The sequence below is a fragment of the Suricata suricatta genome, chromosome 4 (assembly GCF_006229205.1).
Source record: "Suricata suricatta isolate VVHF042 chromosome 4, meerkat_22Aug2017_6uvM2_HiC, whole genome shotgun sequence".
NCBI classification, from domain to species: domain Eukaryota; kingdom Metazoa; phylum Chordata; class Mammalia; order Carnivora; family Herpestidae; genus Suricata; species Suricata suricatta.
The window spans coordinates 54,821,823-54,882,383 of record NC_043703.1 but is presented as its reverse complement, the minus strand read 5'-3'; the positions used below and the strand labels follow the sequence as shown (position 1 = coordinate 54,882,383).

At 38.7% G+C, this 60,561-nt stretch overlaps 1 protein-coding gene across 1 annotated transcript; it reads right to left on the bottom strand.

Moving 5' to 3' along the window:
- Positions 1-21,004: 21,004 nt before the first annotated feature.
- On the bottom strand, positions 21,005-52,062 carry LRRC63 (leucine rich repeat containing 63). The gene is made up of 9 exons (XM_029938463.1): positions 52,032-52,062; positions 45,880-46,563; positions 45,328-45,396; positions 41,527-41,687; positions 31,935-32,033; positions 31,509-31,645; positions 28,821-28,904; positions 26,134-26,373; positions 21,005-21,688 (listed from the first exon to the last, which is right to left on the bottom strand). The coding sequence occupies exons 1-9, from the start codon at positions 52,060-52,062 to the stop codon at positions 21,469-21,471; spliced, it is 1,725 nt and encodes a 574-aa protein (XP_029794323.1). The 3' UTR covers positions 21,005-21,468.
- Between the last annotated feature and the right edge of the window lie 8,499 nt (positions 52,063-60,561).

The window sequence follows — 60,561 nt, the reverse complement described above, 5'->3', positions numbered from 1 at the left end:
TATTTTAATTCTTACTATCTGATATTTTCTTTTCTCTCTTCTTAAAAAATATGTTTGTTGGTCTTTTTTATTCCTTCCTACACAGGGCTTATACACAGTAGCTGCCTAATAGAATTCTTGAATGTTTGTTAAGTGAATGAATGGGCTAATTTCAATTCTGTTCAAATCAATATTTGCTGGTCAATGGCGCTTGCTTTCTTCTTGTTTGGTTCATGTCTTTCATATTGCTTTCAGTTCCTTTCCATGCATTCTCCATTGCCTTTCCTTCCACTTCTGTCCACTTTTCTCTTTGTTCTCATTCTTGCTAAATTCTTTCTTCTTGGCAAGATCTTTCTCTTGCTTCCACGCTCATTGCCAGTTTTCAACGTTCAGAAGACCTTACTCATATCTTTCAAAACCAACTTCTTCTGTACCACCCTGTTTGGCATCCACTTGAGCAATGGTCAGTCAGAAGCAGTCTGAATTCTAGAAGACAAGACAAGAGCAGACAAAATCGGCATTCATTCAAGTCATCTGCAAAGAACCCAAAGAAATATCTCTGTGGGTCCATATCTTTTGTTAGAAGTGATTAACTGTAAAGGCAAACGTCACACACTGTCTGGGACTCATTTTGACTTTAGCCTTTCTTCGCATATCCTGTCAAATTTCACAAATTGGTATTGCAACAGCAGGAAATGAGGGTTAATATACTTGGAATATAGAACCATATATCATCCAAAAACGTTTTAAAGGCAAAGGAGGAAAAAAAATATTACTTCTCTTCTGATTATTTGAAGTAATTTTTGTTTTTGTATGTGATACATGTCTAAGCATGGCAGATTAACTACATGCCCCTTTCCCCTTCCCTCTTAGAATCCTATAAAAATGACTATAGGGGCACTTGGGTGGCTCAGTCAGTTAAGCGTCCAACTTTCGCTCAGGTCAAGAACTCACAGTTCATGAGTTCCAGCCCTGCATCAGGCTCTATGCTGACTGCTTTGGATTCTGTGTCTTCCTCTCTCTCTGCTCCTTCCCTACTCTCCCTCCAACTTCTGAGAAGAAGTCTTCAGGCCAAGTTGGGCTTTGTGCTGTTAGTTCAGAGCCTGCTTGGGATTCAGTCTCCCTCTCTATCTCTGCCCCTCCCCTGCTTTCTCTCTCTCTTTCTCTCAAAAATAAATAAACATTTAAAAAAAAGAAAAGAAAAAGCAGACTTGCCAATGATCTCCTTGTGGTGAGGCCCCACAAATATTCTCAGCTGAGCCTGATGTTTAACTGTGAATGAATAGGCAATATTGCCAAACATTATGAATAGTTTCCAAAATGAAAGAGATAAGAAAGGGGGAGGGGCATTGAGAAAACATTATGCCAAAAATAGGAAAAAATAACTTTTTAAATAATTTTTAATGTTTACTTATTTTTGAGAGATAGAGAAAAACAGAGAACAAGCAGCAGACAGAGAGTAGAGAGAGAAGGAGAGACAGAATCCAAAGTAGGCTCCAAGATCTGAGCTTGGAGCCCAACACAGGCTCGAACCCACGAACCGTGAGATCATGACCTGATCCAAAGTCAATTGCTTAATCAACTGACCCACCCAGCTGCCCCAAAAAGTAACTTTAAAAATTAATATTCTATAGTGAAGGCAGAAGGATAAGACTATAAAGGAATTGCACAAGGGGGATCTTACTGGCGATGTATTTTATTTGATAAAATGTCACAGAATTATGCATGCACCTTGAGCCAATGTCAGTGTTTTGGTTTTGATATTGTATTACAAGTATGTAATGGGGGGAACTAGGCAAAGGGGTGAGGGTTGCTCCAGACCTTGCTGTACTATCTTTGCAATTTCCTGCCAATTCTATAATTATTTCAAAATAAAAAGTTTTTAAAAAGCCAATCTCCCCAATGAGTTAAGAAAAGCTATTGCATCCCAAACAAAATACTATAATAAATAAGCAAAGGACTAAACATTTGAGGTTAAAAATGGTACATCTCCAAATATTTAAAGGGCTGGAACATTATAGTGAAGAAATCTCACATACAATAGAAGTGAGGTAAAGCAGTGGAAAACATGGGAGAAACAACAAAAGAATTAGATTTGTCTAGAATGTCCAATATTAACAAACAGGACTTTCATAAAGCAGAAGGAGAAAACAGGAGAAGGAAGTAATGAAAACAAATAAAGCAAAGCAATGAGATCCATTCTCAGAACCGAAGGACAGAGTTCCAGGTGACAGGGCTCACCGAGTGCCCGGTGCAACAAATGAAGAAAGACTCACACCAAACCTCATCATCGTGTGGTTGCACAATGCAAGAGATAAAGATTCTAAAAGCTTCTGGAGAGAGAGAAAAAGAAAAGCAACAACAATCTACAAAAGCTTATGAGTCAGACTAGCATCAGATTGCAATGCCAGAGTTTGTAGACAAGGTTCCGGGCTGTGTGACCCTGAATTCTATAAGCCAAACACAAGGAGGCTAGAATAAAGGCATTTCAAAGGCCTCAAAAGAATGGTCTTCCTTCTATACTTTCTTAGGAAATTACCATAGTGTGTCCCCCACCAAAACAAAGGAATACACCAAGAAAGAGGAAGATGTGGGTCCAGAGAAGAGAAGGTCTAACCCAGGAGAATGGCAGATAAAAAGGCAGTGGAGAAAGGTGATGGGAGGAGCCAGGTGAAGCAGGCTGGGCAGGAGATAGTCCGGCTTGGGGCCGGAGAACAGGGCTTCAAGGGCAAACACTAACAAGAGCCCGTAAATTTTAGTACCTTGAAAACGTTACTGATGAGCACATGACGATAGGAACATTTGGAACACTTAGCCGTGTGTTGAGTGGAGCAGTGCACTGGTTTCACCAATACGACTACTCAGTTTTGGAATTTTAGAGCTGGAAGGTGTCTTGGGCACCACGCAGTCCAAATCCTTGGTTTTACAGTTGAGGGTCCTGAGAATCTGAGAGTTTCAGCCCATTGCCCAGTTAATGCAGTGGTACAATCCCACATGAAGTAGAGGCCAATTGTCCCGACTCTCGTCAGGCGAATGTGATAACCATGACACCACGGAAACGCTGACTCTTGGTCAGTATTGGTATTCCTTGAAATTCCTGAAGGATGATGAATTTTCTCTGAGACTCACCCTGCTGAAGGATCTTCAGGCTCCACGTGGTGTAGGGATTCAGTAGAGAGGCCAGGTTGCCAACCTGTAGGAGCACAGTGTGGAGGACGGGCACAGGCATTCATAACAGAGCTGGGTCATGGTCCAGCCATTATCTCTTACTAGCAGAATGTTTTCAGAAAAAGTACAAGGTACTTAAATTCTCAAACTCAGTTTCTTGGTAAACATCCCACGTCCAAGGTTACTATGAGGATTAGGGATACAAAACTGAACTCTCTGGTGTTCCCTCTTGTGGTAGGCAGCATGATACCCCCCACGCCCCACCCCCTGCCGAGAGATGCCTCTGTTCTAATCCTGGAGCCTTATATGGTATTTCCTGGCAATGGGGAAATTAAGGTTTCAGATGGAATTAAGGCTGCTAATCAGCTGATCTCAAGGATATTATCCTAGATTATCTGGATGACTCAATGTAATCCCAAAGGTCCTTAGAAGGAGATAGAAGAGGATGAATCAGAGAGACTGTAAGATTACTGAGCCTGCCACTCTTGGTTTCCAAGGTGCAGGAGTGGGGCCATGAGCCACGGCACATAGGCAGCCTTTAGAGCTGGGAAAGACAAGAAAATGGATGCCTCCCTAAAGCCTCCAGAAGGAACACACCTTTGCCTACACCTTGACGTCAGCCCAACCCATTTTAGACTTCAGAACTCCAGAACAATAAAGAGAATACAAGTATATTGTTTTCAGCCACCAGTCCCTGGTAATGTTACAGCAGCCATAGAAAATGACTAGACCTTTCACCTGAACACTGTTCCTGCACCCTCCCCCCCCATCCCCTGTGGTCTTTACGTCATCTTTTGGTTAGCTGCAGCTTTTTGGAGGACAGGCCTCCTAGTGGTATTCTTGGGCAGAATCTCTGCTCTGACAGGAGCCAACCAAAGCAGGAAGGCTGCTTCTTCGGAGGGTGTGGCTTCTCTCCTGATGCTTCTCAATTGCTTGTAGCTAGTTTGGTTAGAGCCGAACTGAAAGCAATGGTTTGCATTTGGGACTCATCACACTTGGGAGTGCAGATATACTTTAAAATAGCTGGTAATCTGATAGTTTTTCCTCCTGCTTGATCATACATTTTTAAGTTAGAGCTGCAGTCTTTCCAGAAAGCACGGCCCTCTTGCAAGGTGTCAGATGCTATGGGCCAGGAAATGGTTGAGGGAGCGGCAACAGCGAGGTTCCGTGCTGACTGGCAGCGGTGGCAGACGGTTTGTGGTCTCCTCCCCTTGCAACAGCCACCATCCTGTTTGACACAACCTTTTGATGCAGTGTGAAACAAGCCACTGCAGCGGGAGTGAGGGCCTCTGTTTGACCCACTTCTTTCTACTCAAGTACAGGTTATTGAGATTTGCATGTTGGGTAACCACGTGTTCCTTACATTCCATACTATTCTCAGCATGCAGAGACCCTATAACATGACCACTGCCAGTGACAAGTTTATGTAAGAGAAGGAGAAGACGCCGAGTGAGGCTCCTCCCGCGTTTTGATGCGTCCGTGCCCACACGCCTCCAGCCACGCGGATCAGCCCCTCTCAGCTTCTGTGGCGGTGCTGACCTTGGCGCCCATGCGGGCTGTTGAGAAGGGGAGCAGAGCAACCTTCTTTGTGGTTCCTCAGAGGAGACAGCTGTTCTTACTTCTGTAACAAGCTGTGGAAGAGTGGGTTACTTTTAGCTTCTCCCTTTTTGAAATTTTTCTTTCCTTTTAAAAATAAAATAGCTAGGGGCACCTGGGTGGGCTCAGTAGGTTAAGTGTCTGACTCTTGATTGCGGCTCAGGTCATGATCTCACAGTTCGTGGGATCGAGTGCTGCCTGGGTCTCGGTGCTGACTGAGCAGAGCCTGCTTCAGGTTCTCCTTCTCCCTAACTCTTTGCCCCTCCCCTGCTTGTGCTCTCTGACTCTCTCAGAATAAATAAATTAAAAAATGAAATGAAGTGAAAATAAATAAAATACAATAATTAAAATACAATAAAATAGCTAAGGCTGGCTCCTGTTAGAATAGTAAAGCATTTCATCCACTTGTTTAGGATTCCCATCATGTTTGCTCCCTACAAAATTCAGAAGAAAATAGAAAATTTAAAACAAAGACAATTGAAATAACCACAGCAAGATATGGCTTTCCTCCATCAAATGATTAATATTTCAAAAGACAGTCCTCAATGTGTTGGTGAGTGTATGGCATGTACCAAAAGTAAGAGGTACAGATTTTCCAGGAAGCAAATTGGCTTCCTGTACCAGGAACCCTAAGCATGTTAACATTTATAAGCCTGAAATTTTACTGTTTAGAATCCATCCTCTTAAAACTCATCCAACTCTTGGGGTTCCACGGGTGACTCTGACTTTGGCTTAGGTCTCACAATCTTGTGGTTCATGAGTTCAAGCCCTGAGTCTGGCTCTGTGCTGACAGCTCAGATCCTGAAGCCTGCTTCAGATTCTGTCCCACTAATGCTCACTCTCTCTCTCTGTCTCTCTCAAAAATAAATAAAAACATTAAAAAAATTTAAAACTCATTGACTCTTGATTTCAGCTCAAGTCATGATCTCATGATTTGTGAGGTGAAGACCCACCCCCTGCCATCCTGTAGAGTGAGGAGCCTGCTGGGGATTGTCTGTCTCCCCTTCTTTCTGCCCCTTCCCTGCTCATGCTCTAAATAAATAAATAAATAAATAAATAAATAAATAATAAAACTAACAAAATAAAACATCCTTTCAGTTTCATCACTGGTAAGATCAAGCTATTAATAGAAACTATTGAGTGTTGTGAGAAATGAATAATGGGTAACTGGTACACAATGTGTGCCCAGCAATTGTTAGGCATCATTACTGATGAAAACATAAGACTGTTCCCAGATAAAAATTATTGCAACATCATGGCATAGAAATTTCAGGCCTTGATACCACCTTGTGCTTGAGCACACCTGAAAACCATTCTAGGAGGAGAGCTTTGGCTCACCCACTTCCCATTCAGCTCTCGAAATAGATCTCTTAAGATGTCTCAAAGTTATGCAAATTGGAGATCTTGATTTAATTCAGACATATGGTCATAAAAAAGGGTAAGGACTTCTTTGACATAAGAAAACTGCACATGTTGTTTTTAATGATACACTTCTGGGCCAGCTCAGTGTTCTCTTGAGGGAACGTTCCAGTGGACGCCCTGTGCCTGGCATTGCATGTTAAGTGTGGGCTCACCAACCTTTCTCAGCAGGCACTGCCGTAGGGGTATGGTATGAGGCTATTTGAAGGTTTTCAAAGAGCTTTGAAGATGGAACTTTCTGGGCCCCTTTCTCAGCCAAAGGGGATCCACACTAGCTTTGGCTGAGAATGAGTGGGCTGTGATTTAGATAAGGAATTCAAGTTCTGTTGTGAAATACAAGGAGAATACTGGTTTTTAGGAAAGCAGTAAAGATGGTGTGTGGCAGGAACTCACAGAAAATGGAGACGATAGAGCTCTAGTGGTTATGGGATAGAGGTTCACTGACCTGGACCCTTAGTAAAAGAGAGTGGTCAGAATGGGGAGGGGAGACTGTCGAGGGTGGGGAGTGAGAGGAAGGTCTCGGGGAGTAGACTTATAGGCCTGTGCGGAGTCCCTCTCGGGCATCCAGAAACAGCCTTGAATGGTGTCTTCATCACTGACCACCCAGCCTTTATCCATGTGGAGACCACTCACTCCACATCTGAGGTGCACACAGGAGAAACTGCCTCCGTCTGCTCCTGTACCTTTCCAGCTTCCAGCTCCCAGACTAGCAGGGGCAACCCCTCCCCCACCTCCCCAGCAATGCCACAGGCTTGCTTCTGTCCAACTGCCCTCCGCACACACTTCCCCACAACTTCCCAAGATGCCTGAAACCCCAGCAGGGCACTGGGGAAGCTCCTGGTCTTGAGCTTGGGTTCGGGTCCTGCCAAACTGAGCAAGAACTAGACCCTCAGGCTGGGATAGTGCTTAATGACATCCCTCGTTATCTTTATAATGGCAGACTATTTTCCTGCTTCTTGTAAAGTGATTTGTCTTTTACACAGGAAATACTACCCACTGTGCCCACTTGCGGACTACACATAGCCGGAATTCCATTTGCTCAAAGGAGAGCAGGCAAGGAGTTGGATGTAATCATAATGATAACAAATCCTCTCTACTACCCTAATGGAATGAATGCATTTGGAATCCAAATACAGAGACAGTGCAGCGCTCCTTGAGCTTTGCCAAAAGGAATACTGCAGATCAGTCTAGGTTTCTTTTCTTTTCTTTCTTTTTTTTTTTTTTTTTTGGCATATTGCCAAATAGAAGGGGCAATTAACTTGGAAAGTTCTAGTCCAGGCAATTCTTTCTATGAAGTATGATGGTACAAAGAACTGCCCTTGTCTGGATGCTGTTTTAAGGTCTGTTTATTACCATGCTTTTGGGCCAAGAGAATCCTCAGTTAAGGTCAACTGGAAATCTGGTGTGCGAGCAGATATTTCCCAATTAGATAATGACTTTTTGTAACTGTCTGTCTCTGTATCTGTCCTCAGCCTTATGGAGACTATTGATTGGGTTGTTGAGCCAAGTTTTGCATTACTATAAATTACTTGGGTGATTCTTGCTTTTTAGTGCCTCACTTTTCAAATTAAAAGCGTATGACAGAAGCGAGAGTGACTCAGGGCTCCAAAAAAAATGTCATTAGTGTGCATTTATTTTTCATACAGAAAGTGAATGCAACCTGTAAGCTATGTGAAACTGAGCTAGAGAAAAGTAAAAAAAGAAAGCTGAGCTGTTATTTCTACAGTTTTACGGAACCCCATGGTTTTCACCGAACTTTAAAAAATTATGGTAAGTGGCTTGGCTGAGTTCCTGAGGAAAATGCCCATTTCCCCCTTGGAGTATCGACTCAAGAGAAATCTAGTCATAATACTATTCTGGGCATATCTCTGACTTCTGCTGAATTTCTAAACATCAGCTTTCTGTATCTGAAATATACTGAAAATTTAACTGGTTCGCATTTTCCCAGTAATCAAATAAATTCAGCAAGTTAAGGTGGAAATGATGAGGAGGGTCAGACCTTTCAAATTTGATGTGACACTTTGAGGACACAGACTCCTCTTCTCGAGCTCCAGGTGACAGGAGGAGACATCCTTTCCAATTTTCAGAAGCAGCCGGGGTAGAAATTCTCTCAAAGGGGATGGGTAGTTCTACAGCCTTGGATTCAAGCATTGTCTGTGCGTCATGAGGGGCCTGATGGGGAAGCTGGTGTGGCTACGTTTCTGTGCAAGTGAGACCCGGTGAAGAGTGGAGGCAGCTGGGGGCAGCACGGAGTAGCTTGACCCTTTCTTTCCCTGGCCCTTTATAACCTCTTCCAAGAACTGGTTCTTTCCTGCCTCTGCACAAATTCTCTGGTAGATGCCAGGAGTCCTTCCTGCCCTTTTGGGTCATATGAGCAGTACCATCCCAGCAACAAGGCGTCCAGGCCTGGAAGCTTTTAGGTAAGTGAGAATAGTCTTGGGTCAGGCTTGAAACCCACAGTGGGGCAGGGACCTTGATCAATGGTGCCAGTCACCACCTGCCCACCCTCGGTCCACTGAGGCTTCTGACCCTGTCCGAATGATACTAAAGGGGAAGGGGATGGGAGAAAAGGACACAGTCTTTGTCACTTGCACTGTCATGATCAGGCATTGTGCCTTTCGGCCGTGGTGGACACTCAGATCTGACTCCATGTGGGCAACGTAGTGGGTTTCTTGGACAGCTCCCTACTCGCAAGGAATCCACCATTGCAGCTCCCTCTAGCCATCACAAAACTAGCTTTGTCCACTTCTTTCCTAGCTCTTTGATTTGGAATGTTCTGTCTAACACCTCAATTTGGAAACTTATCATTTTGTTTTAAGCATTTAAAAATGGAAACACCGAGAGTCACATTTTAGCATCCTGTTATAGTTGCTAACGAGTACCAAACAATAGCTTATCAACCTAAGAAGAGGTGATAGCAGATGCCTGTGTGTGTAAGGTACTAATGTGTAAACAGGAGACACTTAGTCTGTGGAATCTTTTATTTAAGTTTATTTATTTTGAGAGCGAGAATGCAAGCAGGGGAGAGGCAGAGAGAATTTTATGAAGGAGTCAGAAGCAGAACAGGCTGGGCAGGTGAGAGTGTAAAGATTGCTTAGTACTGTCTGCAGTGGGCTGGGAACTATGATGATATGGGGCCAGGCAATTTCTGTCCTGGTGTATGTTGGGTACTCAGTAACAAAGCAACTCTTACAGGCTTACATGCTGTTCCTACGCTTTCTTGGCTTGCTGGTTTAGAAGATGTTTTTTTTTTTTTCTTTTAAGAGGTATACAGGAGTTTAAAAAGGACCAGAAGTAGTTGATTTCTTCCTTTCCAGTAGGTCAGAGTGTGATGAGGTGAGAGAGCCCTGCCCTGCCGCACAGATGGCCTCACAGGTAGATCAGTTTGCTTATCCTTGTCCCCAGCCTAACATATAAACCTAAGTGAAATCGGGGTCAAAAGGAGTTAAGGGCAGCTTGAAGGGAAAAAGAAGTGATCTAAGAACATACTACTTTAGTAGAGGAAATATGACTCTTTCCTAATGTATTTGATTAGAGTGTCTTACAAGCTGTATTTGTTAAGATTAAGTTTGGCTAGAGAGAAGGGAAAAGCCCCAAATATTGATGATTAAAACAAGTGGAAATTGAATTCTTTCCATGTGCAAGGTAGGCAAACCAGTCTGATATTGTGGCTAATGGTGTCACCAAGGTCCTAAGCTCCTACCTTCTGTTCTCAAGGTCACTTCCTGGCCCAAAATGGCTACTGGAACTCCAGCCATCCATCCGCATTCCAGGCTAGAGAAAAGGGGAGAAATTAAAAAGCAAAAAGGGCCTCCTCTCAAATCAATCTGTTCCCTTTAACCAACCTTCCTGGAGTTTGACCAATGCCTTCACTTATATTTCATTGCCATTATTTAGTGACTGGATCTAGCTTCAGGAGAACCTGGGCAACGTAGTACTTTATATTGGGAGGCAATTGTGCTTAGTTAAAAACCAGATTCTACTTCAAAGGAGGAAAAGGAAAAAGGAAATGTGGTGAACAATCTGTCTTCTGTGCCACACAAGTAATACGAAAAAAACCTGGCTTTTAAATCCCTCCTTTCCTTCAGTATATGAAAGTGCTTTGCAAATTATAAAATATTTAGACAATGTAATCTGCTTTACAATGGCATGTGAGGGGCTGAAGTGTTGCCAAGACAGCACGTTATTTGATGAGAGATTAAGTGAGCAAATTAAGAGTGTTTAAATCATACTGTCTTTTTCTCCTTATAAATAACTTAAAGATTGTGAGCAAATACCTGAATTATTTTTTAAACGAGAGTATATAGTCTGGCCTCTTGTCTGAGGCTGACAATAGATCAGAATATTTAAAATTGTGAAGTCACAATGCAATATATTATTAGAGTCACATTCTGTTCTGTGGAGAATTTATTCAATTGAATAAATATAGAGAATGTCCCTGCTATGTGCCAGGCACCATGCTAGAAAATACCTTAAAAACTAGCAAGAGGAAGGGCGCCTGGGTGGCTCAGTCAGTTGAGTGTCTGGCTTCGGCTCAGGTCATGATCTCACGGTTCATGGGTTCGAGCCCTGTGTCAGGCTCTGTGCTGACAGCTAGTTCAGAGCCTGGAGCCTGCTTCGGATTATGTATCTCCCTCTCTGACCCTCCACTGCTCACACTGTGTGTGTGTCTCTCTCTCTGTCAAAAATAAATAAAACGTTAAAAAAATTTTTTTTTGAAACCAAAAGGGAAAATAACATACACTATTTGTAAGAAGAAAACAAGGAACAATAATTTATTAGAATGCAAATCCCATGAGGACAGGAACTTCTGTCTCTTTCATTCACTGCAATTACTGAAGTGTCAGCAAGCACAGCGTCTGTCATACAAAAAGAACTCAGTAAATATTTGTTACTTGAATGAACGAATAAATGAATGAATTCATCCAAGAAAATACCTACCACTGCTTCTAAAAAAACAAGAAACAAGAAACTAGCTTAGAAAAGAAAACCCACAAATCAATTCAAAAGTGTGTGTCTGTTTTTAAAATATATATATATTTCTGAGGAGCAGAATATTAAGTCATATTTAGAGCTATTTTATTTAAACATTTTTTAAATGTTTATTTATTTTTGAGAGAGAGCACAAGCAGGGGAGGGTCAGAGAGAGAGGGAGACACAGAATCTGAAGCCGGCTCCAGGCCCTGAGCTAGCTGTCAGCACAGAGCTCGACACAGGCCTCCAACTCACAGACCGTGAGATCATGACCTGAGCCAAAGTTGGACACTCAACCGACTAAGCGAGCCATCAGCCACCCCTCAAACTGACAATTAGTGTCATATGAAGACTGATTTTATAAAACAAAGAATCCTTTTATAAAGAGAATAATCACCTCTGTTTTGTTTGACAGATCTAGATTTTTTAAAATGTGACATTTGCATAAAGTGGCCTCAACTCCACGTAAGTGTTCAGAAGAGAACAGAATATGAATTAAAACCAATATGCAGTTCTGAAATATCATATCAGTTCTATAAAACCATTTTTCTCTATGACAAAGTTATAGGCTTGGCGAATTGACTGAAATCAAGATTTTTTCATAATTCTTCCTCTCATGAAATAGATTGAAATCACGGGAATTATTCCAAAGACCCCCCCCCTTCTCCCTCATGCTCAGCATCCTTTCTGCCAATTTTACATTCTAAATATTTCTAGGAAATGTTCCTCCCTATTACTACTGTCACGCCTGTTGGAAATCTGAGTACCTTCTCTGCATTTTCCAATCTGTTTACACAATTGATCATGGTATTCCTCCACTAAAATCCTCAATGTCTCTTCAGCAACTAAAGACACTTCTTAGTATAGAATGTGAGAGACTGATGACCCAGCACAGTGTACTTCTCTAGCCTAAGCCTTATCTCTGACAATCCTCTTCTGCGCACTTTACAGCATTAACCCTGTCCCTCTGGTTTACCGAATATGCCCTCAGGAAATCGTTCTTGAATCTCCGTAATTGGTTCTGTGCTGCTTCATTGTGGACACACCTCCATCATAGAACATTTCACATTACACTTTATCCAAAGAGCCTATATTTCATGGCATCTAGTGGGTACTCAATAAATCACTGGCGAGGCTTGAACTCACCTGGGAAAAAAAGTGATCTCCAGGGAACACTAGCTTGAAACTTGTACTCCAGTAAAGTTAATGTGATTATTATTTATTTTTTTATTCCGCTACAAGACGACAAATCTCCAGGTGTCTCCAGAGGTGTGCAGCAGAAGGGCCCTTTGGCCTCCCACACACATGTCCTTCCGTAACCGCTTTATGAGTAAAACTACAAGATTTCTTATTGGTGAAAACAGGAATTCCTGACATGTTAAGAAAGAGTGGCTCGCTGGTCAAAATGGGTTGGCACTCTTGGTTTGTGAAGTTATGGATTTTGAGATTAATTGGATTTGGAACATTTGCATTGTTTGCTAGCCAAAGGAATCCTATTTAAAGATTAGAAGTGCTTAACTAAGCACAACTTGGAGAAAATAGAAAAAAGAATCAATGTTTGCCATTAATCTCTACATCCTCCCCCTCCCCTAAATGTAATGAAAACAACAAATAAAAAATATGAGAGATCCTCAAGTGACATTCAATCAATTGGAAATGTCCTTGTGTTGGTAATTTAAAAGTAGGAGAAATTGGAGAAATACATATTTAAAAATCTATTTAAAAAGACAAACCACAACGCCCTTGAAGGCAGCCATCATGGTACAGGAGAAGGGAGAATTGGGTGGGGTCTGGGAAGACACATATTCTGACATTAAAAATAAGAGCTACCTTTTTCTGAGCCCAGTCCTGCACTAGGTGCTTATCAGTCAGTCCTGGAATGCTTGCCTCTGCTTTCCTTGACCTTATGGGAAGTAAGGACCCAGAGTCTGGGAGTTTGGTAGCACAGAGCATAAGTAGAGGAAAGCGATGGCCCAGTCACCACTTTGGAACAAGACATTCCTTCAACTTCCTAACAACCAACTCTGAGGCCCCAGGCCTTGACGCTGAGCCTGCACGCAGTGGAGGCCCTGGGTGGGACCATCTAGAATGCTCCCTGCAGCGGTGCCTGCCTGGGCTGGAGAATGCTCTGGGCTGCCTTGGTTGCAGCCAATGGTTGGGCACTGGTGCTTCCCCATTTCCACCCCTACTGTCTCCGGCAAACAGGGACACCATGGAGTCTCTTTAAAAATCATCCTTTATGGCGTGTTGTTGGAAGAGCGGTTTATCAAGAATCTGTTGGAAGACAGATTATCAAGAGTACAGGCTCAGGATATGTGAATTCAGATACGTGAAAGGAAAGCATGTCCTCTATGGGTTAAGGTTATGGTTATGGTTTAACAATACCAGTAAGCAACTGCCGAGTGCCTGGGGCTCCGCAGATGTCACAAACTTCTGTCTCCTTAGTTCCAAGCAGGAAATGACAATCTACAGCGAAGAAGGCTTAGGAGGCCCTCCCCTCACATCCCCAACCCCTGCCTTTTGCCACAGCCCACTAAGCATGCCAGTTCCATAGAGAGCTCTGATGGTGGCCAAGAGGACAAAGCAGGGAGCAACCAGAACTGGCATCCCATTTTTCCAAGCAAGGCAGAACATTCCTTGGAGCTCTATTGATCAAATCTTTGAGCTTAAAAATTCTGCTTTTTGAATAAGTGCATAAGCAATAATAGCCATGATTACTGCTTCCAATAAGACGTCAGCATTGTAACATAAACAATGTAGGTCCTACAGAAGAAAATCTCCCAATGGCTGAATTGCTATCATTATCATTATTATTATTATATAAATGCAGTCATAGAATATGTGTTCCTGGATGGGGAGAGTCTATATTGTGTGGATATCAGTTTTCTTCATTTTCCAACAAAAATCCAAAATAGTTTATTTGGTGAAAGGGCGGGACATAATATAAAACAATTTTAAAGATTTTAATAGTTATTGTATAAAAATAAAAGTATAAGAATAACTAAAAAGTATTGAACAGAAATAGCAATGAGTTGGAACTTGATGAACCAGATATGTTACTTAAGATGCAGTTTCAGTCAAAATAAAAGTGTGGCGTTGGCATCACATACACAAGTTAATGGAATAGAGTAGGAAAAAAAACCCAGACCTAATTATGTAAGAATTTAATGCATCGCAAAAGTGGCATTTCAAGTCGGTAGGGTGAAGCTTCAGTTGACAATGGGGACATAATTTCTCAGCATTCTAGACTTAAATTAGGAGCCACACCTCATGTTCCATACTAAAGTAATTTTGAAATGAATTAAGATTAAAATGTAAAATAAGTAAACTACACATAGATCTTTATGTAACTGGGGAAAAAGAAAGACTTGCTAAGCTTAGCAATAAAAGACAAAAACATAAGGGAATAAATTGATTTTGACCAGCATCTGCCCATTTTCCCAAAACTCCAGCTCCTGGTAACCTCTATTTTACTCTCTACTCTGACTTTGACTTCTAAAGATTCCACATATATGGGAGATCAGGAAGTGGATTTCATTCTGTGCCTGGCTTATTTCACTCTTCACTGGCATTGTGTCCTCCAGTTTCATCCATTATTTTACAACCTAAATTTTAAAATCTATTTGTCATGTCAATGAAAAAGAATGAAATCTGGCCATTCGTAGCAACGTGGATGGACCTCGAGGGTGTCATGCTAAGTGAAATAAGTCAGGCAGAGAAGGACAGATACCATATGTTTTCACTCATAAGTGGAACAGGAGAAACTTAACAGAGGCCCATGGGGGAGAGGAAGGGGAAAAAATAATTGGGGAGAGGGAGGGAGGCAAACCATGAGAGACTCGAATACTGAGAACAAATTGAGGCCTGAAGGGGGAGGGGGATCGGGGAAGGGGGGTGATGGGCATGGAGGGGGGCATTTGTCGGATGAGCACTGGGTGTTACATGGAAACCAACTTGACAATAAACTATAAAAGAAAGACATTTTTAATAAGATAAAATCTTCATGTCAAAAAAAATAAATGAAATAAAATCTTCATGTCAAAAAAAACCCACTTTAAATAAAAGTATAAGGCTGGCAATAAATGGAGAAAAAAAAGACTTTCATCATAAATGACAGAAGGTGAACATTCTCAGCATATACAAACCATTACAAACCAGTAACATGGACGTTATCAGCAGAAACATCAGAAAAAGATGTAAAGAAAAATATCACAAAAGATGATAGAATCATGACTACTTAACATGGAACCCAAATTAACTTTATTAGTATTAAAGAAAGTAAAATAATCATATATACTTTCTATCTTTCTAATTGGCAATGCATATAGTTAATTAATTAACTAAAATCAGTGATGTTGTGGGTTTGGGGAAAAGGGCATCTCACACACTTCTGGTGAAAGGCTAAACTGAAAATGAGGATAATAGCAATTTCATCATAAAAATAAAAAGCTTTAAATCTCTGCACAATGCTCATCGAGCAATTTTAATGTCAGAAATTTTTATTACAGTCAAATGAAAACAAATATAGATTTCAGCAACGATTTATCTTTGGTTTTATTAAATTTGTTAAATCTATTGTTGTTTACATAGATAAGAGCAAAGATAGTTTATTCAACAAGAGAATATTAGATAAGCAAGTTAAGGTATTTCCACGACAACTTCTCAATAATGGATCTAAATAACCTAGAAAAATGTTTGCAATATATGATTCATGGAAGAAAGAAAGGAAATGTCACCATTACATGATCCCATTAAAAATTAAAACATTTTTACATTTGATTAGAGTAATTCATAATTAAACTGAAATTCAAACATTGGAAGTGGAAACAATCCTGTAGTAGAAGGTGAAACACCCTGCTCCCAGCCCCGGATGCCATTTCCCAGAGGGAACGGTGAATCCTTCATCAGCCAGGCTGTTTCTCCCACACCCTTCTACCTGGACCCCGATGTGTGCTCGCACACATGCTTGTTGTTACAGGACGACTCTGGAATTACCTTGAGTATTTTTTTAGTCTTAAAAAAATTTTTTTAATGTTTATTTATTCTTGAGAGAGAGAGAGAGACAGACAGACAGAGCACGAACAGGGGAGGGGCAAAGAGAGAGGGAGACACAGAATCCAAAGCAGGCTCAAGGCTCCAAGCTGTCAGCATAGGGCCCTACGTGAGGCTTGAACCCACGAACTGTAAGATCGTGATCTGAGTTGAAGTCAGGCACTCAACCAACTGAGCCTCCCAGGTGCCCCTCAAGTATTTTTTTCTTAAGTTTATTTATTTATTTTGAGAGAGAGAGAGAGAGAGAGAGAGAGCGAGCACACAAGCTGAGGAGGAATGGAGAGGAAAGACAGAATCCCAAGCAGGTCCCACGAGACCATGACCTGAGCTGACATCAAGAATCGGACGTTTAACCGACTGAGCCACCCAGGTGCCCTGGGATTACCTTGAGTGTTTTACGGACAGACTGTTTCAATGATCCTTAGTCCTCCTTCATGTTTAAATTCAATTAGGGGCGCCTGGGTGGCTCAGTCGGTTAAGCCTCCGACTTCGGCTCAGGTCAGATCTCACGTTCGTGGGTTCCAGCCCCGCATCAGGCTCTGTGCTGACAGCTAGCTCGGAGCCTGGAGCCTGCTTCCGGTTCTGTGTTTCCTTCTCTCTCTGCCCCTCCCCCTCTCATGCTCTGTCTCTCTCTGTATCAAAAATAAATAAAACATTAAAAAAATTTTTTTAAAAATTCAATTAAGCACTCTACATCTGGACTGAAAAACGGGAAAAAATAGAGGCCCAAAGAAAGCAATGAAAGGAGGGAGGGAGGGTGAAAGAAAACATGAAAGGCAGGGCAAGTGAAGGAAAGGAAAGGGGGAAAAGGACCTACTTGTTGAGACATTTTGCACCAGGATAATGAACATCTAGAAAGAGAAACATGCACCTGTCTCTATTCTCTGGCCTCTGACACTCCTGGAGTTCTGGATGTCCAGTGGCTTACATTGATCAGTTTCTGAATGTCAACGAGTTCTGGGATAGCATTCCTAAAATAAGCTTTATAGAATGAGATCTCCAGGATGACAGTGTATGGCCGAGATGAGATGAGAAGACAGTAAAGTACATTATGCCCCAAACTGCATCTTTTATTTCTCCAACATCTTGGGGTGGGTCTTCTGACCTCTGCAGACCAGAGAATATCAATGTTAGTGACTGTTGGAATCTTCTGGAGAGAGTGATTATGAAGACTCCTGGAAACCAACCCCAGAGATTCTAAGCTAGTAGGATTGGGGTGGGTCTGAGATTCTGCATTTCCAAGAAGCTTACAAATGAAGTCAATATTGCTTCTATAGAATATGACACAAAAAAATCCTTTAAAAACCTACTGGAATAAGGAAGTTTCTTCTACGTCTAGCTGTGTGCTTACACATGCTTAGAATTTCCCCGGAGGCAAAACAAGAAGCTGGTAGCAATGTTTGCCTCTTGGGAGAACTGGAATCTGAAGGAAGTGAATATGAAAGACTTACTTTTCACTCTGGCCCAAATCTTGTTTGAACTAGGTACAATATATTCGTATTACATATTTAAAACTGAATGAAATAAATCTATTCTATATCCCCCCAATTAAATATAAATGCACATACCTTTTGACCTAGCAACTTCACCTTTAGGGATTGATCTCACAAGCATATTTAAACATGCGCAAATGACGAAGTTATCTGTTGCAAAAATTTTTTTCATAGCAAGAGGTAATAAAAAGTTGAAAGTTCATTTGTACTGAACTGGTAAAAAAAACCTATATACATTTCTCAGTGGAATAATATGCAATCATAAAAAATAATTGATGGTAATAATGTACTGATATGGAGCCCCCTCTGTGATGCAGTATTAAAAGGAAAGGTCCAGAAAGGAGTATATACTGGTGACTATTGTATAGATAGAGGAAAGAAATATATTTACTTACTAGCTTACATGTACATAAAATATCCTGGAAGAATAGACACAGCTTGCTATCACTGTTTCTGAGATGGCAAACGGCAGAGCCCTGGGGTTAAAGAACTTTTAAGATCTACTCTTTTGTATCTTTTGAATCTGAAATTATGTGACTGTATTACCTAATAAATATCTTATTAAGAATACTTGGTAAATATCTTTCTTTGTCAGAAAAAACAAAGCTATCTAATTTTTTAAATGACTAAATGATATTACCTTGTTGGATTTCCATATTTAACCAACAGTCTACTGATAAAAACTTAAAATGTTTCCAATTGATCATGATTATAAGTATCGTCGGACATATATTTGCACCCAAATGCAAGTATTCTTAAGTAATAACATCTTATAATTATGATGAAAAATATATGTGCATTTAATTTTGGTACAGCTATTTAAATATTTAGTTCACATTTTTGTTATTGTTATTTGTTGTTTTTTAATGCGTATACATTTTTGAGAGAGAGCGAGAGCAGGGGAGTGGAAGAGGGAGACAAAGGATCTGAAGCAGGCTGTATGCTGACAGCAGAGAGCCCAAGAGGGGCTTGAACTCACAAACAGGGAGTTCATGACCTGAGGAAGGCGGTCACTCAGCTGACTGAGTCACTCATGTGCCCTTTATTGTTATTTGTAACAGCTTATGGGATATTAGGAATTTTAGAAGTCTCTGATAGTTCTAGATTTTAACTGCCTAAAACATTTTTCCTTCCCTCAGTTTTCAGTTCCGGGCTCTTTTTTGGGGAGATCTATTTCATGTGTTTTGGGAGGAGCTAATTCCCACTTTCCCAGTTCCAGAAACGGGCATGTGACTTGTCCTGGCCAATCAGAGTATTCCATCCACGAGGCTACAATGCTTTGTCGATATTTGAACACGTGACGCAAGCTGAGCCAATGAAAATCACTCCTAATATGTTGTAGTGAAATGCTTGGGATAGATAGTGTACTTTTCCCTGAGGTGCCTGACATTTTAGTATATGAACCTGAAATCCTTAGTAGCTATCCTTGCCACCTGGAAATGAGGCAAACTTAAAAGATAAATGTTGCTAAGAGATGATAGATGGATAGATGGACAGGTGGATGGATGCATGGACATATAGATAGAAAAATAGATAATGCCTTCTTGACACAGTTTGAGTTCCCAAATTGGCTGCCCCTGAAGATGTGTACACGCATGCACAAACACACATACACACAAATACTAATACATTTCCTTCAAGTGGGTTTCTGTCATTTACAGTCAAGATTCCATGGCTGCTAGCCTAGCTCTGTGTCAGTCATGTGTATTACAGGTGTTTTCCCATGTGTTTCTTGTCTTTTGACCTTGTTTATGATGATTTGACAGTACAGAAATATAAAACTTTTTTGACATAGTGAATCTGTTCATCTTTTCTTTTGGGTTTCATTTCCTGCTTAAAAAAGATCCTTCACATTCTAATTTTTAAGACCCTATTTATCCATTTATACTTTCAAATTAGACCTTTAGGAATCCAGAAATTAATTGTCGTGTGAGGTGTGAGGAAATAATTCCATTTTAAAAAGAAAGTAATATGTAAGTGTGCACATATACACATACACATGTCAAAAGGGTTATCTCTAATTTTCACTAGATGATGTAACAAGGAGAACTTATTTGTGTAATAAATATGTCTGAGATCACTTAGATTCAAGGTTTACACTAATCATGAGGAAATAACAAGATTGGGCTCTAAGCTCATATTTGTCAAAATGTCATGTACATTTATTTTTCTGCAACATCTCTAAGATATTGTAATTTCCCTGGAAACCTACTCTTTCTTTCCTATCTCAGTTTATTTCATCCTCTATCTCCATGTGATATCACTCTGTTACTCAAAGCAAAAATCAACATTGTTTAAATTAATGTACTTTTTCCTCCCAGAAATATTTCAAGGACAAAGGTAACTATTAATTGACTATATGTCACTAGGATTTAATCTTATTTTTGTCTTGTTTTATAATCATGTATATGTTACATTTTAATACATTTGTTATTAAGCTATAAATATCCCTGTCTAGATTACATGTGTGATATGGTAGTTACTTCTGTGTAAATAATTTCATTCTTTTGCTGGTGAATATGGTGTATACTTCTCAAGCGTGGGTTCTTATTTCTGCTTAAAATGAAACTGAGACTCAAGGAGATGAATATAAGTATCTCAATTTATTGAAATCAACAGAAAAAATATTTTGCCTGGTTTATTTTGTCTTTGATTTAAATGTTACTAAGTGAAACACACACCTGATGTGATGTGAATTTTCTGACATTCTCTAAAGATAAGATACCTGTATAAATTTCAAACATGTGATTTCATCAAGTTTCATCATTAACAATGGCATTTTGGATACACATAAAACTAAGCCACATATGAAACAATTCTGTGCTGTCCTGATACTCACTTGCTTGTTGTATCAAAATGCTCTTACCAAACACTAATTCTTAAAGCCTCAAGTTCTACTGTAGGCATATGTTGCTTTACAACATAATTTTGTAAGTGTTAACTTTATTTTCTTGCCGGGCTATCTTTTTTTTTTTTTTAGTGTTTATTTATTTTTGAGAGAAAGAGAGACACATAGAGACAGAGACAAAGCATGAACGGGGGAAGGGCAGAGAGAGAGACACACACACAGAATCCAAGCAGGCTCCAGGCTCTGAGCTGTCAGCACAGAGCCTGATGTGTGCCTTGAACTCATGAACCATGATATCATGACCTGAGCCGAAGTCGGATGCTTAACCAACTGAGCCACCCAGGCACCCCAATTGCCAAGCTATCTTTGAAGGCCCTGTGAATGCTAGCCCTGGCCTATGAAATCAGGCTTTATGAGATGAAGGTCAAGATAACTGAGCGATTGTAAACCTAAGTAATGAATTCAAACAACTAAATTTAGGACTGGAATGAATCTTTTATTCTTAAAACAATCCACAATTGAGATGATTGGCACTGGACAGATTTCTAGAAAAATTCACAAACAGGATTCAGAGAGAACTTGGGTACATGGCTTTGAACCCATATGAGGCACAAATCCCACTGATGACTTTGAAATGCTATCATCACTTGGAATAGATGCACAAAAATGCCACTTGTAAGATAAATCCTTTTGTGCAAAGGATTCTATCATTTCAGCTTTACAGCAAACATGTGATAAAAGAAATTTCTAGATCTTCATTGAAATCCAAAGACCTTTACTAATCTTCCTAAAGTAATTATTCTTCAACAATTCCCTAACAGTCACAAAGTTTCAAAAGGAGCTGGGATTACAAAGATGAGTCACAGAAGACAGAACCTGTACTCTCAAAGAAATGAATCACTACATACATAAACTTTAATGGCTCTTAAAGTGGGACACCTAAATTATGGTAGGACTTCTCAACTCAGAATTTAGAGCTGTTCTTTTGTTGGGAACGTTCTTTAAAATGAAATTGCTTTCCTTTACTTTTCTATAGCAGTAAGAAGAACAGACATGATACAAAACAGGAAGGTATGTTGCTCCAAAAATATCACAGGATTGGATAACTCGAAAACCTTCACCAAACATGGGACCTTGACACCATTCGCATCTAGATGGGCTGCAGGGGAGATAACATAAAATAAATATTTAGTAAATATTTACTAAAGAAAGGACATCTTGCTTGATGCTGTGCAAAGTAGTTTAAAGTAGGACCTTTATCATTATTGATTTTACCATCTAATTAAGGAGCTAAAACATACAGAAGTAAAAATTAAATGCTAAAAAATAGATACATGTATATAAAACAATCCTAGTTTTCTAAAACAAAAAGGTCTAGATGTATAGCAAGAAAACACTCTAAGGATAGACTACAGATAGAAAACAGTACTTATTCTTGGTCAGTATGGTCACAGGACATTTTAAATGTCTTTCTAAAGTTTTTCTGTGGTTTCCAAATTTTCTATAAGAACTACGTATTATTTTTAGAATTCGAAAATAAAGATATCATTTTTAAAATAAAGGCACTACCATAACTTGATATAGGATTAGTGTCTGCATGTATTTTTAGATGCTCACAAATCAGTTAAAAAAAAAAAAGGCCGTCAACCCATTATCCCATTTGCATGAACAGACTCTTCACAGAAGAAGAAACTTGAAGGTCGAGAGCACGAGAGCACACTGAGAAGCCTAGCTTCTCAACCTCAGTCGCCATCGGAGACTATGGATCCCATTTTGTAATCATCTGATCGGCCCAATGGAAAAGTCTGCCCGCAGGAAGTTTGGTGTGGATGAGAACCATGGGCGGCCGGCGGCGGGGGGGGGGGGTGTGCACTCAGACTTTCTTGGTGGTGTAGACATCGATATGATTTACCAATTTTAAATTTAAGAAATAAAAAATTGATATAAAAATGTATACATGTTAATTTTTATGCATGTATAAAATCTCAAAAGAGTTAACAGGATGTCTCGGACAACTTTTTATGGCGGCCATTTTGTTTTGCTCCATGTTAAGGCAGATTCTGAAGACCTAAAGTTCTGTTTCAAGGGGTAAGCAGGATAGTGTCAAAATGTCTTCCACAAAGCTTTCGCCAACTTACAGTGCCACATGATAATCCAGTTTGGGGACATCCAAAGCCAACATTAAATGTCAATCTTCTTAACCGTGATTAAATAGGTAACAAAAAAACCTATTGTTGGTATGCGGTATCTCAGTTCCTTGATTACCAGGAAGAGTTAAAGTTCTTCATGCTTATCAGCTCTCTGTATCCTCGTTAATGAATGATACTTGTTATTGGTTATATCTTTTCTTATTGATTTGTGACAGACATACATATGTTTCAACGGCTATATGCCTTGTAATATCAGTGGCTTGTCTCTTAATTTTATAGGTATCCTATTACACTTTTGTCAAATTTATAAAATTTGGCTTTACTGTTTCTATTTTTGTTTGGTTTAAGGCATCTTCCCCTATCATGAAATCATACAGATTAGTCTCCTCTACTTGCTTGTAAAGGCTTTAAAGTTTTGTTTTTCGTATTTACATTATTAATACAACTGGAACTGATTTTGCATATGATAGGGACAGACACATTGCAAGAAATCTAATGATGCATTTTCCCCTTGGAGATGAACAAATATCTCAGCATTATTTATTGAAAAGTCTCTCCTCTCCCTACTGATGCACAGTGCCATTTTGCCCCAATGCCAAGCTTTCGCACATGCAGGAGGACGTAACTGGACTAGGTAGTCTCTTCCATTGGTTAATTTGTCTTTCGTTGCACATAACGCCAGCTGTGTTTTTCTGACTCTGACTTTATAATAAGTGTTCATATCTGACCAGGTAAAAACCAACGAGGACCTTCATGTTAATATTTTTTATTTTCAGGCTTGCCTTAGCTATTTTGGAGTCTCTTCTCTTCCTTACACATTTTATAGACAGCTTATCAAGTTTCTCAAGAGATTCTGTTGCGATTTTGACCAGAAATACATTGAACATACAGCTCTACTTGGGGAGAACGAATATATTTTTGGTGTTGGATCATATTATCTGAATTTGTATTTATTTCATTCAAGCTTCTTTATTTTTCTGTCATTTTAAGTTTTCTCTCTGTAAATACCATACACATATTTCACTTGATATATTTCTAGGTACATTATGTTTCTTTATAAAAAGTATTACTTAAATATTACATCTCTATTTTTTTTTGATGTCTAGTTTTGATTATAGCTTCTTTTTAACACCACATGATAGACATTGTTGTTATTATTATTTCCTAGATCCTAGAGATCATGTTTGTTTATCCACGTATTTCCAATTTCTTTTCCCTCCATTCCTTTTTACATCTCAGAACTTGCTTCTGGAGTCATTTTCCTTTCTCCTGATGTGCATCCTTTGCAAGTTGCTTTAGTGAAAATCTAGGGGGAGTAAATTCTCTATTTTATTTTCTCTGAAATGCCATTGTTTCTCCTTTGTTCTTGCAGGTTAGCTGTGCTGGGCAAAGTATCATGTTTTCAGTTATTGTTACACTGTTGCTAGCGGTTGACTTTTTATTCTTAATAAGTGGCCTTTTCCCCTTTACCTGATTTTAAAAGTCTTTGCCTTTGTCTTTGGTGTCTAGAAGGTGTGTTACTTACTTTCATTACTTCTGAAAATTCACAGAACTCTCTGGGACTCTACTTCTGTGTTAGGGTATGTATTAATATCTCTTTACCTCCTGTCTGCATAGACACAATACTCCTCAGATCCCCCTGCATGTCTGTATAATAGCCTATTTAACCCATGCACTGAGTTAATTTCCACTGTTACACTTTTAGTTTCTAGAATTTCATTTCATTTAAATTTTCTTTTTCAGGAGCACCTGGGTGGCTCAGTTGGTTAAACCTTTGACTTGGGCTCAGGTCATGACCTGAGTTCGAGCCCTGCAGGGACTCTGGACAGCCCAGAGCCTGGAGCCTGTTTCAGATTCTGTGTCTTAACCCACCCCCGTCCCTCGCCCGCTCACTCTCTGCCTCTCTCTCTCTCAAAATAAAATAAAGACATAAAAACAAATTTTTTAAAAAAGTAAATAAATAGGTATGCCTGGGTGGGTGGCTCGGTTGGTTGAGCGGCTGACTGGCTCGGGTCATGATCTCACGGTTCAGTTCCTGGGTTTGAGCCCTGCATTGGGCTCTGTACTGACAGCTGGGAGCCTGCAGCCTGCTTTGGATCCTGTGTCCCCCTCTCTCTCTGCCCCTCTCCTGCTCACGCTCTCTCTCTCCCTCTCTCAAAAATAAGCAAACACACGTGCGAAAATGTTTAAATAAATAATAAATAAAATGAAATTTCTTTTTCGTATGTGCTTGCCCATAATTGGTGGTCTTTTATTTCTTGACCATTTTTAAAATTGAAATGACATTTTATTACTTTAAACCCTTATAATGGGTATTTCATATTCTGGAAAGTTCTAATATCTTGGATCCTCGGAGATTTGTACCTGTTGAGTGATTTTGCTGACTTTTACTCTTGCTGGCTCATTTCCTTGTGTATTTGGATATTTCTTTAAATTATGAGATAATGTTCAATTTAACTTAATTTTCTGGAATCTCCAGGGCTAAACTGAGGGTTTTTCTGTCAAAAACATTTGTTCAGCTGGAAAAAAGGTATTTACTGCTTGGGGACACGGAGCCCGCTCTTGGATACAGATTTGAGGAATGTCAGGTTCAGCTCCACTACTTTGTGGTGAATTCAAATTGTTACTCACTAGTTTGGTTTATTTCTTTAGAAAACTTTTTATATTTTGAGATTTTTCTTAATTTTTCATGTGAAGTTGAATCTCATGAGCACTGACATCTCAATGCACTAAAATGGAACTTTGGGTCCTGGTCCCTTTTTATTGGTAGTTTCTTAATCACTTTCTTCAATTGCTTGGTAGACTACTCATCTGTTTAGGCTTCCTGCCTTTTATATTGGTAATTTATATATTCCTAGAAAATTTTACTTAAGCATACAACAAATATTTGTTAAATCAATAATATAAGCACTGATGAGTGTAAAAACAGATTTACACTACCTGCAGGAAATAAGAGATAAGCGGAGTGGACTGCCAGTGCATGGGGTTTAAAAACCCAAGTTCTGAGATGAGGCGATGATCCTCACACTGGCCACTGATCCCTGAGGAGGAGGAGCTGCTCTAAATATGTCTGGTCTCTTCCTGGTCTCTCGGAAGCTAGAGTATAAGCATTTCCTTGCATAGTGTGCCTGGGACCAAAGAATCCTTTCTTGGAAGGACCCACTTCTATGTCCTTAGGAATTCACAGAAAAGATTAACACTACAACAATGTTGCCAGCTACACCTCAGTAATTTGTAACTCACACTGGAATTAAGTAGTAACAATAATATTAGCAAACGTCGGAATTCAGACTCCATTGTGGTGCCCAAAGAGCCAGAAGGAGAAAGGTGATGCATTTTATGCATGTCTGAGGGTGTGGGGTGGTGTGTGTGCTAAGAGTAGGACTGTTTATTGAATAACATTTTAAATGCATAAGGGTGTATTTTTCTTAAAAGGGCTTCAGAATTTGCTCACCATTCTAGCAGCTTCTGAATTTCCACTGGGATCACTTCGTAGTGTTTATGTAGATTATTTTTTAAAAAGAACAAAGAAGAAAGATGTGTAAGACACGGGGGGCTATTCAAAGAATTCTCTTTCCAAAAAGTAGGGTGAGTGAAAGTATTCTCAAACTGGAGTTTTTTCAGGTTAAGCTTCAAAATTGCAGGTGGAAAAGTAGTCAGCTCGGTCCCATCAACATTCAGTTTTTCAAGTAGTCTGCAAATAAGGGAAACCAAATTTAAAAGGTATTTATCCAATTTATAACACTGAAGTAAAATTCTGTCCGAATGTTCCTGAAAATTAGCATCACACTTAGCGAGAAAATACAAGTGTGGAAGTATTTCCTTAGAATCAGAGAATTAAAAAGCAACTGAAAGGCATATTATTATGCCATTAAGTGCGTTTGTGTGAATAGCAGAGTTAAAGCATATGTTTTTGGTCTTTGCAACATGTCATTATGGGAAAAGAAATAATACAATACAATGATACAGAGAAAGAATATATTTTCATTGACAAATTGAACATCAGTACCTATTTTCTCATACAAGCCTACTCAGAACAGTGAAATTAGCACCGTCCCACGGATCACGTGCTGTGTTGCTCATGGACTTCTCATCCCGAGTCCCCTTGGTTTTACTGTGTTCGTGATCCTGACAGTCCCGATTTCCTTGTTGAAAGAGACTCGATGCTACTGGCTTTCTCATTTATACTACTTGTCGTGATGATGTGTTTTACAGTCACTCATCTCCTTTCTGGTGAGTGCTGGAGACAGGCAGGAAAGTATCTGTCTATGAGGGCCACATAGAAACAAATCAAAGGCTGGTCCAACTTGTCCAATGTACTGGGAGAGAAGAGGTTGAAAGGAGGACTTGTGAAACGAGGGGCGGGGAGCTCTGGAGATTCACGTGCAGCCTAGTTTCTCCTCCACACACATTCTTCAGTTCTGACTCCGGCTCACCATACTTAAATGTGATCAGGGCGCCTGGGTGGTGCAGTCAGATGAGCATCTGAGTCTTGATTTCGGTTCAGGTCATGATCCCAGAAGGTGGTGGAGACAGAGCCACGCGTCAGGCTCCAGACTCATGAGATTCTCTTTCTACCCCCCCCTGCCCCTCTTCCCTACTGCGCTCTCTGGAAAAAAAAAATTAAACATGGTCAAAAAAGGGATTTAAAACAATGAGGCTAGGAAGAGCCATCAATGGTCTTCATTCCTCAGCCACAGTTTGACTACTGTCACTGTACCTTCGCTCTGGTTCCCCAGGAGGGAGTGGCATGGTCACTTTTCTCCCTCTACACCAAACACAAGCCTCGGGGCCAGCAGCAGAGAGCCCAATGGACACGGATAATAAGTGCGGTGTCCTCTCGGGAAATGCCAGCGAGGGTCCCCAGACGCCCCTGGGGGAGGCTGCCCTGCCTGAGTTCTTTACCGTAGAGGCGCCACCAGATGGAGTTCCTCTTTCCTCTCTGCGAGTTCCGGGCACTTTGAGAGGCTAAGCAATCTTCAAAGCTCTAAGAGCTCCACGGTGAGGTGGCCTTTGTAGCCGTGCGCCCCACGGAGCCGACACCTCGTCCTGTCACACGCTGGCCGTCTGAAGGGCGCTCTGAGACCGCCTTCGGCCCGAGCAAAAGGCAGAGCAACCAGGAGAGAAAAAAGAGCAAACACACAGCAGCGATCCTGAGGCGCTCACACTCTGTGGAGGCGCAGAAGTTGGGGTGGGGGTAGAACTCCATAAAATTCACTTAATAAGATGCACGCGCGCACACACACACACACACACACTCTTGAACCCAAACCTATGATTTATAAAACTAAAGAATTCAGTGGATGAACTGAAGAACATGGTCTTCAGAAAGATCTGAATTAGAGGCAAAGACAAAGTAGAAGAAGTAACTCAACAGAGCAAAAATATGAAGAAAAATCATGTGAAAAAATATATAGATGCCACAGAAGATAGAACCCAGAGACCTAACAGATAAATAGTAGGTGTTGTAGGAAGACAAAATGAAACCAGAAGGAGGAGAAGATGCGATGGTTAAACACATTTCTTCAGCTGAAAATGAAAAACTTTAAGATGGTGGTTAAAAGAGTTCATTGAGTTCCGGAAAAGCCAGATGTGATGTTGGGATTTACAAGAAATATGTATTTGGTCTTTATCCATAGTTCCTAGCTCACAACTCCCAAAACCCTTGAAATGTCCTGAGCAGTAAGAACAATGGGAACATCTTTTGTTATTTTTGGTCTCTTATCCTTGGTATTATTGCCAAGCAGCGGGGGGTGTCCCTGGTATTAAGATTCCACTGTGTATATGTATATCCTTACCCAAAATAAACAAGACTGGTGAGAACACAGGTGCACACACAGAAAAATGAACAAACTTACCTTGTCATTCTATTAAGCAGCCATCAGTACGGCTTTTAACCGAGCCACCCAGGCGCCCCAATCAGCACAGCTTTTAAACAATCACTGAAAATGTTATATCTTGAAATGTTATGTCTTTAAAATACCAATTATTCAAATTATGTTTTTGTAAACTTTATGCTTTCACATATTATGTTTTATGGCTATTAAATATATGAAAGAACTCAGTTTTCTCCTACACAATCATTACCAAAAATACCCCTATAGGGCATATGACCGTGTATACTCACTACATCCAAAATACCTGAGTTTCTGGATTTCGTTTGAAATAGAAGCAATACTATTGTAGGAAATATCAAGTTCCTCAAGATAGGTCAAAGAAAACAACCTTAAATAGAAAAAGAAAATGAAATTTAAAATGATTACATGTTTGTATTACTGGGCGTGATTAAAGAACTAAATATTTAAGTAAATAGGTAGAAGTATAGAGAAACTCTATTTTTCTAAGATCTTGAAATTTATGGTCTTCTTTTCATTATAGGTGGCGTAATTACAATCAAAGTTCCTATAAGAATCCATTTATCCTTTAAGACTGCTTTGAAGTGTTCAGAGTGGATAAAGCTCCACACAGAAAAGCCACCTGAGAAATTTCTAACACACTTGGATATGCTATTTTCTTGGTTGCTGTGTTAGTTTCCTAGAGCTGATGTAGTAAGTGACCACAGCCAGGTGGCGGGGAGCAATGGACATTTACACTCTCACAGTTCCGGAGGCCAGAGGTCCGAAATCAGGGAGGCAGCAGAGTTGGTTCTTTCTAGAGGCTGTGAGGACCCCCAGGTAGGCTTTGGGATGGAAAAGACAAGAACCAAAAAAGAAAGAGGAAAAAAAAACGAAAACGAAAGGAGAGAGACACATTTTGGTGATGTCGTTACCCCTTAAATGAACAATGAAAACATATTTCATGAGCAAATGCTATCTCAAAGCTTTGAAGAAAAGAAGAGACCTTTTGGGTTTTTGAAATGATGTATTATCTTTATTTTACAAGAAAACTAAATAGACAAAGGGCTTTCCGTGGTTACAAAACTTCAACCATTTAACCTGAGAGAGTTGATTACACCTTTACGTTGTATAATCAAGGACATAACTATAACTCCAGGAGCCTAAAGGCATAGCTAGAGTGAGAACCCCGTTCTTTGTGCCTCCAGAACTGGGCCTTTCCTACCTGCTTTTGCTTTATACCAGATGCCCTAAGCAGCTCAAAGCAAAATTGTAGCAACAAAAATTTAGGCCTCGGGGAATTTGTGCTGTGCTGTCAATCTTCCCCTGATATACATACATGACCTGTTATCTAATAAAAAAAATACACGACTTTACTTTAGAAACACTAATATTATTGAGAAATAGCTCCTTAAAACTTTTTGATTATAACCAATAGTTAGTTAACCAATATTTCAAACTAATTTGTTTAATCTCTAAATAGTGAACAACGTTGACCCTCTATTTATGAACGAGTTGTAGTTGCTTTAAGAATTTTTATATTTTGGGGCGCCTGGGTGGCCCAGTCAGTTAAGCACTGGACTTGGGTTCAGGTCATGATCTCTCAGTCCATGAGTCTGAGCCCCGCATTGGGCTCTGTGCTGACAGCTCAGAGCCTGGAGCCTGCTTCAGATTCTGTGTCTCCCTCTCTCTCTGCCCCTCCCCCACTTGTGCCTCTCCTCTTTCTTTCTCTCTCTCTCTCTCTCTCTCAAAAATAAATAAACATTTAAAAAAGAAGTTTTACATTTTGTTTACTTAAAACATTTTTTTAATGTTTATTTATTTTTGAGAGACAGAGACAGAGTGAGCTGGGGAGGGGCATCTATCTATCTTTCTATCTACACACACACACACACACACACACACACACACACACACAGAAATAATTATAGATCTGTGTGTAGACACAGATTAGTATACACACATATATTACTTAGTTCTGTTCACAGGGAGTGTCTAGAAGCAAGTTGTCCCAATAGCAATGGGACATCTGACACTCAGATCTCAAGTTTTAAACAGGATCTTTCAATAAAAAGAAAGCAGGGTTTCCTTAGAGAAATAGCTGTTTCTAGTATCAAGGCAGAGAAAATGCAATTTATGTTACTGTTGAAAAATACAGATGATTTAAACAGAAATGAAATACACAAAATGCAGTATTCTTACTTAGTGTTTTAAATGGCTGAATAATTATATAGTTTGTGAATGTAGAATTTGTTGGATTGTTAGTTACAAACAATGCTGGGCGAACAATTTTATAAATGAATTTTGATGCAGTCCCTTAATTACTGTGAGAATCGTCTTTACAAAATGTTGTTCAACTATTTACGAGCCCCTGTCCCTTTGCCCTTAACTCACGTTCAGTTTGCTAAACTCTAACTGGAAGACGTATCTTGTTTTGTATTTGGTTACGATTTTGGTTTAAAATTTTCATTAGGGGTTAAATAATTACCTGTCCATACATATGTGGGGGGGGGGAAACTCATCTCTTTTATACCCAAACATTCCTATTACAGAACCTTAGGTATTATCCTAGCTAATTTCTTAGTTTATATATTAGGAAATTGAGACCAAGAAGCTTAAGTGACTTTCTCCAGATAAAACAGATCATTACCGATTTTGAGGTTAAAAGTCTAGATTTCTTAATTCCATATTCAGCCTTTCCAAAAAAGGCTGTCAAGGGATAAGAGCTTCTTTATATGGTATGTGTTCGTTTAATCCATACTCAAATAATGGATCTCTAGATGTGCACTCGCTAGCCTTGGCCCCATAAGAATTGGCGTCTATGTAGCTGGTAGGATCACTTTTAACACAATAATAAGAAGCAAATCAGTGAATCAGAACAAAATACGAATTATTCGATGGCTGATACATTGCCAGCAGCCTTCAAAAGGAAAATTGATCTCTTTCTAAATATAAACTTTTTTCTGTGTTTATAGTTTCAGGCTACCGACCTTACCCAGGTGGAAGAGTAGTAATCAAGTTAAAGGCAATGCTGAAAACTCTAAGGAACTTAAGTTGTTGAATTTCGGAAGGGATTTCTTTGATTGGATTATTTCTCAGGAACAGTAGTTGTAAATTTTTAAGGCAAAATATCTGAGAAACAGAAAAGAGAAACAAAAATGAGTGGCATGGTAAAGTGTACAGATCTCTCTTGATTTGTTACATTTTGTAAGCCCTTTGAACTAATGTAGTAGAATCAGCAAAGGAACATTAATTGGCTGTATCATTATCTCTTCTTTCACTCTTTTCCAGGGTATCATAAGTGTCTATTTTTTGTTATGATTATTATTAATAAGACATTATTCTTGAAAAGACAGTAAAATAAAAAGTAAAATTAAAAATAAATTACTGCAATATATACCAATGATAAAAATGGACTCACTTCTGTGGGAAATTCACTGATATCATTAAAGGATAAGTTAAGATATATCAGTTGGGAAGCCAAAGGTGTTAAGTCTGGACAATTCAAGATAAAAAAACCCTAAAAGAAAGCGACAAGATTTTAGAGGTTAATTAATAATGAACAGAATATTGTATATAAAAGTAAAAAAAAAATGAGCACAAAATCTGAGTGACAGTGTTTATCACAATATACTAACAAGCCTATGTTCATCTTCCATTCATTTATTTTAGTCTGTCATAATAATAATTTCTCAATTATGTAAAGGATAGAAACAAAATAAAAACACTGTTAAGTATTCATGTATGTAATAATTCATGTAAGTTATGTGTGTGACAGGACTTATTTTCATAATTCATGAAATTATAAATTTACAATTTCAAAATTAAATGTCCACTACATGCTGAAAAGTTAGTAAATATAATTTACATGGAATTATATCTTTTATTTTTTTCATATTTCTCCTTTTTCTCTCTTCTCTTGCTATTAACCTAACATCTATCTAAAATTACTTGCTTAAATATGCTAATTCTGATTGAAGAAAACAACGTCCTGTTATGAACTAAATGTGTTCCCTCATATCCATATGTAAAAGCCCCAATCTCCAAAGGGATGGCATTTAGGGGTGAGGCCTTTGTGAGGGAATTAGGGTTATGTGAGGTCTTAAGGGTGGGGCTCTTATAACGAGGTTAGTGCCCTTATAAGAAGAAGAGGGGACCAGCACTCTGTCTTTCTACCATGTGAGGGTACAGGAAGAAAACTGCTGTGAGCAAGAGACCTCGAACCAGGAACCGAATCTGCTGGCACCTCCATGTCGGTGCTCCTTCCCGGCTGCCAGAAGTGTGACAAATGAACATTTGTTGTTTAAGTCCTTCAGGTCTCTGGTATTTTGTCAAAGCAGCCGGAACTGATTAAGACAGGCCTGCTGCCCGCAGTATCCTTAATGCGCCAGGAAAGTGGAAACATTTGTTTCTTAAGGATCCTAGACTCGTTAATGGGCACCAGACTGAACTGAGGAACTCCATTACTCAGCTTGTAAGGAAGGGAGCCGTTGCTGTAGTGTGTTAGGCTATGCCACATAGTGTATAGGGATGAAGAGATTCATGGCTAAAGAATCTTATGTTGACAGTGCTGGTTTCAAGACCAAACTTCCTTCCTTTCCTCCTCCCTTCCTCCCTTCCTTCCTTCCTTCCTTCCTTTCTATTTTTATTTGTTATAGAAAGAGCACCAGCTGGGGAGCAGAGCACCAGCCTGCGTGAGGTTCCATACCCAGCACAGGGCCCATGGAGGGACTTGATCTCACAACTGTGAGATCACGACCTGCCAAAATCAAGTGTCAGAAGCTTCACTGACTGAGCCACCCGGGCACTCCTAGATGGACCTTTTATTAAAGTATTACTCTTTGTAAATGTGTATATAGACCAAAAAAAGTAGGTGTTCTTTTTTCCTGTCATTAAACACTTCTCTCTGTGGAACTGGTGGTACACTTACATGGCACAAATGTATCTGTCATAGTTTCTAATCCCTCCACTTGCTGTGCTCAGACAACCTGCACCTTTACATTCCTTCTGCCTGGAAAGTTCTTCCCTCATTTAGTTCCATGAACCTTCTTCTCACTTCATCAGTGGCCTGCGTATAGTCAGCTGTCAGCTCACAAGTCATCTGACCAGAGAGGCCTTCCCTAACCAACCTATGATAAATAGTGACCTCCCACACCAATGCTCTCTCAGTGACTCTCTGTCCCTGTCACTTGCTTTATCTTTCTTCATAATTCTTATTATCACAGGACAGACTATGTACAAATATATGTATGATCTCACCCCACTAACGTATATGCTCCATGAAATAGGCATTCTCTTCTGCTTTGCGAAAGAGATGTGAGATGGCGAGATGTATAGTTTACCACTGGCACATGGTGGGTTCTTAATAAATATTGGCGGAATGAGTGACTATCCAGAGCCTTCATACTGCCTCATGTAATCCCAGGGACCTTCACTGTGGATGTACCATGAGGCCTGCCCACCACAGGCACCCTGGGGCTCTCTTTTACCTTCCCATCGTAAACCCTGTTTGCTGTGGTAATCATGAAAGGGATGTGAAAAATTAAATAGCACTAAGAATGTGGAGCTTTCCCAATCTCCTGACCTGCTCTAGCAACCTTCAAGTACTTACTACTGAGTCTGTATTAGACTGTTCAGTACACTTGTTTTGTGTAAATTTTGTTCACATAAAATCTACTTCTTTTAATAAGGTCCTGAAATAAATAAGGAATTATGACTTTTGGTTCATTTGTAGCACCCCCACAGAATGCTGGATTCTACTCCAGAGTCAAATATTTTTAAAAATAAAATTAATGGTCATGAAAATAAGTTTTTTCTTGACTAGCTTCACCCAACTCTTTAAAAGCTACATTCTTTCTCCATGTGAAGCAAGGATTTGCAAACCACACTTTGCCAATTGTTTTTCTAAATAAAGTTTTACTGGAACACAGCCGTGTATTAAGTATTATATACATTGCTGCTTTTGCACTACTAAACAGAGTTGAATTTGTGACAGAGACCATGCAACCCTCAAATCCTAAGGTTTTACTATCCGGCCCTTTACAGAAAAATCTTGCCAACCTCTAATTTAAAGCAATTCACTCCAGGAGCATCTGGGTGGCGCAGCTGGTTAAGTGTCTGACTCTTGATCCTGGCTCATGTCATAATCTTGGTATGAAAGGGCTGAAAGGCTACAGCCTTAGGAAAATAGGTTAACAGGAAAGCTCTATAAAGATTGAAGCTCAGATGGAAATAAAGAGCTTTTGAAGCTTCTGGTCCAAGATGGCAATGCAGAAACTCCCTGAACTCACCTCCTCCATGCGCACACCCAGTCTATACCTGCCCATGGAGCAGTTCCTCCCAAGAACTGAGGGCTGACTGAACAGTTTCTGCACAAGGAAGGATAGAGGGACCATCTAGAGAACATTAGAGGAGATGGGAATACCCTGAGGAAGGGAACCCTCACCCACCACTCACTGCAGGAGGGACCAGGAGCAGAGGCACAGAGAAAAAGCCTTGGTTTAAGGGAGCAACTAGAATGAAAAGAAACCAGCCCTAGGACCCTGGTAAACCATGGGAGAGCCACTGGAATTCTGGAACTCTCTCGGGGTTTGTGGAGCTGGTAAGCGCCATTGGTTATTGCTCCCCCTCCACCCCTAGAGTGCAGATATGAGGGGGTCCTGCGTGTGGCCCCAGGGCCCTGGCCCACAGCAGCCTCAGGTTCCCTGGGACACAGAGAAGAAGCTGTGGTTTAAAAGAGCAACTAGAATATAAAAGCTGCAGCCCTAGAACTTTGTCAACTGGAGGGGGGCTGCTGGAACTCTTTCTGGGTTGGAGGGGCTGGTGAACACTGCACTTAACCTTTCCCCACCACCTTGATAGTGTGGGAGGGAGCAGGGTCTGGGCACCATAGCCAGTCTGCTGTCTCAGTGAGCCCCAGTTCTCTAGCCCACACCAGCCCTAGTCACCCCTCCAGGACGGCCCACAGATGATGCCTGCCAGGCACCAGAATGCAAGGTGCCAGGATGCTCACTACAGCTTCCGCCATCAAGTCAAGGTGACACGGGGACAAAGCCCTCCAAAACAATCCAGGCATGCCCCACATCAGCTCCAGATGGCTTGTCAGGGCACCCCTAGTGCAGAGTGCTTTGGGGCTTCCTGGTTCATGCCTGCTTTCGCCCCAGTGGTCCTACCAGGGCCTCTCCCATGCAAAACACCCTGGGGAACCCCCAGGCTGTACCCTGCCTTGGCTCCAGTCACCCCACAAGGGTGTCCCCTGCATAAAGCACCCCAGTGCACCCTGACTTGTGCCCTGTCTTGGCCCTAGCCACCCTACCAGGGCTACACCGTGCAGAGCATCCCAGGACGACCTGACTGGCACCCACTTCAGCTTCATCTGTCCTGCACAGAGAATCCTGAGACACCCCCCACCTCCCAGGACCATACCCACTTCAGCTCCAACCATCTACCAGGGCAGCCCCAGCACTAGCTAGGAACCATCTTCACAGATACGAAAGTTTCTTTCAACTCCAGTTCACTTAGAGGAGTATTTGTTCTCTTGCATCCTAAGTGGGTGCTGAATGTTGTCAAGTTTTTGCATCTATTGAGGTGATATTGTTGAGAGTAACATTGATTTTCAAATATTAAGACAACTTTGAGTTTCTTGTGGAAGCTTCATTTAGTCCTGATACATTGTCCTTCATTTTTAAATTTTTGATATTGCAGGATTTGAACTGCTAATGTTTTCTTGAGAACTTTGGCACAGACATTTATGAAAAATAGTGGTCTATAATTTTTCTTTCATACAATATCCTTGTGTGGCTTTGGTGTGAGAGTTACACAGGCATCATAAAATAAGGACGTGGAAACAGGTGTTGTATCTTCCTTAAATGTTTGATAGACTCAGAGGGGAAGTCTTATGGGTCTGGAACTTTCTTTGTGTGAAGGCTCTTAATTAAAATTTTAATTAGATTTTTACAGATACGAAACTCTATGGTATTCTATTTCTTAATATGCCTGTTTCGGCAAGTTGTGTTTTCCAATGAATTGTCCCATTTCACCATAGCTGTGGCCCTTCCTGGGAAAATGTTGTTCTTAGTGTTTTATTATTTTCTATTTTAATGTCTGTGAGACTTTTTGATCTTGATTTTGGTATTTAGAATTTCCTTTCCTTTTTCCTTAACCAATCACATTATGGATTTAGACATTTTATTCCTTTTTTTAGAGAAACAAGTTTTGTCAAATGCCTTTTCTGCATCAATTGAAATGATTCTGTGTTTCCTCCCCTTATGCATGAATGTATATTGACTGATTTTCTTATATTAAGCCACCCTTTATTTCAAGAATAAATGTCACTTGCTTATTATGTATAGTCCTTTTAATTAATTAATTAATTATTTTTTGGATTCACTTTGCTAGTATTTTGTCCAGGAGAATACTTTGCTAGTATTTTGTAGAGGGACAGAGAGAGAGGGAGAGAGAGAATCTCAAGCAGGCTCTGTGCTGTCAGGGAGAAGCCTGACAAGGCTTGATCTCACGAACCACAAGATCATGACCCGAGCCCCAATCAAGAGTTGGACCCATAAGTGACTGAGCCACCCAAGTGCCCTGCCAAGGGCTTTTATCTATACTCATAAGGGGTGTTGGTCTGTGGTTTTCTTGTGGTGTCTTTTGTTCCTTTAGTATCTGGGTTGACAATGTAGAATATGTTAGAGATTGTGATATTCTAGCTCAAAAGAATATATATTTGCGTCATTTGAGTGACCAAATATATATCTCTCATATGTATTTGGTCTTCATCCAAAGTTCATGGCTTACTGGTTCCCAAATCCTTGAAATTGCTGGAGTCATAAGAGCAATGGGAACCTCTTTTGTCATATTTGTTTCCTTGTCCTCAGTTCCCAAAATTACATCAGAGCCATAAAGATGAAATGGGTGTCTTGTTATTCATAAGAAGCTCCTTTCCACCACAACTGGGTTTTTGTTAATGGGGTGACTTGTGGGAAGCACTGAAGGATGGAGGCTGGTTGCCAGGGGAACCAACTGTGTGATTAGCGGGTTGGCATTTTTGGCCTCACCAACTCCCCTCCTCGAGAGAGGGAAGAGGGGATGGAGATTGAGTTCAATCACCGAAGGTTAATGGTTTAGTCAATTACGCTTATGTAATAAAGCCTCTATATAACCAAAAAAACAGGGTTTGGAGAGCATCCTGGTTGGTAAATATATGAAGATTTTGGGAGAGTGGGGCCTGGAGAGGGCATTGAAGCTCCATACACTTTTCCATACCTTGCCCTGTGTATCTCTTTATCTGACTGTTGATTCATTCATTTAATATCCTTTGTAATAAGCCAGTTTCTAGCAAGTAAATGGGATTCCTGAGTTCTGTGAGCCACTCTACCAAATTAATTGAACCCAAGAAGAGGGTCATGGGAACCTCTAATTTATTATAGCCAGTTGGTTAGAAGTGCAGGTAACAGCCTGGGCATGTGATTGGCATCCTGAGTTGAAACACAGTCTTGTGGGACTGAGCACTTTACCTGTGGAATCTGGTGTTATCTCTAGGTAGTGTCAGAATTAAGTTGAATTTTAGGACACCCATTTGGTATCTGAGAATTGGGTAGTGGTGCGGGGAAACTGGGTTCAGAATACTATTAGGGGTGTTCCCTCTTTATTTTCTGGAAGAGTTTGAGAAGTATCAGTGTTCATTTTTCTTTAAACATTTAGCAGAATTCATCCATGAAGCCATCTGGTCCTGGCTTTTCTTTGTTGGGAGGTTTTTGATTATTTATTCAATCTCTTTACTCAGTATAGGTCTGCTCAGGTTTCTATTTGTTGTTGAATCAGTTTTGGTAATTTGTGTTTTCCTAAAAAATATTCCTTTCCTCTAAGATATTTCATTTGTTGGCGTACAGTTGTTCATAGTATTCTGTTATAATCCCTTTTATTTCTGTAAAGCCATTAGTAATGTCTCCATTTTCATTTTTGGTTTTAGTTATTTGTACCTTCTTTTTTTTTTTCATTTAGCTAAAGGTTTGTCAATTTTGTTGATTTTTTTAGAGAACTATGTTCTGGTTTTATTAATTCTCTCTACTCCTTTTCTATCCAATATTTCATTAATTTTTGTTATAATCTTTCTTTCTTCTTGGTGCTAATTTAGGATTTAGTTTGCTCTTTTGCTCAAGTTCTTCGAGGTGTACAGTTAGGCTATTGATTTGAGATTTTTCTTCTCTATATACACTTTCCACACACATACACCTGGTCTTCCCCCACATCAACACTTCACATACCAGTATGATGTATTTGTTATAATAAATGAACCAACATTGCACACATCATTATCAATCCAAGTCCATAATTTACATTTGAGTTCAAACCTCATGTTGAATAGTCTATAGGTCTTCATAAATGTATAATGAAATGGATTCATTAGCACAGGATCATACAAAATAATTTATAGCCCTGAAAATCCCTTGTATTCCTCCTATTCATCCTTCCCTCCCTCCTCCAATATCCCTGGAAACCACTGACATTTTTACTATGTCCATAGTTTTGCCTTTTCCAGGATGTTTTTTATTGTTGTTAGTTGATTACTGCCTTCTTGGTGTTTAATTATTTTTCAATCTGCCATATTGATTCTCTTCTCATTCTCTTTTGTGGTATATTTTAAGACAGTTTCTTAATAGTTGTTACCATGGAGATTATAGTTGGCATCTTAAATTTAAAACAATCTAGTTTGGATTGATACCATGTTAACTTCAATAGCACAAAAAAAAAAAATCTTTGTTCCTATACAAACTCACCCCTCTCCTATTCTATGTTGTTTTGTCAAAAATTACATTTTTATACATTATGTGTCCATTAACATAGGTTGATAATTATTGTTTTTATGCATTTGTCTTTTAAATAATATAAAAAATAAAAAGAAAACCAAAAACAGAATAATACCAGGTTTTATATTTCCTTAGGTAGTTACCTTTACCAGATTGTATTTTTTTTAAGGTTTTGAGTTTCTCTCTGATATCTTTTCATTGCAGCTGAAAGAACTCTCTTCATATTTCATATAGGGCAGGTGTGTTAATAACAAACTCCCTCAGCTTTTGTTTATCGTGGAACATCTTAATTTCTCATTTGGTTTTGGAAAGATAGTTTTGCTGTATATAGGATTCTTGGTTGAGAGATTGCTTTTCTTTCTACATTTTAAAAATGTCAACCCATTCATTTCTGGCTTCCATGGTTTCTGATGACAAATTGGCTATTAAGTTTGAACATCCCTTGTGCACGACAAATCATTGCTCTCTTGTGGTTCTCAAGATTTTCTCTAGCTTTTGACAGTTTGATTTTAATGTGTTTCAATGTGAAACTTTCTGTATTTATCCTTCTTGGAATTTGTCAAGCTTCTCAGATCTACAGATATGTGGCTTTACTCAATTTGGGGAGGTTTCAGTCATTATTTTTTCAAATATTCTTTCTGCCCTTTTCTTTCTCTTCTTTTTCTAGGACTTCCATTTCTTGGTACACTTGGTGGTGTCTGGTCCCTCAGCCTCTGTTCATTTTTCTTTCTTCTTTCTCCTCCTTCTCCTTCTTCTTCCTCTTCTGCTTCTTTCTGTTCATCATCTTCAATTATTTCAACTGACCTGTCTTCCAGTTCTGATTCTTTCTTGTGCCTGCACAAACCTACTATTGAAAGCTTCCAGTGAGTTTTTTGTTTTTGTTATTGTATCTTTCAGTTCCATAATTTCTTTTTGTTTTCTCTTTGTAATTTTTATCTCTTTATTGAAAAATCCCTGCTCACACATTTTTTTTTAACTACTTCAGAATACTTAAGACAGTTGATTTAAAGGGTTTTTTTTTCCTAGTAAGTCCAATGTCCATGGTTCCTCATAAATAGCTTCTATTAATTTCTGCTGCGACTGGGCCATATTTCTTGTTTCTTTACATATTCCCTATTTTTTGTTGAAAATTGACAGTTTGTGTATTATAATGTGGTAACTCCAAAAATCATATTATTCCCCCTCTTCATGTTTTTGTTTTGTTTTGTTTTGTTTTACTTACTGTGGGTGGTAGCTGTTGGTTTAGTGATTTTTCTAAATTGTTTTTGTTAGGTCTATACTTTTTCATGTGTTGTCTTTAAAATCTCTGCTCTATTAGCTGGTGTTCAGTTAGTGGTTTGATGGAGATTTCCTTGTACAACAGGACAGGAGTAGAGAGAGAATAATGTTTCTTCTAGTCTTTTCAGATTGGCTCTATGCACAGGTACCCTTTCAATGCTTAGGCAGGACATTAAAAGATGGTGAAAGCATGGGGTCTTCTCAGCCCTTTTCTGAGAATGCATTCTGCGCTGGCCATGCACCTAGCTTTCTAAATCTCCCAGTTTCCATAGGCTTTTTTGAATGCCCTCCCTTCCCCAAGAAACTCTTGCAAGTAGCTTTTCCTATGTTTGCAATTTTTCTATGAGTTTGAACTGATTTCAAAATAAAATTTAAAATACAACACAGATTTTGAGGACAAAGAGCTCTGGCTTAAAACCTAAGCCCCGCTGCTTGCTTGCTGTATGGTCTTTCACAAGTTATTTTCATTGGGCTTCAGGGCTCCTATCTGTAAACTGAAGATTATAATACCTCTTTTGCTGAATTGTAAGTTTTAAGAGTAACATTTGCATTGCACATAGTGGGTACTTAATAACTGGTAACTATTATTATTGCTATTCATCATACCAGGCTTGTGTTCAGTGAAAATTTAGCCTACTGCTAGATTTGGCCCAAGAGCCAAAGACTGCTGATAACTTTAAAATATGGTCATTTTGAATCTCACTTTTTTTTTTCTTATCATGCTAGATAATGAAAAAAAAACTCTATAGTTTCTTTGGATCTGGAGTGACGGCAAACTAGGACATAGGTTTAGAGATGAATTTGAATGTGATCCTGAAAAAATCTCTCTTGTAACAGGAAGGATTCCTTTCCCTGGAAACTAACCTAAGTTAAGAAACCTAAAAAAAAAAAAAAAAAAGAAATTTCCATTTAAAAAATCTAGTATACCTTAAGGTTAAGTGCATTTCTTCCATGTACTTGACAGTTTACTATGGCCAGGTTGACCATTGCTATTATTGTTTCATATCGTGTTGCATTAATAGTCTTAAAACCTTGACCATGTATAATACCGGATTCCTCTCTTTTTTTAGGTTTGATGTTAATGATACCTAAATAAACAGAAGAAAACATGAGATTTAAAAGTGTTAGCACTTAGAGTAAAAGTTAGGAGGTATGTATATTATGGTAACAGTGAATCGTCATAAATAAATAGATTAGCTGTGTACCTCCTCAGGGAGAGAGTCCTCCTAGTCTTCACCCCCCAGTCCCTACTGGTTTTATTTGCTAAACTGGGTTTTGTTGTGTGTTTTTTTTCAAATATTAGATAGCACCATTGTCTTTCCAAAGGAAAACCATATGCACTAGGTTTCTCTTAGATAAGTTAGATTCTATCATTCTCAGTCTTTTTGTATTATACGTAAAAATATTTTTTAAAATTTTACAATGAATAACAGAAGCAACTTCTTGCTTCACAAAACTAATAAAGGACAACATATAATCATAAGTCAGATAGAGATCACCTCGCAAGGAACAACCTTACTTTGTTTCAAGTACCTTATACAATTCAGCTTTCTTCCCTCAGTTTGGAGACCCAAGACAAGAAATTTAAAAAGTCCAAACAATTTAGAAGTTAGTTAAACAGAGGCCATCTAAATTTACTTCATCATGATACTTGTGGGTTTCCCCTTTAAAAATGGCCTATCCATATGTAAACCAAATGCAGCAGGACAATATTTTGTAATCTTGTGGCATATATTTTACATTCACAGCCATTCTTGCTGCATTATTTACAGCAACATATTTTACAATCTCAGGAAGTCTTATGCCATGGCTTCAATGAAAGGAAATGATGCGTCCTAAACCAAAGAAAGCAATGTTCAGTTTCTAGTTTCTAAAATGGGCCCTCTGTGCCCGTTTCAGATCAATAGATGTGAAAATTCACTGCAGCAGAAGGAGAGATGGTATGATATGATAGAGAGTTCTTCACTCGGAAGAGGAAGTGAGCAAGAAGGAAAGGAGAATGAGTTAAGACATAAGTCTATGGACAGCTCCCAGCTCAGTCATCCTCATGGACTAAGTCCAAGCACTGGTTTTTGAGTGGAAATGCAGGAGATGAAGGTGGAGAAGTAAATAGAAATTCCCTGATGGATCTCTGAAGGCTCTGAAACTTTTCAAAGGTTCAAAGAGGGAACCACCAGAGTGGGACAAACTCAACAAATCAGAAATGGCGGCATGATTTGTTTCAGCTGGTGACATGAAGGAGACCCAGAAGTTAATTTATGCCACAGACAATGATACAGAACTACTGGGAGGGAAAGAGGCTCAGGGAGTCCTGTGGTTGCTACTGTTAACAATACTGTACTGTCTATTTGAGAGTTGCTAAGAGAGTAAATCTTAAAAATTCTCATAACAAGAAAAAATGGTAACTATATGAAGTAAATGGATGTTAACTTATTGTAGTAATCATTTCTCAATAAGTAAATAAAACTGGAAAAAAGAGAAAGTTATGTAGTTGGAGCATTCTGTATTTCATCATTAATTGAATCATCAATTTGTTATTTTTTTCTGTTCTAGAATTTTATCTATTTTTAAAAACAAAAATTCTAGTTCTCTGATAAAATTCACTAACTTATTCTTAACTTTCTTAAACATAGTAATCACAATTATTTAAAAATCCCTATTCAAAAACTTTAGTATCTGATTCTATGTGTCTGTTTCTATTGTCTTTTTCTTTCCACTGATTTTCAGACATTTTAACTTGTCTATATAGGATGACTTGTGATTTTTCAATTTAATGCTGGATGTTGTGGATGAAAATTTTAAAGGATCCGGATACTGCTAAGTCTTTCAAACAAATGTTAAATTTTCTTTGGGCGAAAAGTATCACTTTGATTCATTAGGGATTGGTTTTGCACTTTGCTAGGGATAATCTATTTTAGTTTTGTACTTTTTTCTAAAATATCATCCTTATTTCTAAGACATGGGTCCTCTGGGTCTTCTAAAAAGCACCGTGTGTTTACAAGGCTGCTGCACGTTGGCAGAGCTTTCATTTCACTAATGGTCTTCCATGCAACTCTGAAAATACATGCTCACTTCTGCAGCTTCTCAGCTGATGTTGTTTGCTGCATTTCTTAGAGTATTGTCCTGCACATGCATAGCTTAGAAATCAGCGGATATGGAGTGCCTGGGGGGCTCAGTTGGCTAAGCGGCCAACTTCAGCTCAGGTCATGATCTCACAATTGGTGGTTCAAGTCCCATATAGGGCTCTGTGCTGACAGCTCAGAGCTTGGAGCCTGCTTTGGATTCTGTGTCTGTGTGTGTGTCTCCCTCTCTTTCTGTCCCTCCCCTACTTGTGTGCTCTCTCTGCCTCTCTCTCATAAATAAACATTTAAAAATTAAAAAAAAGAAATTAGCAGACACATATGCAGATATTTGGATTCACTTGTCTCCTCTGATACTTTGCATCTCAAGCCTCTGCATTAGTGACGGTTCTGATGTAGGAGGCCTCTTTCTTCAGCTCAGCAATATTGCCACTTTCTGCTGGTGCTCTATTCTCTAACACCCATGTGACCTCAGGCAAAAGCCAAGACAAATGTAGAGCGAACTCATAAGCTTCCCTTATTTCAAAGATTGCACTCACTCAAACTCAGGCCTGCCATGGTCACTCTCCAATATCTCCCATAGCTATTTTATACAGTTGGGGCAGCTTTAATAGTTGATTTTGGTGGGAAGGTTGATCCAATACAAGCTATTTAATCTTGGACCAGAAGTCCTTAGGTTATTTTAAAATCTGTATCTGATCATTCTAACACCTGGATCTCCTGTGGGTACATTTTTACTGTTTACTTCTCTGCTAGTTTTCATTCATTTTGTCTGTGTGCCTCATAATTGTGAATTGCTTACTATACACTGTATTTGTGAGTTTGTAGAAATAATGTGGGTCTAGGATGATGTAATCCTAAAAACATTTTTTAATGTTTGTTTATTTTTGATAGAGAGAGACAGAGCAGGAGTGGGAGAGGGGCAGAGAGGAGACACAGGATCTGAAGCAGGCTCCAGGCTCTGAGCTGTCAGCACACAGCCTGAATCACAGCTCGAACTCACAGATCATGAGATCATGACCTGAGCCGAAGCCAGATGCTTAACCAACTGAGACACCCAGGTGCCCGATGTAATCTTCTTTAAAGATGATTTTTCATTTGTTCCTGCTAGATAACTAAAGTTGAAGCACATAGAACAGTGCCTGGCACATGGAAAGTAGTTGATTTTCATTGTTGTGTGTTTATCTAACCCACCCAGATTAAGAATACTCCAGTTTTTATGTTCTCAGCATCAGTATAAACTTTGGTTTATAGTCAATACTTAAAAATAGTTGCTGAGTAACTGTCTTAAGGAGCTGAACATGAGCTGAGACGTATGTGTGAACCACAGACACATACACCAACACAAAATCAGGAATGGTTTCGTAGAGAGATACATTTATATAGTTTTTTATTTTTTTCTTTAAAAATTTTTTAAATTTATTTTTTAGAGAGAGACAGAACATGAGTGAGGGAGAGGCAGAGAGAGAGGGAGACACAGAATCTGAAACAGGCTTCAGGCTCTGAGTTCTTAGCACAGAACCCGATGTGGGGCTCAAACCCACGAGCAGTGAATCATGACCTGAGCCAAAGTTGGATGCTTAACAGACTGAGCCACTCAGGTGCCCATATACAGTTTTTTAAAGAATGAAATAAACTTAGCATTTACCTTCATTCAGGTTTGACATGCTTTGCCTTGAAGCACTTTCCACATTCTCAGATTCTGTTGCTTGAGTTTCTAGAAAAAAAAGAGAAAAATGAAACGACTTTTTGGATACTTGTAAACACTCGTTTTCAGGGTGTTATGATTTCATTGTAAGTGTTCATCTTTTTATGAATTTGGATTATCCAAGGAAATGTGTCCATGAAGGCCTCCATCAGCCTTGGCATTCTGCTTCTAGAGTTCATTTTGATCATCTTCTGAATGACTGTTCATTCTCACTTCTCTCTTATATTGACTTTTCTGATCCTTTGAACTTCCTCATCTGGTTCCCACTACCACCATCTGGGTAGAGCACCCAGTTTGACCTTGGCAGACCTGCAAGGTCAATACTTCTGTTACTGCCTTCTGGATCATATATTGAATGTATGCATAGGCAGAAAGTGATCCCACCATTCCAATCTACAGACCCAAGGGGAAAACAGCCTTTGCTTACGTGCCTTTTCCCCTCTTTGTTCTACGTGGCCCCATTATTACAAACCATGTTCAAAATGGATTTACCTAACAAAGACTGTCTTAAAGGTTTTCTTGGCAAAATTGGTGGCGGCAGGACAATGGAGTCTGGAAAATGACTAATAGTTAGTACCACTGCAGTATTTTGTTTTACACGTTCAGACCACTGCCTTTCTGTTTTAACAGGCATACTTCTTAGTAGAGACCTTGGTCCTGTTTCATTTAAATCTACCAGATGTTGCTTAAAAATAAAGGATTTCTTCTTTGATAAAGGTAGGTACTCAGAGTGAACTTTCGTGAGCTTGGTAGTAATCTCTGGGGCACTTGCAGGTCTGGAGAACTCTGAGGAGAGAATCAGAAGGTCATTGAACATGTTTTCAGCATAAAGATGTTTTCTTTTTGGTGCTTCTTGTTTCGATTTTCTTGAAGTTTCCATCTGGCTTGTTTTTATCCCAAAAATTCGACTTGAGGCTGAATGACAGGTTGGAAAAAATATGGAACCAGTAGCCGTCTCTGGATTGTGCCAATCGACCCTCTTAAGATGTTTTCTTGGTATTGAAATAGTCGTCGCTCTTTCTTGTACATGATAATCAATAAAGAGATTTTGGATATTGATACGGGTTTGTGATTGATTTCTTGAAACATCAGGGAAACTAGTTTTCTCTCTTTCAATTGAAGTGGTTTTTTCTAGAGTGACCTTCACAAGTTGTGGCTTAGTTTTACCAGTCTTGGCTAAACCAGAAAAAAAGAAGGCATAATTAGTTTAAATTTATGCAGGTATCAGGGACAAAATTTAATGTCGTAGTGTTCATACTCACCTCTCTTTCACCTTATAAAACTTTCTGTATATACATGCTCAGCTATGAGGACTTTTGTTTAGCTGACTGGGGTAATTTGAGTGATCAACTGGAAAAGTGAAAAGTCTAAATTGTATTCGATTTAGAAAGGGTAGGAAGAGACTCTTGGAAGAACAGAATTGATAGAAGAAAGGGTATAAAGGGAAGCTTTGATCAGTTTCTACTAAACCTGGAAATACGGATGGGTAAAAATGATTTTGATGAAATTTTGTTATTTATCATTTATCATTATGTCTTCCTCATCTGAAACTTGTTTGAGCAAAGACACATTTCTTGTCAGTGCCAAATGTCAGACCAATGTGGCTTTTGAAAATGCTAATATCCTGATGCCGGATACAAAGTGCTACGAGTTCAGTTAGGTTACAATGGTGAACGTTATTTTCTGTCCTAAGTCCAGAAAATGCACTATGCCTGCATTCTTCAGTACCTCATCACACCAAATATGCTTTCTCTTTCCTCTGGGACAGAATGTTAAATTACTTTTTTCCACTGTCTCAATTGAGTACAATAAATGATGAGGACCTCTGCATTTTAAAGAAGAGATAATAGGTTCATTAAGGCAAGGCTTGCAAAGAAATGGCCAAAACAAATCCAGCTCTGACCCATCTGCTGTCTACATATAAGAGATGGCTAGAGTCTGACCTGAGTTCAGAGACAGGAATTCTTCTGGATAGAGTTATTGGAGTGCTCTGTTTCCTAGGTCTTCCCCTCCCTATGGTGGGTAGAAGAGGGTGATTTCCACCTCCTCAAACAATGTGAGGGGAATTCTCAGAGAACCATTTAGAGAACAGGAATGTATGCCACAAGGAGAAAATAACATCTCATTATTGCCTTACTCACCTCTCCCACTAATACAGAGTAGCAAGAAAGGAATAGCCCACCCAATGCTGTGTTCCAATTGGAGTAAGGCAAGAGAATCCTTGAAACTACTTGACCTGTGTCTCCTAGAATTTTCAGGGGGTACAGAGTCTGATGCCTGGTTCTTAACTCTTCTCCATCCCTGGCCCCACCTGTGGAGGGGCAGAAACTTCCACCAAGGTGGAAGAACTTGTCACACCCCTGTTTCCTCTGGCTTGTCTAAAAATTTGCAGACCTAGTCTGAGCTGGGAGAAGGGGCAACGTTCGATTGCATGCTAGAAAGAAGTAATAATTTAGATTGAAATATTTAATATCTGAAAAGGACACAAGGCTAGTAGGTGAAATGGACTAGAGAAGCCTTAGAGGAGAGAGGTGTGCCCCATGTGAGTTTGAAGGGCAGAAGTAGGAGAAGAATAACATTTGCTTCCCACTTATATGGAATTAATAAAAACTAGCTCATTCAAAAAAATGGTTACACTATCTTCACCTCGTTTCCCTCTCTCCCATATTAAAACAAAACATAATAACACAAACAAGATCCTAAACAAACTCCAGAACTTTCTCCAGCTACCACCATCTCACCATATTTATCCTTCAGGAGTGTGGAGCAATTTACACTCAGTTTGATGCGTTTTTTTGTCTGTAACTTTTAATTAAATTAATAGTCTTCCTTCTTAAGAACAATTTTAGACATGAAAACTCTTGAGCAAGAGTACAATTCCTGTATATTCCCCTCCCCTGCAATTTTATCCATTATTGACATCTTGGTTGGTGAGCACATTTTTACAATGGATGAATCAATGTTGACATACAATTAATTCAAGTCCATACTTTACATTAGGGTTCATTCTCTATATTGTACATTTCCATAGACTTTGACACATGTGTAATATTATGTGTCTGCTATTACAGTATCATAAAAAATAATTTTACCACCTTAAAATTCCCCTGCGCTTCACCTATTCCACACTTCTCTCTCTGAACACATTTCTGGCAACCACTGATTTTTTTTCTTAATCTGTGTTATTGTTTCACCTTTTCTAAAATACTATAGGAGGTGCCTGGGTGGCTCAGTCGGTTAAGCCTCTGATTTCGAATCAGGTCAGATCTCACATTCGTGGGTTCAAGCCCCGTGTTGGGCTCTGTGCTGGCGGCTAGCTCAGAGCCTGGAGCCTGCTTCCGATTCTGTGTCTCCTTCTCTCTCTGCCCCTCCCCCTCTCATGCTCTGTCTCTCTCTGTATCAAAAATAAATAAAACATTTAAAAAATAAATAAATAAAATACTATAGTATTTGGAATCATGCAGTATGCAGCCTTGAATGAATAAGAGTTTCTTTTGCTCTTCGGCATGTGGTGGTATCAGTGTTGTGTATTTTAACTACTCTAATAGGTATGCAGTGGAATCTCATTGTTGTTTTAATTTGCTATCTCTAATGACAAATTAGAGCATTAAGCATTATTTATCTTTTTTCTTAATTTTTTTGGTGTTAAGCATTTTTTTTATTAAAACAATTTTTTAACATTCTTATTCATTTTTCAGAGAGAGAGACAGAACACTAGTGTAAGGGCAGAAAGAGAGGGAGACATAGAATCTGAAGCAGGCTCCAGGCTCCAAGCTCTCAGCACAGAGCCCAACGCAGGACTCAAACCCACAAATTGAAAGATCATGACCTGAGCCAAAGTCGGATGTTTATCCAACCGAGCCACTCAGGCACTGCCCCCCCCTTTTTTTTTAAATTTTTTAACATTTGGTCTTAAGCATTTTTTCCTATGCATATTTGCTTTCTGGATATCTTCAGTGAAGTGACTATACAGATATGAGCTCACTTTATTATTATTATTATTATTATTATTGTTATTATTATTATTTTAGAGAGAGAGAGAATGTGTGTGCACACAAGCAGGGGAGAGGGGCAGAGGAAGAAAGATAGAATCCCCAGCAGGCCCCGCACTCAGGATCCTGGGATCATGACCTGAGCTGAAATCAAGAGTCAGACACTCAACTGACTGAGCCACCCAGATGTCCCTAGACCACTTTTTAATTTGGTTCTTTTCTTATTGTTTAGTTTAAGAGTTCCTTCATTTGGGATGCAAGTCCTTTATCAGAAAAATGTTTTGTAAATATTTTCTGCCAGTGTGTGGCTTGTCTTCTTAATCTTTTAACAATGTCTTTCACAGAGTAGAAGTTTTTAACTTTAATGGAGTTCAATTTACCAATTTTTTTCTTTAATGGGTTGTTCTTTTTTTTTACTATTGTATTGTTTTATTTCTATTTAATGCATAAGGGAATGTTCCAAAGGAAACAGAAATATAAACCTGATAAATCTTCAATTTCATGGACTGCTCCTTTAGTGTCATGTTTAAAAAGTCATTGCCAGATCCATGGTCACCTAGATTTTCTCCTGTTATATTCTAGAAGTTTTGTAGTCTTGCATTTGTACATTTAGGTCTATGCTTCTTTTGTGTTAATTTTTGTGGAAAGTGTAAGGTCTGGTCTAGGTTAATTTTTTGTTTTTTGGGTTTGGTTTCTTTTTCTTTTCTTTTCTTTCTTTTTTTTTTTTTTTTTTTTTTTGCATGTAGATGTCTAATTTGTTCCAGGACCATCCACTGAAAAGACTATATCTTTTTTCTTTGTTCTCTTGTCAAAGATCGGTTGACTATATTTGGGAATATCTGTTTCTTAGATCTCTATTTTCACCCATTGATTTATTTGTACTTTGTTTTGCCAATACAACACTGTCTTTATTACTATAAACTCTTGAAACTGAGTGGTGACAATTCTACTTCTTTCACCTTCTCCAGTATTGCATTTGGTATTGTATTTTTCCTTACATATAAAGTTTAGAATAATTTTGTCAATATATACTAAGTAACTTGCTGGTATTTTAACTGAGATTTCTTTGAATCTGTAGATCAATTTTAGAATAATTGCCATCTTAACAATATTGAATCTTCCTATTCATGAAGATGAAATAGCTTTCCATTTATTTATATATTTTTTATTTCTTTTATCACAATTTTATAGTTTTACTCATATAAATCTGTAATACATTATTGGGTTCATGCCTAAATTAGTTGTAGTGTATTTTGATACTAAAGTAAATTGTAGTATTTAGAATTTCAGATTCTAACTGTTCATTGCTGGCATATAGGAAAGCAATTGATTTGTATATATTAATCTTGTATCTTGTAACATCATTATAATTGCTTATTATTTCCAAGAATTCTTTTGTTGATTCTTTGGGATTTTCTACATAGAATAAAAACAGTTTTATTTCTTTCCTCTCAACCTGTACAGCTTTTATTTCATTTTCTTATCCTATTGTATTAGCTAGGATTTTTTAGTACAATTAGTGAATAGCAGTGGTGAGAGGGGACATATTCCCTTGTTTGTGATTTTAGGGGGAAAGCATCTAGTTTCTCACCATTAATGATGTTGTTAGCTGTGGGATTTGAGGTAGATCTTCTTTATCAAGTTGAGAAAGTTCTCGTCTAAGTTTGATGAAAATTATTTCATGAAGGCATGCTGGATTTTGACAAATGGATTTTATCTACTGATGTGATCACGTGATTTTTCTTCTTTAGGCTATTGATATAATCAATTACATTAACTGATTTTTGAGCATTGAACCAATCTTGCATATCCAGAATAAATCCCCACGTGGTCATGGTGTGTAATTATTTTTATACATCGTTGGATTCAATTTGCTAAAATTATATGGAGGATTTTGGCATCTAGATTCATGGGTGATATTTATCTTTGTTTTCTTGTAATTTCTTTGTCTGGTGTTGGTATTAGGGTATACTGCTCTCACAGAATGATTTAGGAAGTGTTCTCTTTGCTTCTATCTTCTGAACAGTTTGTAGAGAATGGATATAATTTTCTCTTTAAATGTTTGGTAGCATTCACTAGTGACTCTATCTGGGCCTGGTGCTTTTTATTTTGCAAAGTTATTAATTACTGATTCAATTTCTTAATAAAAATAGGCCTATTCAAGCCTATAAAGTAATAGATTATTTATAAATATAAACATTATTTATAACAGATTATATGTTTTACATTGTATGAGTTTTGGTCATTTATGCCTTTGAAAGAATTTTTCCCTTTTATCTGTTACCAAATATGTGGGCCTAGAGTTGTTCAGAATATTTATTTATCTTTTTTTTAATGTTCCTAGACTCAGAAGCAATGAACCCTTTTTCATCCCTAATAGTAGTAATTTATTTCTTCTCTCTTTTTTCTTAGATAGCCTGATTAGAGTTTTATTAATTTTATTAATCTTTCCATAGAACTAGCTTTGGGTTTTGTTGATTCTTTTTCAATTGGTTTTTTTTTTAACTTAATTTCTGCTCTATTATTTCTTTTCTTCTGCTTGTTCTGGGTTTATATTCTTCTCCTTTTTCTCATTTTTAAAAGTAAACATTTAAAGTATTTGTTTTAGATTAATCTTCTTTTTCTAAAATATGCATTCAAGGTTATACATACCTTTTAAGCCCTTTTGTTTTGTACTGCACATTTTGATAGGCTGTAATTTTATTTTCATTTAGTTTAAAACATTTTAAAATACCTCTGACTTCTTTGACCCCTGTGTTATTTAAGTATGTTTAATCTCCAAATATTTTTGGATTTCCACATATCTTTGTTACTGAATTTTAGTTTAATGCCATTGTGTTCTGAGAACAAATACCATATAGTATCTAGTTTTTTTTTTTTTTAAGTGTGTTTTATGGTCCAGATTATGGTCTAGCTTGATGAGTGTCTTATGTGAGGGAGAAGAATGCCTTTTACTGTGGTAGATGAAGTGCTCTATAAATGTCAGTTGGATCCTGTCAATTGTTGGTACTATTTGGTTCTACTAAATCCTGCTAGATCTGTTCATCACTGATAAGGTGTGTGGAACTCTCTCTATAACAATGGATTTGTCTATTTCTCCTAACAATTCTAGCAGTTTTTGCCTGAAATATTTTGACTCTCACTCTTTTAGGTGCATATCAGTTAAAGATTATTATGTCTTTTTAAACAAAATTTTATGCTTATTTATTTTTGAGAGAGAGACAGAGTGCAAGCAGGGGAGGAGCAGAGAGAGAGAAAGACACAGAATCTGAAGCAGGCTCCAGGCTCTGAGCTGTCAGCACAGAGCCCGATGTGGGGCCGGAACCCACAGAATGCGAGATCATGACCTGAGCTGGTCGGATGCTTAACTGACTGAGCCACCCAGGTGCCCCGTTATGTCTTTTTAATGAGTTGACTACTTTAAACTTAATATTGCTCCTATTTTTCCCTAATAACTTTTCTTGACCTGAAATCTGCTCTGTCTGAAATTAATATAGCTACATTTTTTTTCTTTTGATTAGTATTAGTATGGTATGTCTTTCTCTACACCCTTACTTTTAACCTGTGTTTTTATACTTAAAATAAGTTTCTTGTAGGGGCGCCTGGGTGGCTCAGTTGGTTAAGTGTCTGATTCGTAATTTTGACTCAGTTCATGATGTCATGGTTCATGAGTTTGAGCCCTGAGTCAGACTCTGTGCTGAGAACATGGAGCCTGCTTGGGCTTTTCTCTCTTTCTGCCCCTCCCCACCTTGCATGTACTCTGTCTCTCAAAATAAACAAATAATTTTTTAAAAAGTAAGTTTCTTGTAGACAACATATTGTTGAGTCTTGTTTTTTATCTGCTATTTATTTATTTATTTATTTATTTATATAATTTATTGTCAAGTTGGCTAACACACAGTATATAGAGTGTGCTTTTGGTTTTGGGGGTAGGTTCCTGTGATTCATCTCTTACATACAACACGCAGTGCTCATCCCAAGTGTCCTCCCCAATACTCATCACCTATTTTCCCCTCTTCCCAGCCCCCCAGCAACCCTCAGTTTGTTTTTTGTATTTCTCTTATGGTTTGTCTCCCTCTCTATAACAGTTTGTTTTAATTGGTATACACAGAGGGACGCCTGGGTGGCTCTGTTGGTTAAGCATCTGACTTCCGCTCAGGTCATGATCTCACGGTTTGTGGGTTCGAACCCCGCATCAGGCTCTGTGCTGACAGCTCAGAGCCTGAGACTGCTTCAGATTCTGTGTCTTCCTCTCTCTCTGCTGTTCCCCCACTCATGCTCTGTTTCTCTCTGTCTCAATAATAAATAATAAAAAAAACCATAATTGGCATATATAGAATATGTGTACTGCTGCTGCTTTTTTTTTTTTAATATTCCCTTCCTTTTATTCTTTATCTGGTTTTAGTTGAGCATTTTATGATTCAGTTTCTCTCCTTCAGTTTCTCTGTTTCTCTCTTCTCTTAGCATATCAATTATACTTTTACAAAAATTTTTAAGTGTTTTCCCTGAAGTTTACAATACCCATTTACAGTTAACCTTAGTCTATTTTTTTTCAATTGGCATATATTTTATTGATTGGTATTAAAACTATAAATTACAACTATCTTGATATGCAAAAAGACAAGACAACTTAAGTTGATGTGCTGCATTTAGAAATGATATGTAATTTATAATAAAAAGTTTCTTTTATTATCCTTTTGATAATCGAAGTCTACTTTATATTTTTTATTTTAATTCCAGTTACTTAACCGACAGTGTTATATTAGTTGCAGGCGTATAACGTAGTGATTCAACCCTTTCCATTCTCTAAGTCTACATTCAAATAACAGGACACCACGTAATGGGTATTGTGGGTGTCACTTAGAGTGTTCTCAATCCTTTCTCCCACTCTTTATAGTGTTGCTGTCATTCATTTCATTTATCCTCATGCTATAATCACCTAATACACTGCAGCTATTCTTCATTAGAACAAATAGTTATTAGATCAAGTAAGAATGAGAAAAATAAATTTTTATTTCACTTCAGTTATTCCTTTTCTGATACTTTTCCTTTCTTTAGGTAGATCTGAGTTTTGGATCAATATCATTTTTCTTCTTTGAACACAAAAGGACTTCTAAAAAGTTCTACTGGCAACAAATACTCAGTTTTTTTCTGAGAAAGTCTATATTCCTCCATTTTTTTTTTGAGAGAGAGAGAGAGCATGAGTTGGGGAGAGGAGAAGAAGGTGAGGGTGGGAGGGAAGAGAGAGAGAGACCATGTCAAGCACACTCCATGCTCAGCATGGAGCCCAACACAGGGCTGGATCTCATGACCCTGAGATCATGACCTGAGCTGAAATCAAGAGTTGGCGTTCAACCGACTGAGCCACCCAGGCACCCCTCTTCTTTATTTTTGAAGGATAATTTCACTTGAATACAGATTCTACTTTGGTGGAGTTTTTTTCTTTCTTTCAACACTTCTAATTTTTCATTTTATTCTTTTCTGGCTTGCATGGTTTCTGACAAGAAATTGAATGTGATTCTGAATCTTTTCCTCTATAGGTATTTCTCCCCTCTCCCCCCAACTCCTTTCAAGGTTTTTTTTCCCCTTTGTCTTTAGTGTTCTGCAGTTTAAATAAAATATGACTAAGTGCATTTTAAAAATATATTTATCCTGGTAGATGTTCCCTGAGCTTCCTGGATTTGTGGTTTGGTCTGTCATTAATTTTGGAAAATTCTCAGCCACTATCACTTCATATATTTCTGTTGTCCCTGCTGTTTTATCTCCTCTGGTATTCCCATTACACGTATGTCATGACTTTTGTAATTTTCCCATAGGCTTTTGGTACTCTTTTTGTTATTTTGTTAATTATTTTTATTCTCTGGGTTTCAGCTTGAGAATTTTCAGCTGGCCTATCTTCAAACTCATAGATCCTTTCCTCAGTCGTGTCCAGGCTACTGAAAAGCCCATTAAAGGCATTGTTTATTTCCACTGCCGTCATTTTTATTTCTAGCATTTCCTGTGATTTTTCCGTAGTTTGCATACCCCTTTTCACATTACTCATCTGTTCTTGCATATGGTCTACTTTTTCCTCAAAGTTTTTAATATATCAATCAGTTATTTTCAATTTGCTGTCTAATAATTTCAATAACTGTGTCATATCTGAGTATGGTTCTAAAGACTTGCTTTTTCTCTCCAGACTTTGTTTTTTTTCTAATCTTTAAGCAGGAGTTGTAATTTTTTTGCCAAAAGCTGAGCATGATGTACTGGGGAACAGGAACTGAGGTAATTGTAGCCATAGGTGTCAGACATTTGAGTTTCTTCTAGTTTTCTTGTTTTTCTTTTTTCCTCCTTTGTTGTCTCTGTGCTTCCCTACAGATACCTTCTTAAATAAAGTCTGCATCTTAATGCTCTCTCGGTTATAATCAACTCTTATGGTGAGAAGGTAATAGGAAAAGGAATTATTGTATGTTCTTATTAGAAAAATCTCCTATGTATTTATTTTTTTAATTTATTTTAATGTTTATTTATTTTTGAGAGAGAGAGAGAGAGAGAGAGGGGGGGGGCATAGTGCAAGCAGAGGAGGGGCAGAGAGAGAGGGAGACACATAGAATCCAAAGCAGACTGCAGGCTCTGAGCTGTCAGTACAGAGCCTGACACAAGGCTCAAACTCACCATTTGTGAGCTCATGACCTGAGCCGAAGTCAGATGCTTAACTGACTGAGCCGCCCAGGCGTCCCTCACATATGTATTTATTATATAAAAGTCTCAGGTTTTTAATGGGCCTGAATCCCTGGGTTGTGGCTTTCAGAATGTTTCTTAGCTTTTTCTTCCCCTTACATGACACAGAAAAGCTACAGGGGGGAAGGGTTATCTAACTTGATCTCACCCCAGGTCAGATAAGGCTCTGGTAATGTAATTTTCTTTAGAGGGCAGAAGCATGCCCTGGGAGTGTGTCGATGGTTACTTTCTCCCTCATACTGGAGAAAAGATGAACAAATTTTTCTCTGCTCTTCATGAGAATCCTGTGGGGCTCCTGGAGTTAAAACCTATGACAGTGTGGAGGCACCACTAAGACCAGACCCTAGGAGTTTTTAACCCTTAAACTAGTCCACACTCAACCTCCAGCAATTTGTCAAAATTAACATTTAAGTGTTCCTACCATTTACTGGCTTAAGTATCCTCTGATCCCAATAAACTGATCTCAGCTGAGCTCTTCAGATTTCAGGCTGTTGGTTTGCTCTGTGATTCGAATTTTCTGATGGATCTATGAAGGTCATTGATTTCAGTCTGTTTACTTTTTTCCCCCTTATGAGGGTATGAGTGATGACTTTCAATCTCTTTACATTTTGAAGCTGAAACTGAAAGTTTCCTCCTTTATACTTTTCAAACCATTATGACCTGGAATTTTCCACCTCTACTATCAAAACTGTTATCACAAAGGTATTGCTGATATCTTGTTGCTAAACCTAATGGGTACACCTTATAATTTACCTTTATTTAACCCCCTCTTTGCATATGATGCTTTAATTCACCCTATTCTCCATGAAATTCACTCTTTCCTTAGCTCTCATGAGAGCCATTTTTCCATTCCTACCACCTACCCATTTATCTTTCTCTAGGCAAACCTTTCTCTAAATTGTAACATTTAGTATTCCCAAAGACTCTACCATTATCCCTCCTCTCATTTTAACTAATTTTCCATATACAATAATAATTCTAAATGAGTCTTGGAGGCCCTAAGCACCACAAACTTATCATTTCTACACCAAACTCATCAGCAGTTTCTGTCCTCTTGTGTATCATAGAGATACCTCTGTTATCTAGTCCCATACATGCACATGTGTGCACATGTGTGCACACATGAGCACACATGAGCATGCGCGCGCACACACACACACACACACACACACACACACCTCTACATACACACAAACCTGAATCCTAGATTCCTCTTGTATTAGTTTCCTCTAGCTGCTGTAACAAATAACCACAAACTTCATGCCTTAAAACAACCGAAATTTATTCTTTCATAGTCTGGAGGCCAGAAGTCCAAAATTATATAACTGAGCCCCAAATCAAGGTACCAGCAGGGCCCTGTTCCCTCTGGACTCTCCTGTAGAGAGTCCATTCCTTGCCACTTCCAGCTTCTGGTGACTGCCAGCATGCTGTGGCTTGTGGCCACATCACTCCTATCTTCAAGGCCAACGTCTTCAAATCTCTCTTTGCTCCATCTTCCTATCACCTTCTTCTCTGTGTGTGTGTGTGTAACCTCCCTCTGCTTCTCTCTAATTAGGAGACATGTGATTGCATTTGGGGCCCACCTGAATAATCCAAAATAATCTTTCATCACAAGATCCTTAACTTGATCATATTTGGAATGCCATATAACATTTTCTTTCTTTCTTTTCTTTTATTTCTTTTTTTCTTTTTGGCCATAGAAGATAACATTCATGGGTTCGAGAAATTAGGATGTTGATATCTTTTGTGGGGTTATTTTTCTGTCTGCCATGCTTCTAACTCCTCACATTTAACACATACAATTAATCACCCCCAGGCTGTATTCAAATTATATGTCCACTCTAAGGTTTCTAATTCCCCACCCCTTTCTTCCCTCTTCCCACTCCCCTTTCCTTTTCTACCGTGAGAATCACAGAAGAAGCGAGCTATTGTTCTCAGGGATTCTTGTGCCATCTCCATTTGGCTTACAGTGGAGATGCAGATGGACAATGAGTGACCTAATTAAGTTCTGCTCTTGTAGAACAGAAAGGTAAGACCCGTGGACTGAATGACTTCCTAAAGCCACACATCATATGAGTGTTGAAGCTACAACCAGAATTCAGATCCCTGGATTCCCACTCTAGGACATTTTGTGCTGTTCCCGGTTGCTGCAAGTCAATAAACGAGTCCAGACTGAGTGAGAAGTATTGCAAGTGTTCTAACATCTTACAACCACACAGTGATTTTATCGCTTATAAAGTGCTTCCACACAAGCTATTGCATTTTAACCTCCTTCTTGCATAGTTAAGTGATATTTTTTAAAAACCAAATTCTCCCTTCTAATTTTCACTGCCACCATCCTAGTCTACATCAATGTAACTTCACCCTTGATTTTCTGAAACAGCTTTATAAAGTTTCCTCAAGTAATCGGAATCTTATCAATGATAATTCAGCTTTCTTAGTTTGGTGAATAAAAATCTGTGTGAACTGGAAACAGTTTTAAAAAACAGGGCACCTGGTTAAGCTTCTGACTCTTGAAATTGGCTCAGGTCATGATCTTGACGTTGTGAGATCCAGCCTTGCACTGGTTGAGCCTGCTTGGAATTCTCTCTCTCCCGGTCCCCTAAATGTGGGCTCTATCTCTCACAAAAACAAATAAATAAATACACAAAAAATATCTATGCGACCTTGCTATCTAATGATTCATTAGTTTCCAGTGGAAACCCTCAGATACCCCAATTATTACTGCCAATCACAAAGTCCACACTGCTCATTCATAATTTCATTTCTTATGCTGATCACACTGAGTGGAATACCTTCTCCTACTAACCAATTGAAATAACTTTCTTCTTTCAGAGTCTATCTAAAAACCTTATTCGATCCATTTTTCTTGAGTAATATAGCCCACATTTACTGTTCTCATTAATTCAATAAACATTTAACATGTACACGGACCAGCTCTACACATCATGCCGAGGGTACAGTCACACAGCACAAACCTTACTACTATCAAACATCTCACAATTAAGCGTAGAAACTAGGCAGGTAAACAGTTGTACTAGAGAATGACAAGCACTTGGTAGAGGTAATCATGGAATGCTCTAGGAACATAAAGGAAAGTACTCCGACAGGTGAAGGGGGAAGAGGTGCTTAGGAATATCTTCCCAATGAATACGGTATCTGTCTTCTCTCAATTCCATACCTCTCTATTTTTTGATACATTTCTCCATGATTTTTTTTCTAGAATATTAAATTTCTACTTTTCCAATTGACTCTCCTCTGCCATCAAAACTACACAAGTCTCCTCTATAAAACAGATTTCACTCCACTTTTAGTAATTCTTCAAGTCTAAGTTCAAGCCCTTTTCCTGCCCCAGTGCTCACTCACATGTATGAACTAGTATTGTCTGTACCATTCATTGGACATAGTTGTATGCTGCTTTATACTGTTAAGGTTCTTATTTTATGTGTATCACATCTTTAGAACTTGATTAAAGGTCTTAAAATGTCCTGAAAGGCAGGAACAAGATCACTCATGTCATTAATTCCCTATGGCATCTAGCGTCTTATACAAATTATATTTATTTCAGGGTTTTATTTCAGTGTTTGAAGATTCATTTTTATAAATTGTACTTCAGTCATTTTAAGTTTTAATGGATTTAAACAACAAATATTCTGAACACCTACCATATGCAAAGTACTCCACCATGAGCTTTTGGAAACATAGGATCATTAACAGTCAAGGTCATAGAACCTCCAAGGTGCCAAAAGCAAGAGACCCCCCTCCCTGACAAAAGAAATTTTCCATCCCCAAATGTGAATAGTAAGAACTCTGTACTAGAGGAAAGACTTCAACCAAAAGATGAATGAAAAAACTATAACAAAAGAACCAGTAGTGAGCAGTAAATCCATATAACTGTGGGCATTATTGTTACGGAATAGGTTGTAAATGTAGAAATGTAGAACATTCTAGAAATGACAATGTAGATATGATATAACAAAAGTTGAAAGGGAAAATGGAATAGGAAATTGGAGGTAGTATAGGGCATGTTGATTTATACATCTTTAATAGCCATGAATCAAAGGTAATAATTTAACATTGTAAATCAAGTTATAGACTAGGCATATTTTAACAGTTTATATGTTGACACTAAAATAATGAAATACATTATAAAATAATGAATACAGTCAATTAAAATCAGGTGACTGAGGACAGTGAAAAGGGGAAAGAAGTGGAAATAAGCTTTTATCATTGTTGTAAGGAGTCAACACAGATACCACATACAGAAATAGAGGATTAAGGGTATTATATAAAGTTATGTTATCCAAGTGGCTCCTCCTCATTTCAGTGCACTAATCACAGTGTAATTTTACAATTACTTATGTGATCACTTGATCCAAACAGAGGGCAACGAATGAAGAGGATGGACAAGGGCTCTTTTGCTCATTATTGCATCCCCAATTCCCAGCACTGTGCTAAGAAA

Excerpts from the sequence above, each read along its gene's own strand:
- LRRC63 (XM_029938463.1), bottom strand. The coding sequence starts at position 52,062 with ATGTGCAGTACAAAACAAAAGGGCTTAAAAG. Across the intron at positions 31,646-31,934 it reads TCAGTGAATTTCCCACAGAA|ATATTTTGCCTTAAAAATTT; the intron begins GTGAGTCCATTT and ends TCTGTTTCTCAG. Across the intron at positions 26,374-28,820 it reads AACGAAATCCAGAAACTCAG|ACTACTTGAAAAACTGAATG; the intron begins GTATTTTGGATG and ends CCTTATTTGCAG.